Source organism: Schistocerca gregaria, chromosome 8, assembly GCF_023897955.1.
Source record: "Schistocerca gregaria isolate iqSchGreg1 chromosome 8, iqSchGreg1.2, whole genome shotgun sequence".
In the NCBI taxonomy this organism is placed as follows: domain Eukaryota; kingdom Metazoa; phylum Arthropoda; class Insecta; order Orthoptera; family Acrididae; genus Schistocerca; species Schistocerca gregaria.
In genome coordinates, this window is record NC_064927.1 from 166,187,807 (window position 1) to 166,259,895 (window position 72,089).

Genomic DNA, 72,089 nt, shown 5'->3' on the forward strand with positions numbered 1-72,089 from the left:
ACTTCACGTCTTTTTATGCCTAGTGATCGGGTCTCAACAAGAAACAAACAAAGCGTAGCTTAGTTAGCAATGGCTGTAGGTGCTGGGTTTGAATCCAGGTCCAGAACGACGACGCTGGTCATTCATTTAAAGTTCAAATTTGTTTATACGTAGCTGTTGATGTGTTATGTGAACAATTATATTACTGGTGATTCGCTGTCAATGTGAGATTTCCTTAGAGTGCTTGTAGCCGTTAATCGCGTTTTTCTTCTGGTTCGTCCAATATCCAATTTCCAGAGCCATTCGCCGTTGAGCGACCTTCAGCAAGTGGATGGAAAACCTTTTAGAGAGCGAAAAAACTTTTTTCCAATTGCCGTACAGCTTTGTAACTCGATATATTGTCTCAAGTATTTCATTTTGACTGAGGATTACTGTAGGATATATGAAAAATAATCCGTTTTCTCATAACTTTTGGAATGTCACTTGTTGTAATTAAGGTTAGTTTATGAATTTTATGGGATGTCTCATTGTTAAGAACGTATTTTCTAATATGTTTTGTATGACGATATTAGTTGACGCTTAGACTGACTGCTATAAAGACCTTTGGTGTCTACTAGTCTCTTGCGGTACCCATTGTGTGTAGTCAAACGACTGTACCCCACGGGGTTTTGGTGTTTATAGGACCTGCAACACAGCTACGTTATGTTGGTTGTATTCGGCAGTAACACACTTTTTTTGCTGTCAAGTGTACATAGTAGTATTACGTAACCGGAGATAGATTAGCAATACTGATTGTTTTGAGTAGCTGTAGCAGATGAGAGATATAGCATGTGATAATGAAATTGTATAAAATATAATTAAAAACTTGTAAGAGGTGAGAAACACTGGAAAGAGAAGTCAGAAAGCGGAAAAGGAATTGTGTTAAAGCGTATGTGAGTACAGTAAACTGGGTGATCGCACGCAAAAAGAGCTGGGAAATAGAGACTTTTGTTGACAACGAGATAAATGTAAGGGTAAACTACCATGCCAATTTTCGGACCTTTCGGAAAAAGAAAAGACAAGTAACTTCGTTCAAATTATACAGAAAGAAACCACAGTTAAGCCTGTAGTAGTGTGTAAAGTAGACACTGTGCATTTCAGAATCTTTAAGACTGTTACCGACCTCACTACCAAAACAAAATTTCATGTTTATGGTAACAATTTTACGATGCTGAAGCATTCAAATGGTTGCCTGGAACTGTTGTTTAAAGTAATATACTATTATTCATTGGAGTGTTGAAAGGCCACCATTTTCTGCAAGTCACGTCGTGGAAGACCGCAGTTACTCGTTTCTCCACAGCCTGTAGATGTCTTTGCAAATTCCAGTGCCAAAATATGTAGAAGAAAGGCAAGTATCAACCTTGAAACATATAGACTTAACAAAATTACTAGATTCCATGCCCAAGTGGACAGAGAAATTTGTCTGAATTCCAGCCCACAGAATGTGATTACTGTAAATAATGATAAGTAGAATCATGAAGTGTTGAATTAGGTCATAACTGTATGTGTGGTGCATTTAGTACCTTTTCGCATGTTCTGATTCTGTTTTCACGTTTGCGAACATTCAAAAAGACACAGTTGTCACCAGCCAATGTATGAAAATTTTATGAATTGACATTAATAATGAAAATAATACGAAGTAATGTTCTAAATTTCGTAACATAAAGTGGGAATAGTATTCTTTCATAGAAATGTAAGATGTGAAGACTTGGTTAACAAACAAGTCAGGCTAATGTGACTGGTAATTTTCACAAACATCTATTTTTCTCAAAACGCTGTGTGTATGCTTTAGATACTTATGGTTCTCAGAGCCTCAATTATTCCGACATCAGGCCAGTTGCGGTTCGTAGGCGCACTCTTCACATAACATCCCGCATCCATCATTCCCACAATTATCTTTAATGGTCACCGGTATTTCGACGTTCTCTTCAGTCTACAGTACTTGTAATCTTCGTCTCTCTCTCTCTCTCTCTCTCTCTCTCTCTCTCTCTCTCTCTCTCTACAAGCTCTTCCCTCTCTTCTCCCGCCTAGTTTTCTTTTTCCAGACTGCAGCATTGCATGTGTCACGAACGTGTGTATATATGCCGTCCACTGCAGAGAGTATTTGATATCAATATTACTGACTTTCTGTATTTTGCTGTTCGTGTAAGGAACAAGGGCAAATAAATTTTGAGAATCTTCTGTACACGCCGTAGTGTCTCTTACCTATTTCTCATCCCACAGTCCTTTCTCATTACACAATCCTTAAGCTAGATTTGTGACAGATTTTGCTAAATTTTTGCACAGTCTTCATAAAATACCGTTTAAACATGTTTACCTAATTGCGTTTCACGAGTTCAGTCTCATTTAATTTTCTGTGATCAATATCCCATGTTCTATGACCATTTGCCTCACATATCAGTATGAGTACTTCTGGCCTGTTGTGGTCGTAACAGCAAGCCTCTGAATTCATTTATCGCTGCTAGCTGATCGCACCAGCGTCTTACATGCGATTTCCTTCACAAACACCATGCGATTTTTCAGAACCTTGCCAACGAATCTAATTATTCCATTCACATTCGATACAACTGAGTTCACAAGTTCGTTCATTTTCCATCGCTTTGCAGTATTGTTTCTAAATATTTATACCATCTGACACATTCTATACGTTTATCATAAGCATTTGTATTGTCTGCAATCGCGGTCTTTCTCTTTCTTGTGAAGATTACTTTGGTATTATCCACGTTATGAGATAGGTCCTACAGTGCACTCCAAATGGGACTAATGGCCAGTCGTTCTAGCTTTCATTACGAGTACAGCATGAGAATGTTTTCCTTTGTAGGGCAGCATCGTGGGCGGATTATCTAAGAGTGCTGCTGATCGTAGCGTATAAATTATTTGTTCGGAGTGATTCAGTGATGGTGTTACGAACTTTCAGAGGTGATGTGCAAGCGTCAATGTGTCAATTTGAGATAAGAGACCCTAATCCAGAAACGGCACAGACGAAAGGTACAAGCGAAAATAGTTCTGATACCTATGGCAGTGGAATACATGTACCGATACTGATGTTAATGTGAATACAGTGAAAGAGTCTTTCAGCGGTGGTAGTATAGACGAAAACAAGAAGAAATATCAAGTGAACATGGGCCCTAAAATGCATACCTCCAGATTGATGAACACGCATTCATCTTCGACACTGTGAAACACATACCGTCTATTGCAAACTCTTTGGTTTCCGTTATTTTGGAGGAGCTATAAGCACTTTGTCAGTAGGGTGATGTGTTTCCTAGTAGAAAGGATGATCCAGTATTTACAAGGCGATTTCTTATTTCAAAATTATGGATAACAACAATCAGTCGTCAGAGACGGAAGTTATAAGATAATATCGTTCTGATGCCTATGACTGTGAAATACATATACCAATAACGTTGTTGGTATGATTGAAAGGTAGGAGACTTTTTCGAAGATTTCATATCACAGTCGTTGAGTGCATTCCACATTCCTGACGGAAGGTAGCTTGACGATTTTTTATTGCTTTGGTCCATTCTACCTCTTCCAAAATATGGGAAGCAAAGAGTCTGCTGCGGAAGAGGTCTTCTGTCAGAGGTACCAGAATGATTTTCACTTATAACTCCTAGCTCGGTCGGTTCCGAACGAGGGTCATTTACCTCAGATTGAGACACTTACACTTCTCCATGATCCTCGAAAGTTTGTATCAGCGCGTAATCACCGTGTATATGGCGAGAATATTGAGGGTGCCTATAGCCCATGGAATGTTACATTGACGCCTGGTTAACGGTCGCCATATAATTTCTATTAGCTGGAAATTCTTCTAGAAAACGTCCTATTTGTGAACGTACCCTGTATTATCACATTTTGGTAAGCAATGCTCAGAGTTTTGCAGTTTCTAACTGATGTCAGAAATTTAGAATGTTGTAATGCATCTGTTTACATGTTTAAAGCTATTTTTAGAGATATTGTGTTTCAATTCAGTGGTTGTCCACATGCCAGAGTCTAGTGGCTAGCGTCACTGCCTTTTGTTCTCGGGGTCCCTGGTTCGATTCCAGGATGAGTCAAAGACTTTGGTCACTCGGGAACTTAATTTTTGTGTTGTCCTAATCATTTATCTCACCGGCATCACAAAGACGCCCAAGTCGTTCAAGTGGCGTCAAATAGAATCAGGCGGCCGAAACACACCAGTTGGCGTATCCCGGCCAGCAAGCAATACCATATCGTCATTTCACTTTTTTGTCCCCTTGAAACCCTCTTAGCAAGAAACAACTTTTCGTTCAGGAAGGATCGATCTTAGAATATGCACGACGACCTTACAACGGGCTCATGTCAACGACGTTCGCATGTATAATTCTGTTCATTCTTTGTTTAACCGTTTTATAAGCGCGGCGTCCTGCGTGAGGCGACACTGTTTTCGGCGCAAAGGACTGTCAGTGAATATCGGTTAGGAAGGGAGCTAATACCGCGGAGTATTCAATTTAATTCTAACAAGAACGTCGTCACGCTCTGGTGCTACTTTCACTTTCTGTATCTATTACTTCTGATAACCCGTGTGGCGTAAAGCAATGATATAGCAACATCAATTCATTCAAAAACTTTTCGAATAATTTTTAAATCAACGCTCTTACGATTAGTTTTATATCGTCCCCACAACTTCATCAGGCATGCCAGTATTTTACTCTCTTGCGTCTCAACAACATATCCTACACTACATGTTGTAATTTTCATCTTAACCTACAATTCTGTTCGTTCATTTCCCTTTCCAGCTATAATGTAACTATTTGTAGGCGCAGTAGTAGAGGTCCCTCCAACTTGTCGTCCCTCTAACTTGTCCCTTGTTCCGGTAAGATTTTTCAAAAAAGTGTTCAAATGGCTCTAAGCACTATGGGACTGAACATCTGAGGTCATCAGTCCCCTAGACTTATAACTACTTAAACCACCTAAGGACATCATACACATCCATGCTTAAGGCAGGATTCGAACCTTCGACCGTAGCAACAGCGCGGTTCCAGACTGAAGTGCCTAGAACCGCTCGGCCACAGCGGCTTATATACCCACATAGGAGTCGTGCTAAGTTCTGTATAGGCTTCATCAATGTCCTCAAACGGAAAATTTTCGATCGCCCCTTATACTTATGATCCTTACTGCAATACATTGTGGTCATTATGTTCCACATAGAGATTACCCTTCCTTCAAAAGTGAGTGAAACCCAACCTAACAAAATGCAGTCCGACTATTGTCAGTTATGATTCTACAGGCAGCAATATGATATAGCGGAATGTAAAATTTTGTTTAATATATCAAATGATTGCTTGTTGCCTATGGGTTAATCTTGCCGTTGCTGAATCCAACTAGCAGCCTCTTATAAAAAGTATTCATAATCAACACAGAAGCCCAAATTTATCCTTTCATATCTGAAGTTGTTATACTTTGTTGAAATAACCCTGCAACACGAGAGTATCACAAATCGAGAAGCCGCTGTCTCGAAGCTCTGAAGGTAACTTACCGTCTGCGATCTGAAAACAATTTACCAATCGTAAGGATGATTCTTTGCGAACGTTTACTGCGCGAAGAAATTGTTTTGATCGAAACACCTAATTTAGATTAAGTACCAGAAGATTTAGTTTCATACCTTCCACAGAAGCATGGTACTACGGCTCATTGGAGCTCGGTTCTACTATATGGAAAAATTAGTACTTCAGTTAATAAAATTAATTGAAGTTTCGAATATGATATAAAGATATTACATTTGTATCATATTTATAAATATTAATATCTGATATAAATATATGACATTTGCATCAAGTTTATAAATATTAATCCGTTTCAAAATTACAAAAGTGTTGCATAGTTCAAACAGTTGAAGGTTACTGAATCCACATGTTTTCCTCACCACTGTTATACAAGAAACTTATGTTTGAAAAAGCATAGAAAATGTTCATCCTATTTGATGCTAAACCCGATCAAGAATCAGAAACAAAACGTAAAAGAAAAAAAAGGGTTATGCTCACATGGAGTGTAACTGTGAGTGCCACTCTGCTACCCATTTGGTAATATGTCCCAAGCAACCGTACTCTTGTAATATAACTCGCTAGGCTGTAAAGTAAGGAAACATATTAACTCATGTTGTAGAATACACTCCTGGAAATGGAAAAAAGAACACATTGACACCGGTGTGTCAGACCCACCATACTTGCTCCGGACACTGCGAGAGGTCTGTACAAGCAATGATCACATTCACGGCACAGCGGACACACCAGGAACCGCGGTGTTGGCCGTCAAATGGCGCTAGCTGCGCAGCATTTGTGCACCGCCGCCGTCAGTGTCAGCCAGTTTGCCATGGCATACGGAGCTCCATCGCAGTCTTTAACACTGGTAGCATGCCGCGACAGCGTGGACGTGAACCGTATGTGCAGTTGACGGACTTTGAGCGAGGGCGTATAGTGGGCATGCGGGAGGCCGGGTGGACATACCGCCGAATTGCTCAACACGTGGGGCGTGAGGTCTCCACAGTACATCGATGTTGTCGCCAGTGGTCGGTGGAAGGTGCACGTGCCCGTCGACCTGGGACCGGACCGCAGCGACGCACGGATGCACGCCAAGACCGTAGGATCCTACGCAGTGCCGTAGGGGACCGCACCGACAATTCCCAGAAAATTAGGGACACTGTTGCTCCTGAGGTATCGGCGAGGACCATTCGCAACCGTCTCCATGAAGCTGGGTCCCGCACACCGTTAGGCCGTCTTCCGCTCACGCCCCAACATCGTGCAGCCCGCCTCCAGTGGTGTCGCGACAGGCGTGAATGGAGGGACGAATGGAGACGTGTCGTCTTCAGCGATGAGAGTCGCTTCTGCCTTGGTGCCAATGATGGTCGTATGCGTGTTTGGCGCCGTGCAGGTGAGCGCCACAATCAGGACTGCATACGACCGAGGCACACAGGGCCAACACCCGGCATCATGGTGTGGGGAGCGATCTCCTACACTGGCCGTACACCTCTGGTGATCGTCGAAGGGACACTGAATAGTGAACGGTACATCCAAACCGTCATCGAACCCATCGTTCTACCATTCCTAGACCGGCAAGGTAACTTGCTGTTCCAACAGGACAATGCACGTCCGCATGTATCCCGTGCCACCCAACGTGCTCTAGAAGGTGTAAGTCAACTAACCTGGCCAGCAAGATCTCCGGATCTGTCCCCCATTGAGCATGTTTGGGACTGGATGAAGCGTCGTCTCACGCGGTCTGCACTTCCAGCACGAACGCTGGTCCAACTGAGGCGCCAGGTGGTAATGGCATGGCAAGCAGTTCCACAGGACTACATCCAGCATCTCTACGATCGTCTCCATGGGAGAATAGCAGCCTGCATTGCTGCGAAAGGTGAATATACACTGTACTAGTGCCGACATTGTGCATGCTCTGTTGCCTGTGTCTATGTGCCTGTGGTTCTGTCAGTGTGATCATGTGATGTATCTGACCCCAGGAATGTGTCAATAAAGTTTCCCCTTCCTGGGACAATGAATTCACGGTGTTCTTATTTCAATTTCCAGGAGTGTAGATGCATAGAGGAGAGCTGTATATGCTCATTATAATCACTTCGGTAATACAAGCCAGTTGCTGCTTTCATTCACGGCTACTTCTCTTTCTGTTTGTTTATGACACCGCAGCCACATTCCGTACCAAATCATATCACCCACCAGCAAACTAGACGTTCTCTCCAAATCATTCAGACTGGAATACTGTCAGCAAAACGGCTTCTTTTCCTTTAAAGCAAGCAAGCCACACGTGGCAACCACGGCTTAACCATACACTGCCCGAGGCCACATACGCCTCAAAGACCTCAGATAGATACAGTGTGTAGCCCCAGTAGCCGTGAATATGCGAAAATTGGTGAATGTGCAACTGATCACTCGCAAGATAAACTAAAAGAACAGAAGAAAAGAAGTAAGAAAGATACCCATTTATAACGGACATATTTAAAACTCGGCAAGGGGGTGTTTGTACTCCTCCACAACGCCCTTGTTCAGTGTGAACAGCTCAGAATCGCACAAGCTCACATGTCGCTTCAGCCCTCCCATCCCCAAGCATTTTTCTGAAGTGCCACCCAGTGGCTTCCTCGTTCTTTCCTTACATACAGACAGGCATCTCTGGAATGCCAAAGAGCTGGGTTTCGACTTACAACGCTTCTCAAAACCTCCAAAATGCAGATTCATACAGCCAAAGTCTTCCCCCAAGACATCTGCATTTGGAAACATGCGTCGCATTGAGGGTGAACATCTAGAGAAGCAGTAACAACATAACCAACTTTCAACACCACGGGTCGATGTTTTCGAGGTTGTGATCAAAACTACATAACTAAATGGTGATAGAGTGAGTATTGATGGTCTCTGTGTCGTAAATGACATAGGCGAAACCCTGAAAACAGTTGTAGGAATCTCTGGAGTGGCGTGAAATCTTAATTCCTCATCATGGCCGTCAAGGCCGTAAGTCGTAGTTGCCACACTGTGTGTCACAGAGCTATGAGATAAAGCTATCTACGCCGGCAGTCCGCGTCTCCCGCGGCCGGGACCCCGATGTAGCAACGCGCTAGGCCCGTGGGAACCAGGCCGGCGCAATGCGACGGCGCTCAGCTGTCGAATTTCTCTGGCATTGAGAACGCACGGCCCCCTGTCCCCGTCAGCTACCAAGGCAACCGCTACCTATATGTGCCCGTACTCGTGATGAGAGTAGCGGTGGATACACCACTCACAAGTCCTGTGTGCCTTCCACATGCTGCTGCCAAACACCTGAAAAAATTGCTTTGCACCAGCCTCATGGCTCCGATAGCACCCGTTTATTCGGAAAGAAGCCTCTTCCTGAGTGCACGACTGAGCACAAAAAATCGCTGCATCCAGCTTGTGTGTAATGGAAGTGAAAATGAACCAGCATTCAGTGTGTAGTTCATTGTAGAGTCCCGTGTCTCCAAAAGTCGACGGGGCACTGCGGTTCGTTTACGCTGCTCGTGTAGTCGACATGCAACGAAGCATCTATACAAGCTTACAGGGGGGCTATACCAACTCGTCATCACTGATTTCGTCCAAAGTTATGGTGTACGTAGGGCACGAGCAGAAATGAAAGTGATGCAGCTCCAAATTGCTAAGGGTTTGGAAAAATAGCATTTTGGTACAAGACTGGCAAGAAATGATCCAATTATGTTGGGACTGTATTGTATTGTATTGTATGTTAACCGGGGACCTAGAAACGACGGAGGGGCTAAGTCCCCGCTGCAGCCGCAGTGGTCCACAACCCCACGACGACTACGGCAGTCCACTTCACCCCTCCGCCGCTCCACACCGAACCCAGGTTTATTGTGTCGTTCATCCCGCGGTGGGCCCCCCAGGAAACCTCTCACACCAGACCAGTGCAACCCCTACGTTTGCGTGGTAGAGTAATGGTGGTGTACGCCTACGTGGAGAACTTGTTTGTGCAGCTGAGGCGGAATAAGGGGAACCAGCCCACATTCGCTGAGGCAGATTGAAATCCGCCCTAAAAACCATCCACAGACTGGCAGATTCAGCGGACCTCGACACAAGTCCGCCAGGGACCAGGCGCTCCTTCCCACTCCGGAAAGCCGTGTGCTAGACCACTCGGCTAACTGGGTGGGCAATCTTAGGATACTTTACTAGCTCCTGTTGGCGCGTCAGAAAGAGTAGAGAACGGTAACCCGAGCGTTGTTAGGGTCAATTCCTATGTGAAAACATGTTTTTTATTATTATTTCTTTTAGTTTCCATTTTCACGTTACTTCCACTACAAATTAACAAATATGAGGGTTGCCCAGAAAGTAATGCACGGCATATTTTTCATCAACAATTTTTATTGAACATAATGAGAACTACACACACGAAACAATGGTGTTTTATCTATACACCCTATCTCTCCACGTAATCTATCCCGTTTTATTGCCTTCCGCCAGCGCGAAACAACGCATGTATACCCTCTCGGTACCAACCCTTGTCCTCGTGGCGGAGCCCATGCTTCACTCTGCGAGTCACCTTTTCATTGTTCACAAAATGTCTGCCAACTGCCGAGTCGTAATGCCTCAGTCCTTGCGAAAGACAACATTAGCTCGCTGAAAGATGTCAGGTGTCACAGAAGTGGATGGTCTCCCAAACCGTTGCGAATCGCGGCGCTCCGCCGAATTGCATTCTGATGACCGCACCCTCCGTCCCCAGCGACTAATTGTAGATTTGTTGACAGTAGATGCTCCATACACTTCGCACAAGCGTTTGTGAATGTTCCCCACAGTTTTCTTTCAGCAGTGAGAAATTCAATGACGGCACATTGCTTGTAACGTATATCACCTACAGACGCCTTTTGAAACTGTGCTGCAGCTACGCTGTCTGGCGGAAGCGACGGAAACTTGGCACGCTCACTTAGGAGACTTCAAATAATACATGCGTCACGTGGCATTGTTTCCCGCTGAGAAAAAAAAAAATTGGTGCAATATTTTCTGGGCAATTCTCTATAAACAAAGTAACCCATTCATATACACTATGTGATCAGAAGTATCCGGACACGTGACTGAAAATGACTTACAAGTCCGTGGCGCCATCCATCGGTAATGCTGGAATTCAATATGGTGTTGGCCCACCGTTAATTACAGCTTCCATTCTCGCAGGCATACGTTCAATCGGGTGCGGGAAGGTTTCTTGGGGAATTGCAGCACATTCTTCATGGAGTGCTGCTCTGAGGAGAGGTATCGATGTCGGTCGGTGAGGCCTGGTGCGAAGTCGGCGTTCCAAAACATCTCAAAGGCGTTCTATTGGATTCTGGACAGAACTCTGTGCAGGGAAGTCCATTACAGGGATGTTATTGTCGTGTAACCATTCCGCCACAGGCAGTGCGATATGAACACGTGCTCGATAGTGTTTAAAGATGCAATCGCCATCCCCGAATTCCTCTTCAACAGTGGGAAGCAAGAAGGCTTAAAACAACAATGTATTCCTGTGCTGTGATAGTGCCACGCGAAGCAACAAGGGGTTCAAGCCCCTTCATGGAAAATACAAGCACACCGTAACACCACTGCCTCCGAATTTTACTGTTGGCACTACACACACTGGCAGATGACGTTCACCGGGCATTCCTCATAGCAACACCCTGCCATCAGATCGGCACATTGTGTACCGTGATTCGTCACACCACACAACGTTTTCCCACTGTCCAATCCTCCAATGTTTACGCTTCTTACACCAATCGAGACGTCGTTTGGCATTTACAGGCTTGATGTGTGGCTTTGGAGCAGCAGCTCGACCATGAATTCCGAGTTTTCTCATCTACCGCCTGTCATAGTACTTGCAGCTCATTCTGACGCAGTTTGGAATTTCTATGTCTGGCTAGACGTCTGTCCAGTACACATTACGACCCTCTTCAACTGTCGGCAGTCTCTGTGAGTCAACAGACGAGATCGGCCTGTAAGCTTTTGTGCTGTACGTTTCCCTTCACGTTTACACTTCACTATCACATCGGAAACAGTGAACCCAGGGATGTCTAAGAGTGAGGTAATCTCGCGTACAAACGTATGACACAAGTGTCGCCCAGTCACCTGGCCACGTTCGAAGTCCGTGAGTTCCGCGGAGCGCCCTATTTACTCTCTCACGATGTCTAATGACAACTGAGGTCGCTGATATGGAGTACCTGCTGCTAGGTGGTAGCACAATGCACTTAATATGGAAAATGTATGGTTTTTGTGGTGTCCGGGTACTTTTCATCAGATAGTATAGATCAAAGTATGCTGCAGCCCTTCAGGGGAAATTATTATCAATGGTATCCCAGTGCCTACAAAAGAGTATTGGCTCGTTTCAAAAACTTATGTTTGAATGTGCAGCAGAAAATAGGAATATCCTCATTACCTCTTCAACTTCTGGAGAATATACCACAAACTCCTATAAAAATGTTGTGACTGAAGTGATGGAGCCTTATATACAGGAGAACCATTTTCTTCTGTTCAGTGAATCGTGAGAAGGACAAACAAATCCACAATTATACGATGATATTTTTCAAGATGAAGTAGGGTTCCCATCGTGCATCATGAAAGTGGTTTTCCGCAAATACACCGCGCTTGTGCGACCCTGCAATGTATGTCTTTATCATCAGATAAACAGTTTCATCACAAGGCTTCCACATTGCTCTTATCTGATTGAGAGAAAAAAATACATCCTAAAGATTTGCACCAATATACGTTCTACTCTACATATTATCCTGACCAGTATTTGGCGAAACGATTCGCCACGCTTGCTTTTCTGCCAAACTGTGCTATGAGAGTGAACATTTTATAAATGTTAATCAAATTTAAAACAACCTTGTAAATGTAAATATGCGGCGTTAATGACGTGTGCAAGATGCCGAAAAAATTACTGCTCCCCCTGTTTTTGCGTTGAATATCAGCCAAGCACGTATAAATCGTCAAATGTAAAACAACAAAAGTATCTAATTTCCACAACGAAGTTTCGTGCACGCCTTACTATCTTTCCCTGGTAATTTATTCCCAGTCCCAAATTTTCCTTTGCCTTTTCTTGTCATGCCTGCTATGACCGTGTTAATAAATGCCTACAATACAATGAACATTATTTCCGTTACTTGCAATGTAATTAACGTGAGAATTGAAAATAAAATTAATTTTTCCGTACATAGAATCGTCCCCAGAACACTTAGATGTCCGTTCAGTCTTCTTCACGCCACTCCAACCACTGTCGGGAACGTATGCTGACATAGATGGTTGATGTCTCTCCCGTCCCACTCTACAAATGTCCAACGGTTGTCCATCTGGATTTAAATTTTAAATTTGTGGTAAGGACTATGGGTCCAAACTGTTGAGGTCATCGGTCCCTAGACTTACGCACTACCTAATATAACATATAATAACTTATGCTAATGACAACACATACTCCCACGCCTGAGGGAGGACTCGAAACTCAGACGGGGAGAGCCGTGCGAACCGTGACACGACGCCCTAGATCGCACGGCTACACCGCGCGGCTGTCCATCTGGAGCGCCCACTTCTGTCACTTACAGTTTTGACACTCCGCGTGTTAGACCGTACGCGCCGTACAACGAGGGTTGTCAGAGAGGAATTCTGCAACCGAATTTGTAACGTCATTGGAACATTTGACCACTATTGCTCGTAGACTAAACATTGAGAAACTGCCTCTTGGGTAAATGTCGCCTGTAGTCGAGAAAGACGACCGATAAAAAAAAAAACCTTTAAGGTATATGACACTAATGGTTTAGAAACCCAGAAGGGCACGCTCCACCGCCTAATTGGAAAGGTTTTCCCTATCCTTCGCCACCGTAGGCACCTTCTCTTCGTGAAGTATGAGAGCTTTGTAGTGAATTGTAGGTTGCTGTGACGGTTGTTACTGCAGTGTAGTATCATGTTAGTGTTTGAAGTGATGAGAGAAGGGAGAGGGGGGAACATGGTGCCGGGACACAGACTACTCCTCGCGAATACTTCAAGGGGGAAGCCGAGCTTAACATTCCCACCCAACCGACGGATCACCATTAACGGCGTCGCATGCCCTCACGTCGTGAGTCTCTGGAGAGGTTTGGAACTGAATCCAGGACATTGGCGCCAAGACTGGTGATCAGGGACTCCAGACCATCAACCCTTCCACCGCAAAGGCAAAGGGAAAAATGTTACAACACGCGGCATACCTTTCTCTGATCCAAGTACTGTCCACACCCCATAGATCTTAACTTCGGTGATCTGATAGGAACAGATTCACCACCCTCTTCTTTATTTTGTTCGTTCCTCTTCATTGCGTTTGGTTGGGTCGAGTGTCACATAATACCCAGTCAAGTTCATCGTTGATTCCTTCACTCACTTTTATTATTACAGAGGGCTGACTGCCCTCGGACCGAACACACTTAGCTGTCGTGCCAACTGGCTTGGCAGAGCCGTTAACTGACTGGGCTCCTATCAACCACTTATAGAAAAAAAATGGCTCTGAGCACTATGGGACTTAACTTCTGAAATCATCAGTCCCCTTGAACATAGAACTACTTAAACCTAACTAACCTAAAGACATCACACACATCGATGCCCCAGCCAGGATTCGAATCTACTACCGTAGCGGTCGCGCGGTTCCAAACTGTAGCAACCTAGAACCACTCGGCCCCACCGGCCGGCATCACTTACAGATCACGGTTTGTTAGTAGCTGAGGGGAATGCTATAGAACTGCACTTTGCGTTCTCAAGGCAACTGGGCTACTTATGTCGACGCAGACAGTAGGCTACTGGGATGAAAGTTTCACTCTGCAGAGGAGTGTGCGATGATATGAAACTTCCAGGAAGATTGAAACTGTGTGCCGGACCGAGACTCGAACTCGGGACCTTCGCTTCCAGCGGGCAAGTGTTCTGCCGCCTGAGCTACTCAAGCACGACTCAGGGTCCCTTCTCACGGCCTTGATTCCGCGAGTACCTCGTCTCCTACCTTCTGCAGAGTGTAAATTTCATACTGGAAACATCCCCCAGACTGTGGAAAGGCCATGTCTCCGCAGTATCCTTTCTTACAGGAGTGATTGTTCTGGAAGTGTCGCAGGGGAGCTTATGTGAAGTTTGGAAAGCAGGAGACGGAGTTAAAGCCTTGAGGATGGGGCGTAGGTCGTACTTGGGTAGCTCAGTTGGTAGAGCACTTGCCCGCGGGCAGCGTAGGTTCCGAGTTCGAGTCTCGGTCCAGAACACAGTTTTAATCTACCAGGAAGGTTAACTACGAAACTGTTCCACACATTACGAATTTGGTATCTAGGCATCCATCACGAACGACGTTACTAACTGTCGGCACCATTGCCTAACGAAGAATGTGAGCAAGGAAATTGTTGAATTGGATCGTGAATCAGTGGTACAGGATACAGCGTCCAGTCCGCAGGGCATTTACTGCAGTAGTAACGTTTCCATAATAAACAGGTCATTCAAAACATCTTCATTCTCAGAGGAGGTCCTCAGAAGTACCCCTCCTAACTTCGTATGTGAAAACTCTTCAAGCTTTCTAAACGAAGCTTTCTAAACAGGTCATTCAAAACATCTTCATTCTCAGAGGAGGTCCTCAGAAGTACCCCTCCTAACTTCGTATGTGAAAACTCTTCAAGCTTTCTAAACGAAGCAAACATCATTACCAATCTACATATTTATTCTTCATGTCCACATACTTGCACCCCTGTTCCGATAGAGGGCCCTAAATTATAGGATGTTACATGACGGTGTGAAACGTAACTAAGTCGTTGTATCAGAAACAGCGCGCTGTAATCGAGTTTTGAGTTCAAAAACCTTGTCGGCACATGCGTGATGGTACCAGACCACACACGAACTCTGCGACATCTGTAGTAATTAGACGCCTTGGGTTCACTATATCCACCAATTTCCATATGGTCCCGACGTGGCCCTATCCAATTTTCATCTGTTTCCAGAACTTAAAGAACACCTTCGAAGTCTTCACTTTGATACTGATAAAGCGGTTGTAACAGAGGTGAGGTTGTGGCTCAGACAACTAAGTCAATGTATCCACCAATTTCCATATGGTCCCGACGTGGCCCTATCCAATTTTCATCTGTTTCCAGAACTTAAAGAACACCTTCGAAGTCTTCACTTTGATACTGATACAGCGGTGGAAACAGAGGTGAGGTTGTGGCTCAGACAACTAAGTCAGTGATTCTACAGTGACAGTATCAACAAACTGGTCTCTCGATGGGATCGCCGGCAGCTGTGGCCGAGCGGTTCCAGGGGCTTCAGTCCGGAATCGCGTGACCGCTAAGATTGCAGGTTCGAATCCTGCCTCGGGCATGGATGTGTGTGATGTCCTTAGGTTAGTTAGGTTTACGTAGTCCTAAGTTCTAGGGGACTCATGACCTCAGATTTTAAGTCCAATAGTGGTCAGAGCCATTTGAACCATTTTCTCGATGGGAGAAATCTATTCGTTGGCACGATGACTATCTTAATAAATATGTGTAAACACGCAGATATGAAAAATGAAGATGTAGAAAGTTAATAAGGTTCGTTTTATTTAAAAATCTTTAAGAGTTTTCACATAAAAAAACTATGAGCATTACTTTTCAGGACGCCCTCGTATTTGTTGAATCTATTTGTATTACATTGGGAAGCAAAGCATCTGAGGTAATGCAGAGAATAACATCGTCCACATTTTTAGATAGATATTGAAAAACTTGTGCAGTAAGCCACAAAATTGGAAATGAAAAAAATATATATCGCCATCGTCATTTGACGATGAGATGAATTGTAATTATTTAGGTCAGACCGTCCTGTTTAGTAACAGATTCACACCTTTAAGATGAATTGCAACAAACTTCGTTTGAATTATGGGACGTACAAGTTATTTCTCTAAGAAAAATAAAAGTTCATGGCTTTTGTAGTATGATACATTCATCTTCCTCCGATTCACATTTTCGTCGTTTGAGACACCTGATAGTTAATAAATGAAAAGAAAGGAATTTAAACACGAATTGTTGCCAAGTAGCTAGAGTTCTAGAAAACAAATAGAAAAGTAAAAGATGTAGAAATTCTACGAGGCAATGGTGCTAGATTTCAACACTGCTTTTTCTCGAGCAGTTTCCAAATGAATACTCCATGCGTTGTTAATTTTTATAGGAAACTTCGAATGTAGGTCTTTTCTCAGTACTGCACATAAGGTTGTCGAGATTACAATTATTTGAAAGTTATGAACAGTGGGCAGTAGTACATGGGAAACGTGTTATGTTGTCGGGCGATTGGCATTTGCTCTTACACTGAGCGAGGTGGCGCAGTGGTTAGACACTGGACTCGCATTCGGGAGGACGACAGTTCAATCCCGCGTCCGGCCATCCTGATTTAGGTTTTCCGTGATTTCCCTAAATCGCTCCAGGCAAATGCCGGGATGGTTCCTTTGAAATGGCACGACCGCTTTCCTTCCCCAATCCGATGAGATCGATGACCTCACTGTCTGGTCTCCTTCCCCAAACAACCCAACCCAACATTTACTCTTACGACATTATTTCACGGGTTTGTGTTTTTCATTACACTCACAAAGCTTTCAGGAGGAACTGCAGAGTTCAAATGGCTCTGAGCACAATGGGACGTAACTGCTGTGGTCATTAGTCCCGTAGAACGTAGAACTACTTAAACCTAACCAACCTAAGGACGTCACACACATCCATGCACGAGGCAGGATTCGAACCTGCCGTAGCTGTCGCGCGGTTCCAGACTGTAGCGGCTAGAACCACTCGGAACTGTAGAGTACTATAGGCTGTGTGATCAGGGGGCATTTCAATTACACTGACAAGCAGCATTTGATATTTGGGGTGAGATGCGCTGTAGACTAGATCGGTCGCATGGAGGTACAAAATGGTTCAAATGGCTCAGAGCACTATGGGACTTAACATCTTTGGTCATCAGTCCCCTAGAACTTAGAGCTACTTAAACCTAACTAACCTAAGGACATCACACAAGACCCAGTCATCACGAGGCAGAGAAAATCCCTGACTCCGCCGGGAATCGAACCCGGGAACCCAGGCGCGGGAAGCGAGAACGCTACCGCATGACCACGAGCTGTGCACCATGGAGGCACAGAACAACCGGATTTGTCGTTTGCTTGTCGGCTTCAATAAAACCGTAATATTTTCAGCTCTCATTCTTCAAGATGATCATTTACACAACTATCGGGATAAAACTGTGACTATATGAGGACGTAAGGTTTTAGATAAAAATGTAAATGTCGTGTAACTAGGACCTCCCGTCGGGTAGACGGTTTGCCGGGTGCAAGTCTTTCAATTTGACGCCATTTCGACGAATTGCTTGTCGATGGGGATGAAATGATGATGATTAGGACAACACAACACCCAGTCCCCGCGCGGAGCAAATCTCCGACCTAGCCGGGAATCGAATCCGAGCCCTTACTATTGACAATCTGTCGCTCTGATCGCTCAGCTACCGGGGACGGACGGATTTAAGATGAAAGCTCTCTTCTTGGGCTTAGTGTTCCTGAAATTTTCTCCCGAGGAAAATCTCTGATTTGGCCTAAAGTAATACGCAGACTGCCGCTGATATTATCCAATAAACTATTTCTTCCGGGCAAATATTTGTGACCGGGCACTAATGAGTCTTACGTCCAAAACCATGTAGCGGAAGAAGCTGAGTAGCAGCGTGTTGTAGTGGTTATGATACTAAACTGTTGCAAAGAGTGTCGTGAGTTCAAAAATCCCGTGGACTGTAGAATATTGATTTCTATATTCGGTTCTAGTACATTCTAGAAGTATCCACAAATGTCAAGAATCATTGTACAGTAATGTTCTGTAGCTGTATATACACTGTATGTGTTCTGGCCGGAGACAGTTCGTTCCGCGCTCTTGTATGTGCAAGTGCTGAATAAAACTTCGTTAAGTGAAGTTAGGGTTCGTCATTCATCTGATTACACCTTCTTCTACGTGAAAATATTGTATATCTGCTGTAGGACTGCAAGGTTCATATTCATGGAGTGAGTAATCTTTTGAAGCAACTTAATGTGCATCAGGAATATCATGGTTATTAAACTTCTGCTAAGTGTATGACGCTGTTGACCAAACTCTGTCGTATGGGAAGCGAGGCGCCGTTGAGCATAGCGGTGCGTCTCGCAACGGTGATCGTGGCTCCTCGTTAGAGTGCGGCATTGAGACTTGGGACACGCGCCTCTTACAGGCCAGTGACGTTCCAGGAACGGCAATGACCACGGACAGCCAAGTGTGAATGTCGAAGACACGCGCCTCCTGTCACACTGTGGGCATTGTTTCACAGTGGACCAAGGACACTTATCGCCATGACGTTGCTAATTGTCAACGAAAATCCTATCTGACAGAGAGAAATATTAGGTGGAAACGGTATATATTTATTATTATTTTACTCGCCTGTCCCTGAAAGACGACTTGTTGGTATCGTTTGGCATTGTTTACGTGTTTGGGAATTGAGTACACTATACAGAACACGGCTGAACCTTCATTAATTCTTTGACCGTCTTAATGCCTTTCATAGGAAAATCCAAGTTTTTCGTGGAACCTGAAAAGGACGATCCCGTCCTTTGTTGAATGTCTTGGTTCATAGTGAAAGCGAAGCACCGTCAGACAATGCCTTTCACAAGCTGACTCATACATATCTGAACCTGAACAGATAAATGGTGTCCTCAAAGCACTTCTACACAGGGTACATATGACTGCTGACTGCTGATATGGGATATCTATGGCAATGACTTGATCATTCAACAAAATTTTTGAAGATTATGCGTAACCATTACGGTTCGCAATTTAAACTAAGGAGAGTAGTGCCACTCACAAAACGGAAAAGGAGTCGTTCAAACCCATGACCTTTCTACAGTTCGCAGGGAAATTATATCTTAACATAGGTCGTATCCTCTCTAAAAGTAAAGTCAAGATCATTTTTCTGCCAGCACTACAGTTAGTAACGCTCGTAGGCTACCTAATGGCACCACTGAAATACTCTTGTAGCATCAAGAAGTGAACCCATGTTCTCTGCATGGCAGTTAAACATGTTGACCACTCACCTCTCTTTAAAAAGCCTCCTTGTACATCTTTTGGCTAGACTCCACTCCATAAGCGTCTCTTCATTGGCAGGCTTCTAGACGATACCGGTGATCTTTGATTTGATGCCACACTTCTTCGAAAAACTACGCCTGTTGTCCCCTACATTTGAGATACCGAATGTTTTTATGTATACTTTACCGATCCAGCTGGTTGCTACCGGAGACACGTAGGAATAAGCACGTTGTCGAGAATGGAGTTTACCTGATATATCCATTACGTCCATACTTTTTACTAACACAATAGTTACGTTCGGCTTAGAACGTAGTTACAGTCTCACAGAGCATAAGACAGTCATCTAAATTAAGGAAAGTGAAATCAGGTCTCGACTACAGAAGTCATGGCCATTCGTTTTCGCTCTAGATTTAACGCCAAGAAAAAATTCGGATGATAGGCAACCTAAATAACAGGTTTCCCTTTTAAGTCAGCCGTACGACTAGTATAGTAGTCTGTCCCTTTTTGTCGAAGATTCCCAACAAGAACATAGAATATTTGTGTAATTCCCAAATAAAAGGTCACAGTTATGGTGCTACTATTAAAGCGTTTGTTGGAGTGGCCCCAAATACCCCGGCCCTTCATGGAATCATAGTTCTTCGGTCTCTTGTTACAATCGTAAGAGCTTTAAAGAAGCTAACTCTGTAGCACAGTGAGCTTCATCTTCAACTCTGTATTGAAAGAAATAAGTTGTAGAAGTAATCTTAAAAAACAACACACAGTCGTCTTTGATGCAGCTAAGGAAGATATTTTGTTAAGGAGTTACAGCAAGTCGTTAGTGTTTGAAATCCTGAAGGGAAGAGGAATTCACTGATAGGTTCCTAACACATTGTGTCGTTATGCAGAATGTGACAAAATGTTATGCGTTGTTTAATGCAAGTACTTGGACTGATGATCGTCAATTTTAGAAGTTAATATCACCTCAAGTTGTGGATATAAAGTGACAGTGACTTGTGTGAGTTAATAAATTGAATACTAATTTCCAGCCAATGGTATCTCATGCCCGGCCCCTTTAAGGACCCCACATTTTTTATCTTAAGTGCAGATTCAGAATTAAATTTCTAGGAAAATTAATTCGTACTGGGCTAGTTTATACTAATGGTTTCAATTTATCCGTTGATGTAATCACGTGGCTAGTTAACTCAAGAAAATTAAAACATGCTGTAGAGTGTATGCAGGCCTGAATGACAGACAGAGTTTGGTATGCGATACGGAAATTTTGACTTCTGACCATAAACTATTAATGTTGATACAATGTGGCATTTAGTGAACCATCGCGGATAAGCCTATAAAACACGACAAAATCTTTTCACTCGAATAACTGAAAAAAAAATTCTTTGTTACTGGCTTCTCAAAGAGCTGGGCGTTCTGTCTGGAGAATATCAGAGACAAATGTTGTTTGGTATTACGCGTTTTTGTCTATATACGGACGAGGTTGAGAAAAAGGTCAGCGACTAACACCCTCCATGAATGGTCGATACCACGTAGCAGTTAATGGCGAAAGCTGGGCTCATGTTTCTCGTACCATTGCTAGGTGCAGCGATTCTCGGATTGTGAGGACGGGAAGACATGCCAAGCCGTCCACAGCAAAGTGTGGACCAAACTGAAGTGGCAAACATCGGCAATGGTGCCACTTCGAAGCAGTAGGAGTAGTGAGGCATCTCGATTCTGACAATACGTAGCGCTATTGTCTGGCCAAGTATTCTGTTTAACTCCTTGCTCTTTCTACGTGGCTTATTCTCATTAGTTCGTCTCTTGAACTCTCTCCACGTAGTCTGGAGTGGAGTTAAAAACTCGAGGCTTGCTGTAAGTCTTCTGGGTGCCACTTTATTCAACAAATTACCCCAGAAACACGTTGCGAGCGAAAATTCCATATTTATGGAATTCGGCTTCGTTGATGTACTTGTTTCTCCCTGCAACAGTAGCTCTCCAGGAACAGACAAGTCTTGTGCTTAAATGAATGAACCAGGACTTAGAAAGGTACACCAAGCTATCTGCCGACTAAGAGCTAACTTGAAGTTTCCAGACTGACTTATTGATGGAATGACAGTGTGCCTTCCTGTCCCATGAACTACAGTTGTGGGCTGAGTCGTGGACAGTGCTTGCACCACTAATCTACGTCTATATCTACATGATTACTCTGCCATGCACGATTAAAGGTTTAGCAGAGCGTTCACAGAACCACTTTTAGACTGTGTCTGCACAGTTCAGCTCGCAAACAGCACGTACTTCCAAAACTATTTCGTCACGATGGAGATTTCTACCTACATACGAGGGAATCAACAAAATATCCTTTATCATATACACAATAAAAAATCCGTGTTTTGCAAATAAATATTTGTTTGTGTGTATAAAACGTTTTGCAAGGTCATGCTATGAATCAACACCGGTATATAAGATAAACAAAATTACAGAATTACACATGTTGTGTTAGGTGATCTGTAGGGATTCTTCTCTGGTCATATACACTGAAGAGCCAAAGAAACTGGTACAACTGCCTAATATCGTGTGGGCCCCCACAAGCAATGCAGAAGTGCCGCAACATGACGTGACATGCTGGAGGGAATTGACATTATGAATCCTGCCCTGCTGTCCATAAATCCATAAGAATACGAGGGGTGAAGACCTCTTCTGAACGGCACGTTGCAAGCCATTGCTCAATAATGTTTATGTCTGAGGAGTTTGATGGCCAGCGGAGGTGTTTAAACTCAGAAGAGTGTTCCTGGAGCTACTCTGTAGCAATTCTCGACGTGTGGGGTGTCACACGATCCTGCTGGAAAGTCCGACAGAATGCACAATGGACAACAAAGGATGCAAGTGATCAGATAGGATGCCTTCGTACGTGTAACCTACCAGAGTCGTATGTAGTCTTGTCAGGAGTCCCATACCAATAGGGACGCTGCCCACAGGCGTTTCAAGGCAGATACGAAACCCGAGCGTTTCGAAGAATATAGAGAGCTACGGAACAGAGTGAAACAATGCATTCGCAATGCCAAAATCAGGCACGCTCGCTCCCTTGTATGCAGCGATCTGACACCCACGACCCTATGGAAGAATCTCCGTAGCTTGGGGGTCAGAAAGGCAAAATCAGAAACTACTTTTCATGTGTCAGGTAACGAATTAAACGAATTCTTTTCTGCACCTCTGAATACCAGTACGGCTGATATTTACCGTCCACAAGAATCCCCAAACAGGATAACTAACAACGATACCTTCCATCTAAAACGTGTAACAACAAATACCGCAAGAAAAGCAATAATGAGAATCTCTTCTTATGCAATAGGCAACGACAGTATCGGTATAACCATGATTAAGAATGTTGCCGATATCTTAGTGCCTGTCTTAACTGACATATTTAATTTTTCCCTCGTGAACGGAATATACCCCACTGCATGGAAAACAAGCATAATTCGACCCATCCCTAAGATCGAAAACCCGCAACTGCCTAGTGATTACCGACCAATTAGCATACTGCCTGCTGTTTCCAAAGCACTTGAATATATTGTTCATGAGCAAATCACTGAACACTTGCATGAATTCAGTCTATATGACAAATTTCAATCCGGTTTCCGTAAACATCACAGCACAAACACTGCTCTAATTAAAGTAACTGATGACCTGAAATATACCATCGACAATCGAAAGGCAACAATATTGACGCTACTGGACTTCAGCAAAACTTTTGACACTTAACTTTGACATATTGCTCAGAAAAATGCAACAGCTTAATTTCTCTTATAGTGTAATGAGATGGTTTGAAAGCTACTTAAAAGAGAGACAGCAATGTGTTGTCTGCGTAAATGAAAAATCTTCCTGGAAACATGTTTCTTCGGGAGTGCCACAAGGATCAGTCTTAGGATCACTTTTGTTTTCTTTATATGTCAACGATATTTCGTCGGTTCTGTCCTCCTGTAAATATCATTTCTATGCCGACGACCTCCAGCTCTACCTAAGCGTCAGACCTGAAGATGTAAACACTGCAATCGCTCTGATGAATGATGATCTGTCTTCAGTAGTGACATGGGCGAAAAACCTGGGGCTTAAACTAAATGCAAAAAAGACACAAGTAATCTTAATAGCCCATCAGAAATTAATAAGTTCAGATTTCCGTGAACGGCTACCTCCTATTCTGCTCGATGTACTCCAATACCATATCAGAAAACAGTGAAGAACTTGGGTGTAACTTTGGATGAGGATCTCAACTGGGCGGAGAATACAGTCGCAGTGTGCCGAAAGACGTCTGCTTGTCTCTATGCTCTCAAAAAGTTTCGGAACATATTTCCACAGGACTTGAAACGCCAGCTCGTGCAAGCACTCGTTCTACCGAACCTCCACTATTTTGATGTGATTCAACAAGGCATGAGTAGTGAAAACAAAAGACGGCTAGAGCTAACCATAAATGCCTGTGTGCGTTAAACCTGCAACATTCGCCGATATGATCATGTTAGTGCTTCATTCTCCGAGCTAGGGTGGCTGCGGACGGACAAATTGCGTGACAACCACACTCTAAGTCTATGTTATGACATCATAATCGAAACATGAGGTCACTCTTATTTGGTATCCTAACTGTGCCCACTCACAAAACAAAAACTTTTGCAAAGTCCTTCTCAGTTGCCGCTGTCCGCCTCTGGAACAAACTGCGCCTTACCTTGAGGAAAATTCAATCTCCTGCTGCTTTTAAGAAGAAGTTGAAGCATTTCCTACTATCATCCTCATAAAGTTCTCCACAAAATTAATGTACAAGGCCAATCCTCTCATCTGTTAAATAGCAAAGCTAGCGTCTCCTATCTTGCTCCTGAGATGCCTTCCTCTTCATCTATATTAGCCACGCAATCTTCTTTTCCTTTATATTTTTCCTTAATTATATTTCATCATGTGTCTCTATTCTTCTCATCCCTTCACTATGAGTCTCCCTCATACTCCCTGCTGCCAGCACTCCTATCTCAAATCTTTCTCTTCAATAATGTATTTTTCCAGGTACACCTTTCTAATTGTTTATTTCACTTTTTGTACTAGATGTACACTCCTGGAAATTGAAATAAGAACACCGTGAATTCATTGTCCCAGGAAGGGGAAACTTTATTTACACATTCCTGGGGTCAGATACATCACATGATCACACTGACAGAACCACAGGCATATAGACACAGGCAACAGAGCATGCACAATGTCGGCACTAGTACAGTGTATATCCACCTTTCGCAGCAATGCAGGCTGCTATTCTCCCATGGAGACGATCGTAGAGATGCTGGATGTAGTCCTGTGAAACGGCTTGCCATGCCATTTCCACCTGGCGCCTCAGTTGGACCAACGTTCGGGCTGGACGTGCAGACCGCGTGAGACGATACTTCATCCAGTCCGAAACATGCTCAATAGGGGACAGATCCGGAGATTTTGCTGGCCAGGGTAATTGACTTACACCTTCTAGAGCACGTTGGGTGGCACGGGATATATGCGGACGTGCATTGTCCTGTTGGAACAGCAAGTTCCCAAGTACCCCAGGAGCAACAGTGTCCCTAATTTGCTGGGAAGTGTCGGTGGGGTCCCCTACGGCACTGCGTAGGATCCTACGGTCTTGGCGTGCATCCGTGCGTCGCTGCGGGCCGGTCCCAGGTCGACGGGCACGTGCACCTTCCGCCGACCACTGGCGACAACATCGATGTACTGTGGAGACCTCACGCCCCACTTGTTGAGCAATTCGGCGGTACGTCCACCCGGCCTCCCGCATGCCCACTATACGCCCTTGCTCAAAGTCCGTCAACTGCACATACGGTTCACGTCCACGCTGTCGCGGCATGCTACCAGTGTTAAAGACTGCGATGGAGCTCCGTATGCCACGGCAAACTGGCTGACACTGACGGCGGCGGTGCACAAATACTGCGCAGCTAGCGCCATTCGACGGCCAACACCGCGATTCCTGGTGTGTCCGCTGTGCCGTGCGTGTGATCATGGCTTGTATAGCCCTCTCGCAGTGTCCGGAGCAAGTATAGTGGGTCTGACACACCAGTGTCAATGTGTTCTTTTTTCCATTTCCAGGAGTGTAGTTTAAGATGCCTACTAAAACATATGAATGTAAAATAAGTAGAATGCCTGGTTAGATGTAAGAGAGGGCCTGATAGCCCTAATCTTGCCAGGTTACATAAATAAATAAATACCACTCCAACAGCACACGTCCCACACCATTACATAGCCTGCTAACAAATAGGGCCCATGTTCATGAGGTTGTCTCCATACCCATACATGTCCATCCGCTAGATACAATATGAAACAATATTGGTCCGATCACGCAACATGTTTCCAATCATCAACTGTCCAATGTCGGTGTTGACGGGCCCAGGTGAGGAGTAAAGCTTTGTGTCGTGCAGTCATCAAGGATACACCAGTGGGCCTTCGGCTCCGAGAGCCCACATCGATAATGTTGCGTTGAATGATTCATAGTCCGACACTTGTTGATGGTCCGGCATTGAAATCTGCAGCAATTTGCTGAAGGGCTGTATTTATGTTACGTCGAATGATTTCCTTCAGTCTACGTTTGTCCCGTTCTTGCGGAATGTTTGTCCGGCTGCAACGATGTCAAAGATTTGGTGTTTTACCGAGGAAGAATTCCAGGACCTGCTGAATAGAATGAACAGTCGAATCAGTACAGAATATGGATTGAGAGTAAACCGAAGGAAGTAATGGGATATAGCAGAAAAGAGAATAGAGAGAAACGTAGTATCAGGACTGAAGATCACGAATCAAAAGAGATAAGTACTCGTACTTCGACTGCCTAGAGAGCAAAATAATCCACTAAGGGCGGAGCAAGAGCAAGGTGAACATCAAGTGAGGACTATCACAGGCAATAAAGGCATTCCTGGTCAAGAGAATTCTTTTGGCATCATAAATAGATCTTAATTTGAGCCAAAAATTTCTGAGAATATCCGTTTGAAGCACAGCATTGTATGGTAGCGAAACATCGATTGTGGGTAGACCGGAAAAGAAGTGTATCGAAGTATTAGAGATATAGCGGTACAGGTAAGGTCATACCAGCAATGATGTAGCAGATGAGCAAGAGGCAGTAAACAGCATAGAATGCTCCAGATTGTGGAATGTACTTACTGATGAAACGTTGAACCGGAAGAGTCATATTACTGAGTTGCTCAAACAAACAAATTGTTACTTTACGCTTTGTACAGTTACTAGTTTTGAAAACAAATGAAGAAACCTACATATGATTGCTAGTTGTGTGAACAAATGAATCAACCTACTAACACATATAGGATATTTCCACACAATGATGTCTTCTGGAGTACTTTTCTTGTGTAACTCATCACTTAGAAGGAAAATTTTGGATGCAAAAATGGAAGCAATAACTATGGTATGTGATGTTGATCTGTGGCCATTATTTAGGCGTCACATCAATGAGTTAGGCATTTTAACTGCACCTTTACGATACAGTTTTCTCAGTAATTAGCCTTCTGACTGGTTTGAGGCGGCCCACCACCAATTATTCTCCATTTCCAACCTTTTCATTTCAGAGTAACACTTGCAATCTATGTCCTCAGTTATTTGATGCATGTATACCAATCTCTGTTTTCCGCTATAGTTTTTACCCTCTACAGCTCTCTCTCTAGCACCATGGAAGTTATTCCTCGATGTATTAACAGATGAACTAACTTCTTGTCTCTCCTTCTTGTCACTGATTCAACATATCTCTTTTCTCTCGGGTTCTACGCGGAACCTCCTTATTCTTTACCTTACCAGACCACCTAATTTTCAGAAGTGGTCTATAGAACCACATCTCAAATACTTCGATTCTCTTATGTTCCGGTTTTCCCACAGCCTATGTTTCATTACAGTGCAATTCTATGATCCAAACGGACATTCTTAGAAATGTCTTCATTAGTTTAGGCCTATATTTGATACTAGTAGAATTTTTTTTGGCAAATAATGCCCTCTTTGCCAATAATGGTCTGCTTTTTATGTCATCCGTGCTCCATCCGTCATTGTTTGTTTTGCTGCCTACATAGCAGAATGCTTTAACTTCATCTACTTCGTGACCATCAATCCTAATGTTAAGTTTCTCGCTGTTCTCTTTTATGCTACTTCTCATTAGTTTTGTCCTTCTTCGATTTACTCTCCATCCATATTCTGTACTCATTTGAATGTTCATTCCATTCAGCAGATACTGTAATTAACCTTCACTTTTTCTGAGGATAGCATTGTCATCAGCGAATCTTATCACTGATTACCTCTCCACTCTCGAACCTTTATTTTCGTAATTACTTCCTCGATGTATGGATTGAACTGTGTCAGTGATATCCTTACACACTGAATTCTAATTCGACCCCTGAACCTTTCTTTTATTTCCATCATTGCTTCTTTGATGCATTGATTGAAGACTAGGGGCGGAAGACCACATCCCTGTCTTACGCTCGTTTTAATCGAGGTGTTTTGTTCTTGGTCTTTCAATCATATTATTCCCTCTTAGTTCTTGTACGTATTGTACACACATCAAAAACGTTTTCCATCACCTCGGTTCAGAAGTTCTGGAACCTGTACAGCAAATTGGAATGGAGATCAACATAAAATTTATTTCCGCTCTTTTTATTGCTCATGAAAACCACACATTGCATGTACCACCACACAGCGAGACCGTCAAAGGTGGTGGTCCAGATTGCTGTACACACCTGTAAATCTAATACCAAGTAGCACGTCCTCTTGCATTGATGCATGTCTGTATTCGTAGTGGCATACTACCCACAAGTTCATCAAGGCACTGTTGGTCCAGATTGCCCCACTCCTCAACGGTGATTCGGCGTGGATCCCTCAGATAGGTTGGTGGGTCACGTCGTCCATAAACAGCCCTTTTCAATCCATCCCAGGCATGTTTGATAGGATTCATGTCTGGAGAAAATGCTGGTCACTCTAGTCTAGCGATGTCGTTATCCTGAAGGAAGTCATTCGCAAGATATGCACGATGGCGTCGTCGCCATGGATTACAATTCCCGCCCCCATCGTGCATATCTTGTGAATGACTTCCTTCAGGATAACGACAATACGCTGCCGGTACAGTTGCACTAACGGTCGGAGGACGGCATCCACGTATCGTACAGCCGTTACGGCGCCTTCCATGACCACCAGTGGCGTACGTCGGCCCCACGTAATGCCATCACATTACAGCAGGGAACCTCCACCTTGATGCAGTCATTGAACAGTGTGTCTAAGGCGTTCAGTCTGACCGGATTGCCTCCAAACACATCTCCAACAATTGTCTGGTTGAAGTCATATGCGACACTCATCAGTGAAGAGAACGTGATGCCAATCCTGAATGGTCGATTGTGCATTTTGTTGGGCCCATCTGTACCGCGCTGCATGGTGTCGTGGTTGCAAAGACGGAGCACGCAGCCTATTGCGCACAGTTTGAGTTGTAACACGACGTCCTGTGGCTGCACGAAAACATTATTCAACATGGTGCCATTGCTGTCACGGTTCCTCCGAGTCATAATCCGTAAGTAGTGGTCATCCACTGCAGTAATAGCCCTTGGGTGGCCTGAGCGAGGCATGTCATCGACAGTTCCTGTCCCTCTGTATCTCTTACATGTCCGAACATCACTTTGGTTCACTCCGAGACGCCTGGACATTTCCCTTGTTGAGAGCCCTTCCTGGTAAGTAACAATGCGGACGCGATCGAACTGTGGTATTGACCGTCTAGCCATGACTGAACTACATTCAACATAGGCCGTGTACCTCCTTTCTGGTGGCATGACTGGAACTGATCGGCTGTCGCACCACCTCAGAGTAATAGGTGCTGTTCATGAATGGTTGTTTACACCTTTTTGGCACGTTTAGTGACGTCTCTCAACAGTCAAAGAGACTGTGTCTGTGATACAATATCCACAGTCAACGTCTATCCTGAGGTGTCCTGGGAACCGGGATGGTGGAAAACTTGTTTTGTTGTGTGTATATTACCTGTCTCTCCCTATAGCTTATCTCTCTTTTTCTCAGACCTTCGACAGTCTTACAACATTTGACTTTGCCGAAGACGTTTTGCAGGTCGACAGAAACTATGATCATATCTTGATCTGTTTTTAGTCTTGCTTCCATTATCAACCATAACGTCTGAATTGCCTCTCTGGTGCCTCGACCTTTCCTAAAGCCAAACTCATCGTCATCTATCACATTCTCAGTTTACTTTCCGATTCTGCTGTGTGTAATGCTTGTCAGTAACTCTGAGGCATGAGCTATTATGCAGATTGTGCGAGCACTTTCAGTTCTTGCAGTCTTCGGAATTGTTTCGATAGTACTTCGAAAGTCAGATGCTATATCGCCAAACTCCTACATTCAACACACCAGTGTGAGTAGTCGTTTTGTTGCCACTTCCTCTGTGACTTTAGAAATCTGATGGAATCTTATCTATACCTTCTGTCCTACTTGATCTTAAGTCACAATTCACTCCTAATGTTAACATCCTTGCTTTCAGTTTCATCGAAAGTTGTTTTATTTTTGCTACATACTGAGTCAATTCTCCCAAGAATGTTTTCTTTTTCAATTCCTTCACATTTTGCATTTAGCCATTTCGTCTTAGCTTCCCTGCACTTCCTGTTTATTGCATTCCTCAGTAACTTGTGTTTCTGTAGTCCTGAATCTCCCTGGACATTTTTGTACTTCCTTTTTCGTCGATCAACTGAAGTATTGCTTCTGTTACCCTTGGTTTCTTCGCAGTTCCCTGCTGTGTACCTAAATTTTTCTTTCCAACTTCTGTGACTGCTCTTTTTAGAGATGTCCATTCCTCTTGGACTGCACCACCTGCTGAGCTATTCCTCGTTGCTATATCTATAGCCTTAGAGAACTTGTATCGCACTTCTCTGTGTCTTGATCCTTCTTGTCTAGTCTCATGAACTTCAGCCTACTGTTCATCACTACTACGTTGTGATTTTAGTCTATATCTAATTACCCCATTACTATCCAGTATCTGATTTCGGAATCTCGGTCTGACCATCATGTAATATAACTGAGATCTTTCCTTATCTGTAGGACTATTCCAAATACACTCCCTCTCTCGTGATTCTCGAACAAGAGTAATCGCTATTAGTAGCTGAAATGTATTATAGAACTAAAATAGTGTTTCTCCTCTCTCATTCCTATCACCAAGCCTATAATCGCTCATAACCCTACCTTCTAGTCCTTCCTCTAAAAGCGCATTCCAGTCCCCTAAGACTATTCGATTTTCAGCACCCTTTACGTGTTACCTGTTCAGTATTCTCATATACTTTCTCTGTATTTTCATCTTCAGCTTGCGACTACATGTGCACCTGAACTGTCCTTGTCGATATTGATTCATTGTCTCTCCTGATGAAAACAACCCTACCACAGAACTGCTCACAGTAACATACTTTCCGCTCTACTTTCCTATTCATAATAATGAATAATGCATACCATTTACAGCTGTTGTTGATATTACCGTATACTCATCCGATGAGCAATTCTCCTCTTCTTCCCATTTCACTTGACTGACAGCCCTTATATCTAGTCTAAGGCTTTTTGTTTCCCTTTTCAGATTTTCTAGCTTCAGTACCACTTTCAAAATAAATATAAATATAATTTTAAATTGAAAGTATTTTTGCCCGGTGGTTATTTTTATGATTTGTATCACTTCTTCTGTGGTGGTTTATGGAATTTCTGGATCCTTCTTCAGTACTTCTTCCATGATGTTAAATGTGTCACCAAGTGGGATGGAAGTGTGAATGTCGTTACCATCAAAGGATATCAGTTTTGCAGTTGGTTGTGTTGGTTTATCATTTATTTGTTAGATTATGCAAACATCTAATAAAAGAAAATCATCATTATCCTGGGATAAAGATATATTCACTAAATGATCTAAAGTACCTGTACACCCCCAAAAACATACGTTTTTCATATTAGGTACATCGTTCTGCCACTTACCGCCAGGTACTCCATATTAGCGGCCTCAGTAGCCATTAGATAACGTGAGACATCAGAATCGGGCGCTCCGCGGAACTCATGGTCACGTGATTGTGTGTCACCTGTGTCATACGTCTGATGAGACAGTGAAGTGGAAACGTGAAGGGACACGTACAGCACAAAAGCGTACACGCCGACCTCGTCTCTTGACTCACTGAGGCCTCAGACAGTTGAAGAGGGTCGTAATGTAGAATAGGCAGACATCAATCCAGACCTTCACACAGGAATTCCATACTACATCAGAATCCACTGCAAGTACTATGACAGTTAGTCGGAAAGTGAGAAAACTTGCATTTGATGGTCGAGCGGCTGCTCGTAAGCCACCTATCACGCCGGTAAATGCCAAACGGCGCCTCGCTTGGTGTAAGGAGTGTAACCATCGGACGATGAACAGTGGAAAAATGTTGTGTGAAGTGACGAATAGCAGTACACAATGTCGCGATCCGATGACAAGGTGTTTGTATGGCGAATACCCGGTGAACGTCATTTGCTAGCGTGTGTAGTGGCAACAGTAAAATTCGGAGACAGTGGTGTCATGGTGTGATCGTGTTTTTCATGCAGGGGCTTGCACCCCTTGTTGTTTTGCGTGTGACTATCATAGCACAAGCCTACATTGATGTTTTAAGCGCCTTCTTGCTTTCCACTGTTGAAGAGCAATTCGGGGATGGCGATTGCATCTTTCAACACGATCGAGCACCTGTTCACAATGAACGGCCTGTGGCGGAGTGGTTACATAACAATAACATACCTGTAATGGGCTGGCCTGAACAGAGCCCTGACCTGAATCCTATAGAACACCTTGGGGAGAGTCTCGAACGCCGACTTTGTGACAGGCCTCACCGACCGGCATCGATAGCTCTCCTCAGTGCAGCACTCCGTGAAGAAGAGCTGCCATTCCAGAACCTGTTTGAACATATGCCTGGAAGAGTGGAACCTGTTATCAAGGCTAATGTGGGCCAACGCCATACTGAAGTCCAGCATTGCCGATAGAGGGCGCCATCAACTTGTAAGTCACTTTCAGCCAGGTGTCCGGATCCTTTTGATCACATAGTGTATGACAGTCTAATTCCAGAACAGCAAGGTAATGGGAATGTTCTGTCTGTAGGAAGAATGTTTCATGCACAAAGCCACAAGTAAAAATAAAAATATGCTAAATGACACGAAAATCAACAGCAGAAAGACAATGTTCTCACTGATTCATACGTTACCGTAAACACCCACCCACACAGTAACTAATCACTCAACCTCCCTCCAGCCGCAGTCCAATACCCAACCCTATTCTCACTCTCTGGTGGTGGCAAAATTCACAGTAACTCATACAGAATTTGAGCAAGATTATGTACAGTGTCAAATGGAAAGCAGTGAAAACTTTAAATATGACTTATCAATTGTAAACCTGTAGTATGTGCACTTAGTGCCTACAGATCAACGCATGGTTTCGTGAAAATGACATAAAAATGAATGTAATCATATAGAGTCACAAAAACATGTTTGTAAATAGGTAGATGATTTAAATGATACATCAAGCATCACTAAAAATAACGAAAAGAAGTATAATTGTGTAATGTTCTTTATTTTATAAATCACTGAAGATATCCAGCAGGTATAGGCGAAGTGTATTTGGCAGAAGCGAAGAAAATATTTAGTTGCAAAAGGCGGATTTGTTATGTATGCGATTATGCATAACTGAAGTAACCATTGCGGAAAACGGCTGCAAATACTGTATTAACAATAGTCAGTGAAATAGATTGGGATTCGGAGGAGAAGGTTAGTAATAGCAATTTAGTGAACAAGTATCGCCGTTACGAATAGCGTCTTAAGTATACAATTCTCCCTTACATGCAGCTCATCACGTCCGTGTCACCCTCTCCCCTATTTTGTGATAATACAAGACGAGCTCCCTTTTTTGTACCTTTTCGATGTCCGCTATCAATCCTATATGCCAAGAATATGCTACTGTGTAGAAATACTGCAGAAGACAACGGAGAAGCTTAGAGTGGGTAGAAATATTTGAATATTTTTTGCACCTTCTGTTCTGCCAATTCAACGCAGTCCTCGGTTCAGTTCCCTCGCAAAATTTTTCATAATACTAATTTAAATTTTTCATGTTTTTAAACTCCATGTGTTTGGTTGAACGCTCATGTGTAAAAATTCAAGAGTCTTATTGTTCAAAGTCAAAGGACACTTTTCTCACCCTGCAGGTATCTTGTCTGAATCATTCTGCAATTTGTTTTGATTTTATTAGGACTACTAGCCAGTAAATCTTCATTCAAAACTTACAGACAGAAAACCACGAATCCCGTTGTACAGCTGACATACTCCATAAGCACGCTGTTCAGTTAGAATCGCTTGTGAGGAAGTGTGTCAACAGCCCTCTGGAAATACAGCAATACAGAATTACTTTCATATCACTTGTTAGCACTCATTACTTCGTGTGGATTAAGAGCCTGTTCAAATTCACCAGACCGATATTTTCTGAATCCATCCTGGGAATATGTCATTAAACCCTTACCTTCGAAAAGTTTCATAATCTTCGAGGAGAGTATATGTTCCAAAATCCTACTACAAATTGACGCTGATGGTATGGATTGATAACTCAGCAGACGACTTTTACTTCCTTTCTCGTGTTTGGTGTGACACTCGCAGCCTTAGACACTGATGTTTCGTCGAGCGAACAGTTGTGTATGATTGCTGTAAATTGAAATATTTCATCAGCGTACTGTCACTGGAACCTAAACCTAAGAAGTATACATTCAGGACCAGAACACTTGTCTTTGACTCAAGTTGCTTTGCTGCACAGAGGGTATCTACTTCCAAATGAGTCAAGACGACAACTGTTCTTGAATCGAACTCTGGTATACTGTACATGCTTTCAAATTACTCATGCTGGCAGCTGTTCTTGGTTCTAAATCCGGAATATGGTAATCAAATAACTCTGAAATTAAATCATTCGAATCATAAGTTTACATATACTCATTAACACATTTCTGTCGCTGGAGTCCAGTACTGCTGAAAGTTCCTTACGTCATAATACTCAATTATGGACATTCCGCCACCTGTGTAGTATGGGTATGCCAAACCATGTATGTAGATTACAGAATCATGATTCCCTCTACAACGTGACCGCTGAATGTCTGTGGAGGAATAGCTTCCCATCCTTCGTCAAGAGCAGAAACCAGAGAAGATAGTGCGTGATGTTGGGATTTGGGGATCCAGAGGGAAGTCGACGTTCTAACTCATTGCAAATGCTTTTTGTTGGGTTCAGGTCGATACTATGGGCCATCCAGTGTGTTTCAGAAATGTTGTTGTCCACAAACAAAAGCGGCACAGAGGGGTGCATTGTCATGCTGACACCAACAGTCACCGTCTGCTGACTGTTCCACTACTTTACGCGGTAAATGCTGTACAATATGTTCATACCCTTCTGTATTTAGCGTTTTCTTAAGCACGAACCACGAAGATCACTACTATAATGGAACACCATCTTCTCCATACATCAATGTTCGCACAACACATGACGGTGGGTAACGATCGCCATAAATTCGTCAAACTCTAACGCATTCACCAAACTGCTACAGGGTACAGTGTGATTCATCACTCCAACGCTTACAGTTGTCCACTGACCTGTGGCGTTCCCTTTTACACGGTCTGATTGGTAGCTTAGCATTGACTACTGAAATGGGTGCTTTATGAGGATGTTCTCGACCGTTGTGTACCGAGCGAAATGCACACTGGGTAGCACACAGACTCTGATTCTGGAAGGCTGTAGTTCAAATCCGCTTAGGACCGTCTAGATGTAGGTTTACCATGATTTCTCTAAATCGCATAAGACGAATGTTGGTATTATCCATTTGAAAGAGCGCGTCCAATTTGCTTCTCCTTACCAATGTAATCTCGTGTTCTGCCTCGAATGACCTCGTTGTCGACGGTAGCTTGAACACTGATCTTCCTTCCCTCCTTTTCCAACTACTGTACTGCTGGTAGCGCTTTCGAATTCACACGAGATTCTCGCCGGTGATTTCATGCGAATAGTCGACGATTCCTGTCCGTCAGTGCATGTCTGCTTGGTCTTGTTAAAGCCGGCAGGAGTGGCCGAGAGGTTCTAGGAACTACAATCTGGAACCGCGCGACTGCTATGGTCGCAGGTTCGAATCCTGCCTCGGGCATGGATGTGCGTGAAGTCCTTATTTTAGTTAGGTTTAAGTAGTTCTAAGTTCTAGGAGAGTGATGACCTTAGAAGTTAAGTCCCATAGTGCTCAGAGCCATTTGAACCATTTTTCTTGATTAAACTATGGTCCTTCCTTCACGTTATTGCTTCACAATCATATCACCAGTAAGCAACTTCGCTAGGTTTAGAAGGGTTGGAAAGTCCCCGTTGTGTTTATTAGTCAGTTGACCTGCAACGACTAGTCCACGTTGGAAGTCACTGAGCTCCCATTCTGCTGTTACCGCTCGTCTACTGACGACACAATACACCGGCGGGACCGTTTACATATGGCTGTCCGAATACTTCTGATCCGATATCGCTGGCGTTCCTCTGAATGCCGACGTCCCGCCGCACACGCAAGATGCATGTGCAGCTGCTCCCCGATTTCTCCGGATCGCAGCGAGCGCCGCCTGTCATCTGCAGAGCCGGGCCATATCACTGTCAGCGGACTACGCAACCGAGGCAGCACGCATGCAAAGCGGCTTCCTCCTCGTTGGCCGGGCGGTAGAACAATGCGTGACGGCACACCACACCCACAGACAGGGCCACAGGCGCGTGACGGGGACACGGACGCCGTCGCCGTAATTAGGAGAGGAGGGACGCGGCTGGCGCCGGCAGCGGCGTCCACCGCGTCGCGGCGTCCTTGTCCGGTCGGCCGGCGCGGCTATATAGCGGGCCGCCCTCCGTGGGGAGCCACACGCCAGCCGGCACGCTGCGGATCTGCCTGCTACCTGCTACTCGCTACCTGTTGCCCGCAGCCATGGTTACTGTCGTCGCCGCACTCCGCCGTGCCGTGAGTACACACACACGATACTGTCTTGTTGTCCAATGATCACTTCTTATTTTGGAGAAACTTACAGTTTACGGTTTTCAAGTTACATTGCGTCACGAAAAAATCTCACTGCGTAAGTGACACATGTAGTGGAACTCCATGCAGTGTTGAAGAATTAGTGTTGTCCTCCAAACGGAAGCACAGTGCTGACTCTTGACATCTAAACTGATAATGGCCACAACAGAGCAAAACCACAGCAGTCAGTAGAAGTGTTGAGAAATATGGGTAAGTAGCTCACCACAGAGCAGACCCACAGTATGCCTTGTAGAAATTATGGTAGCAATGGGCCACCCAAGGTGCAGACCCACTGTAGTTCTTGAAGAGATGGCCAGCAGCCAAGTGGGAAGTGGAAATTTTTCTTCCAGAAACTTCTACAAGGCCGGAAAGAAAAAAAAAGGAACACCCTCAAGGACAAGTTCATCTTATTGACAAGTGAGGTGACAGCTAGTTCATCATGTAGGAGAACACTGAAGCGACAGAAGCCATAGGATAGCGATATGCACATATACAGACGGCGGTAGTGTCACGTACGTATTGTGCATATCGGCAGTGCATCGACGGAGCTGTCATTTGTACTCAGGTTACTAAGAGACTTTGAACACGGAATGGTAGAGTTAGAAGGACGGGACATTGCATTTAGGAACGAATTAGGGAGTTTAATACTCCGAGATCCACAGTATAGAGAGTGTGCCAATGATACCAAATTTCAGCATTACCTCTCACCACGGACAATGTAATATAATACAGCCTTCATTTAACGACTGATAGCAGCGGCGTTTGCGTGTAGTTGTCAGTGCTAACACACACGCAGTACTGCGTGAAATGACCGCAGAAATCGCACGCATCCGTTAGGATAGTGCGGCAAAATCTGGTGTTAATGGACTATGGCAGCAGACGACTGTCACGAGTGTCTTTGCTAACAGCATGACATCGCCTGCAGCGCCTCTCCTGTGGTCACCACCCTAGACGACTGTAAAATGCCGACGTGGTCAGATCAGTCTCTATTTCAGTCGGAACAGCTGATGTTAGGGTTCGAGAGTGGCGCAGACCCCACGAATAAATGGACCCAGGCTGCCAACAAGGCACTGTGCAAGCTGGTGTTGGCTCCACAATGCTATGGACTGTGTTACATGAAACATACTGTGCCTCTGTTCTAAATGAACTGATCATTCGCTGAAAATGATTATATTCAATTGCTTGGAGACCATTTTCAGTCATTCATGGACGTCATAATCCCAAACGATGCATTTTTTATGAATGACAATGTTATATCTCACAGGGCGAAAACTGTTCGCGATTTGCTTGAAACTATTCTGGACAGTGCGTGGGAATTATTTGGGCACCAAGATCGTTTGACGCGAATCCCAATCATTTATGGGACATAATCGAGAGGTGAGTTCTACACGAAGTCCTGCACCGGCAATACTTTTGCAGTTACGGACGGCTATAGACACAGCATGGCACAGTATTTCTGCAAGAGACTTCCAACGACTTTTTGAGTCCATAACAAGTCCAGTTGCTGCGCTACGCCGGTCCCAAGGAGGCCAATATGATATTTTGAGGTATACTTTGACTTTGGTCAACTCAGTGTAAAGAGGAACATTCTTTTAGAGAAACCTCTTGGCTATTGATTTTGAATTCAGTAGTTCATTTCATATGTGACTGATATGATGCAACAGATCCTGTTATACATTCGCGTCCAACCATCCTGATTTAGCTTTTCCATGATTTCCCTAAATCGCTTCAGGCAAATGCCGGGATGATCCCTTTGAAATAGCACATCTGATTTTCTTCCTCATCCTTCCCTAATCCGATGGAATTGATGACCTCGCTGTTTGGTCCCCTCCCCCTAATCAACCAAGCAACTAACTATGTTACACAGCTCGTGAAGCTCTCGTGATGAATGTTCTTCTAAGTTGGGACAATTTACCTTTGGCGTTCCACAGGGCTCGATTCAGGGACCACACCTATTTTTATAATCAGTATGTGTTTCGCAACGCATTTGATGTACAAACGTTTTTAGGGCACTTGTCGCGTTAACATTCAAAGAAAATCCATTAGTTCGCTAAAGAACCTACATTGTCGTTGTCAGGTAAGCAATTGACTGCCGAAGAAGTAACAAAATCGCACAGATTCAACACATGAGGTAGTGCCCAATCCGAGCAGAGATTAGACAGTCACCTCTAAATCCAACTGCATTTGATTCATTACATTACTTGATAAACGTTCCAAATGTGTGGGTTTTTTAGTTGTAATCCAGGAAAACTATATAGATGTGTGCTTTCTTGGGAAATATTAATGAAATAGAGATGAAAGAGATGTTGGGTTTGCTCAAATCCTCGTGTGTCTGCGGTGAACTGGTTGCAACTCAATAATCACTCTTCATTGTTTCGCATCGCAATTTTTCACTCATTTCAGTAACGTTCTATCGCTGAATAAAGAAACTGTGAAGAACCGCGCAGATTCTTTACGAGGCTTCTCTGTTACGTCCGTTAATTAAAGTTAATAATGGTTGCAAAACTTCGAATAGTAATAAATAAATTGCAGAAAGAAAGTTCTATCAGTCACTTCCTTCGGGGATCCTCTTAGCAGTCTCTTCTTTACATCCAACCTTCGCAAGGGAAGAATCATACGTTCGTTTAGTTGAAAATTGGTTCAGACAGATGTTCCAAGATATGTTTGATTGTTGTGACTGACTTTAGTGCACGTGTAGTGTTCGGCTTTTCATCTGTTTTCGTGCACGAAATTTCCATTACGGGTATTTTGATTGTATTCAGTGTTAGTTACTATTGTTTGCATCAAGATCTGGTCATGTTAAAGTCTTCCTGCAATTTGTAGCAGCACGTGATCTCCCTGCACACAAGTTTGTCTGCGAGTAGACTCTGAGATCGGAAAAAAAAGTGGCTCTGAGCACTATGCGACTTAACTTCCGAGGTCATCAGTCGCCTAGAACTTAGAACTAATTAAACGTAACTAACCTAAGGAATCACACACATCCAAGCCGGAGGCAGGATTCGAACCTGCGACCGTAGCGGTCGCTCGGTTCCAGAGTGTAGCGCGTAGAACCGCACGGCCACTCCAGCCCGCTCTGAGACCTAAAACCGTACTTTCACTTCTGCCGAAGTGGCTCTTTGACAAGACGTACAGAAATCTTTTTTTTTCGTTTAATGTCATACCTTTTCTGATATTCCTAAAGTACGTATAGTGTTTATTATATGGCGATGCGAAGCAGTGTAAAAGGCTTTTAGGAACTCAAGGAACATGGATTTAACCTGTACTCTGAATATTCCGGAAGAGATAGATTACAGCAAGAGTCAAACATCTGGTGGTTACTGACTCTTGTTCATTCCAACAGAGTAGCCTACAGAAACATATATGCACGGGCGTAATACGTTCCATGATTTTTGAATAGAACTAACATCTTTTTTATTAGATGTTCATTTTTCCAAACACCTAAGTCCGATCGTCACAAGGAGAAGGGGCAATTCCCCTGCGTATTCGACGTTGACGTTACCGGGTAGACATGAAGTCCAACGATCCCCGTCGGGTGCTTTCAAATGGTTATCAGTTTACCACAAAGCTTTTGGCATGTCTGTTACTTTGGCAGACGTACTAGGTTAAGACACTAAGACTGCACTGTGATCATCGATGCAGTCGTTGTATCAACTATCGGTTTAACACCTTTTGTATCGGTACCGTCATTAAGCAAATGCATAGACGACTTTCATCAAACGATTACACTAAACGTGTTAAGGTGAATTTAGGGGTGGCGAATTTGAAAAGGACGGGGCCCACTTCCTTTCTCATCGCTCTCCAGTGGAAGTTTGCGTTCTGTATCTAATAATTTCGTCGTTGTACGTTAAGCCCTAATCTGCCTTCCTTCTTTTCCGATTCAGATCCGATTACTGATTTTACGTGGGTTTTAGAGAACAATTATGAACTTTTTTCATTCAGCCCTTGTCCTTATGCTTTTGCCAGCATTGTACGTCACTGTTTGCAAGCAAGGTGACAGATTCATTTGAATGGACTAGATAGTTCTGTACGTGTAACGACAGCTCGATGAAGACTAATGTCTCGGAATTTTTGTGTTAAAAGCCTTATACCTTCATAAATAACACGCATTTCATGCGTCTTGCAGTGGTATCATCTCAAGTTCAAAGTCGGCTAATTCGCGACCTGGTTGCTAGTTTGTTAAATACCTTTATGTGACACAGGCTGTTCGGAGATCTTACCTACATTCGAGCCTTACACAACATTCTGGCGTTCGAACACTTTGAAATGAATGAACCCTCATCGCTACTTTTGGTTACTTAGTTTATCTTTATTCTTACTGAAGCACAGATCTCCGTAAACTTTACTTTTAGTAGCAAGCCATTCAGTTTTTGGAGAGTTTATATATTTTATCTACCAAAACGAATGGATTTTGTTTTCTCCTCTGCAGCACTTTTCGTCCTCCTGAACTGTCGCCAATGTTCTACACCGTTCAATAAAAATTCTTTATCAGCCTGATATGTCGTGCATGTGTGCTTCTTTTTTGGCAGTTTCTGTACCTATCGGATAGTCACCCCTGACGTTGTTTGTAAACATACACACAGAGATACTGTGACGCTACATGATTGTACAAAGCCGCTCTCGAATGGATTGAAGCACTTCAGTTGAAACTAAGGCATCAGTAGGGACGCATTAGTGACGTCTGTGGAACGGCAAAGTGAACATCCATCATGCGATGACGGACATCGCAACCAATAACTGGGTCTGCATCATCACGTTACGCGTAGAGGGCCTGTCAACTAGGGGTATTGCTAGACGTATGCCCCAGAGTCAAAGTGATATGGTGCAAACATGGAATCGGTTCCAATTGACAGGTAACGTTGAGGACTTACACCGCACACACCATCCACACTCGACACGGATTAACGATTTCTACGACTTTTGACTCTACAGGACACTGGGTTTAGTGCTGAAGAACTGAATCCGGCATCCAAAGAAGCTACAGAACGTCATGTATCGTATTAAACTGTTAGCAGACGATTTCATTTGCGATTCTAAATTCGCTGCTATCATGGCGACCATCAAGCAGTACATGGTTACAAATCGACAAGAAACCACGCAGAATGGACGCCCCAGTCTTGGCGTCAGATTTTGTTTACGGGCGAAACTTGGATCTGTTTACAGCCGCCGGCCAGAGTGGCCGAGCGGTTCTAGGCGCTCAAGTCTGGAACAGCGCGGTCGCTACCGTCGCTGGTTCGAATCCGGCCTCGGGTATGGATGTGTGTGATGTCCTTAGGTTAGTTAGGTTTATGTAGTTCTAAGTTCTAGCGGACTGATGACCTCAGAAGTTAAGTCCCATAGTGCCCAGAGCCATTTGTTTACAGCCTGCTAATTGCAGACAATGTTTGGAGGCAACTAGGTAAAATCGAAAGCCTTGAACACCAAGTCCACCATGTTGAACAAACGGATAGTGGAGTAATGTTCTGGGGTGAAACTTCAGGGGATTACCGTATTACTCTCGTGGCTGTTGAGGGTTATCCCATTGCTCTGTGGCACACAGACCAGACTTCATGACCAATAATGTGGCTGCATCATCAAAATTTCATTCTGATGGGTAATAACTCGCGTCCTCGACGTGCGGTTCTCATGTACACGTTCCTTCGGCGTGCTAGGACCATCAGAACACAATACTTTGCCTGTACTTTGGACATGAATCAAATGGAAAATTTGTGAGATCCATTGAAATACATTGGTTTTGGCCACAGACAATGATCACGTACTCTGTGCGACTTAGCACAAGTGCCATTGAAGAGTGCGATAGTCAGGATAAGGACCGATGATCTCATCGATGGTATGCCAGGACGGAGTCACGCCTGCATTCGAGTAAGGGGACGTTCCACTACGTATTGGCCTTGCTCAGGAGTGCTATATACCCCCCCCCCCCCCCACCTTGGCACATTCATTGCAGATGAATATATAAGCAGCCTGACAGCCCGCTTTTGTTTTCTACGCCATGAATTTCGGAATAAAGGTGTGATGCAAAACTTTTGTTGATGTATGTACAGACATCTTGTATTTTGAATCTGCAGTTCCTTGTGCTATCCATTTGTGTACTCCCTAAAGCAAGTGTGAAGATCCTTCCTGCCTGTTGCAGGTGCTGGCCGTGGCGCTGCTGTGGCTGGTGTCGGTAGCGTATGCCGCCCCCGCTCCCGGCCCTGCAGCCAAGGGCGACCTGCAGACGGACAGCTCATACGGCTTCGGCTACTACGGGTATCCCGGTTTCTATGGTTACGGATACGGCTTTCCCTACCGATACGGATACGGATACGGTTACGGATACGGTAAGTTAAACGCTTGCGTTACTGAGCGGGAGTTAACAGCAAGCAAAATATGAGCCACATTATTTTACGACCTCATGTAGCAATCATCGAGAGAAGTAACATGGTCTCAAATAGTTTTCATAGACAATATCATACGTCAGATGATTTGGCCGTGCGTTAATAAACTAAGAAAGTGACCAGCAGGAAATTACATATACCGACTGGGTGACTGTAATATGTGTCTCTGCGCTTTTGTGCTACCTTTAAATGTTGACACGGATTAGCGTTCAGTATAAGAACCGGTCAGAGGGATACCCGATGCGAAAACACTGAAAATTCCTTTCAAACACCATGAAAGGAGCTGCCGGTCATAATTTCAACATCCAGTGGATCCATGATAGTCAACAATATCACATACCTCAATGTTATGAAATTGTGCAGTGAACGTAGAACATTGCAGCAACATCTTGTGATATTCTCCCTTCTGTTTCTTGTAAATGCCACTACTATCGCTTAACTACACATTGCAAGGGATCACACAGACACACACACGCAAGCACACCCACAGAATCAAGTTTTTAAACTATATGAATCAGTAATTGCTAAAGAGAACTCTTACTTTTCCTACTACTAAAACGATAAAAGTGAATATCTCACGTAACACTTTCGTAACAAGCGATAAGAAACAGCTAATTGGAATTGTTTTACCGTAATGAAAACGCGATCCATAAATCTGAGTGAGACGTAGAACAGCAACAGAACCTATCGGACTGAACACTGCGCAGCCTCTCAAGAACACTAGGAAGTGGTGCTGGACGTTGAGCTAGTCACGGAATCCCCTGCAGAATGTCCAAATGCTACTTATGTGCCAATGCAGACTTAGGTATGTAATCCCGACCCTGTAGCAGAGATTCCAACCGTAAAGCAAGGGAGTATGATAGCCTAAGCGTGGCACTTCTAATAACTGATGCACAAAAGAAGACGTAGCTTTAACTAATGGTATGCTTCTGTTGAGTTGTTGTTTTCATTTTATGCCCAGTTTTTCGACGACCCATCCAGTTGCCAACTTAAGATGTTGCAAGGTTTGCTGTTAATGTGTGCTCGTAGCATGGACTCCGAACAGATGGCTGGTTTGGTAGACGAAATTTTGTTCGTAAAATAGAAACTGAGTCTGCAGCACCTGGGAGCACAGAGCTAACCAATCGCGCTAAGGAGACCTGACAGACTGTGTAGCTATGGTTTCAAGGAGATAGAAGTGGGAACGGAAAGGCTTGGCGAATATTTATTGCAGATCTGTGTAGCGAAATCATAAATCGTGATAACAAATCTTTTCATGGAATTATCTGAGCGTGATCTCAAGCTATGGATACGAGGGTAATTAGTCAGCTACACAGACAATTCTCCTGTCAGCATTAGAAAGCTGAGGGAACTGAGTGAACTCGAATCAAGCATGACTTTACTGGTCTACAGGATACTTTATTCCGTCAGAGGAGTGTAGTAGGACTCACACCCGCTCACGTCAACTTTGAGCAATTTTGTGTTAAGTACAGACCTCAGGGAAACATTTCAACCAAGTATCCCTCAGAATGGGGCAAGAATCTTACTTACAGGGGGAACTGCGGTGGGCTCTTGTTGCAGCACTGTCCTAGGAATGATCTATTTAGTGGCAATAGGCCACGCTCATTATGGTCGCGCTGCTGTCCTGAAGACAAACAAAAAAACTATTTTTGCAATGTCTTTGAGACAAGGAAAATAACGCCTGAGTTCGCCTATGGATATGTTGGACGCGGTATTGTCGAGTACTGGATGTGACAGGCGTAAGGGCTTCAGATAACGTGTGGTGGTAGCGGTGGTGTTTATCTGTTCGTGTTGCGAAGACGATGAAATTCGGTGGAGATGGTGTAACGGTCTAGAACTAATATTTCTGCTCCAAATTTGTCTGTATATAGACGATGGAAATAGATAGTGGTAAATATTTATGTTTCTTACAAGAATAACTATAAGATGTGTACACTCTACTCATAACTCTCGTTACTATCTTTTGTGTAATAGATGATTCATTTATAAGTGAAAAGTTATCTTAAAATGTGTCCTTAATTAAGACATTAATGCGACACTCGTGCAAAATATATTACGTTACTGGTTTCTGTGTCCCAAAAGTAGGCTGTAATTCTCAAGGCAAACTTTAGTAGGATTTCCATGGTTTTTCCAGTGCACATTTTTATCAATACAAAGAAGGAACTGTAACACAAACGATAAAGTTTCGAAAGTTCTTCATGAATATTTTCTGAGTATTCTGATAAGAGGTAACGATGACTTCCGAACGGGCTTGCAGCATTGGTAGCACCGGTTTCGGTTACATCACCGACGTTAAGCGCCATCGGGCTTAGCTGGCCTTTGGATGGACGACCGTCCTAGTCTGCCGAACGCTTTTGGCAAAGTGGAGAGCACTCAGCCCTTGTGAGGCCCGTCGAGGAGGAACTTCTTTGAGAAGTAGCAAATCCGGTCACGAAAAGTGAGAACGCCCATGAGAGCTGTCTTTTGACCACATGCTCCTCCCTATCCGCATCCAGTGACACCTAACGGGTAAGGATGACACGGCGGTCGGCCGGTACCATTGGACCTTCCGAGGCCTTTTCGGATGGAGTAACCATAATTTCCGGTGTGTCGATACAGAGTAACTGTACTTCGCTTTGTTTCTTTATATTCGTATAACAATTGCATTGAAAACGTCGATAGAATAGTAGAAAGTATGACGATATATACTGTGTGCCTTGTTTGGGAAATAAACTTGTTCTATTCAGTCAGTGTACTTACTTTTCACGACTGTAACGCCTACAATTTTCACCCTCAATCCGGCACTCATTAATCCTAGCTTCTGTCTGGAATTTCGTTTTTGCAGTAGTGTTACCTGTGCCTTAGCAGTGATACACAGCCGCCAGGATGGATTTATTGATCAAGAGTCGACCCATACTTGTCTCGTGCATAGTTTCATTGAAAACAATGAAAGAGCGGTAGAAAGATGCTGCGCTTGCGTGTCTCCGCAGCGACGGTAGCCACAGCACAACACTTTTACATCTGAGGGTTGTTGCACTACTCTGTGTAAGTGTGTTGCACTTTTCGGTAATTATTCGATAGTACAGAGTTTTCACTGTTGAAACGGTAGTTTCACCGAAACAAAGATTACTCGGCTAACGCCGCTAGCCTATTATCAATCGGAAGACTGGTTTCAACGCTATTGAGTTCTACTAGGCACGATTCTGTTGGAGATGGTACAAGCAGAATAAATCATTACATAATCGCTCCGTAACGAGTCTCCGGGGACCATCGATCTCTCATATTTGCTTGTGGCGCTTGGGTTCTCCCTGTTCGTTACTCGCATACTAGATGAGTTTATTTTCTTCATAGCTTTAAAGCAAGCCGATCTGAGTAACAATCACGATGCCATTCGTTTTTTGTGGTTTCACATGTTTACGACTCTTGTGTAACAAATAGTGCTTGAGCTGCATAATTATAGCAAGTAAGTGTGTAGAAGATACCTGTGACACGTTCGGGGACTCTTGTGTAACAAATAGTGCTTGAGCTGCATAATTATAGCAAGTAAGTGTGTAGAAGATACTTGTGACACGTTCGGGGACTCTTGTGTAACAAATAGTGCTTGAGCTGCATAATTATAGCAAGTAAGTGTGTAGAAGATACTTGTGACACGTTCGGCGTCTCGTAGGCCGGTGCAAGGATCGGCGAACAGAGTTACTCTGTGCAGTGTTTAATAAGACAGCTAATTGCATTGTTTACTTTGCAGGCTTCCCCTACTACGGTGGTTACTACGGATTTTATGGACATCCCTTCTTCTAATGGTCCTGACTTCAAGTTGGTGTCATTCCAAGCAGCGAGTGTCTCGTATGCACGGCACGTGTCAAATAAATTAATGTAAATCTACAACAATGTACAAACGTATTTATAATTAAAAATCTCTTAAGTAATGTCAGCTGTGTCCTTCTTTATGGATCAGAAACATACCTTTATCGATTTTCAACTGTTTTCATTGATCGTGGATATATAGAAAACTACAAAGTGCAGCCACGTTAATTTGAGCATCGCCATTGCTACATGTCAATGCGGATCAGCCACTCACAGACAGAAGGTGTTAGCACTAACAATGGATGGTATATTAAGCATGTAAGGGATTGCGGAAAACAGTGCGGAAACGGAGAATTTTATCTGACATCCGAAAGGGAATGATCATTGACTTTTGTGTCAAGCAGGGAAGTGTTTTACAAATGGCTATGTTTGTGAACTGTTCTCCTGCCACCGTGGTTAAAGTCTACAGTGCATGGAAAAATGACGCTACCCGAAATCGTCGCCGAGGCAATTGCGGTGCAGCAGGGGTGATGGATGAATGGGGTAAACGACGACTGTGGAGATGTGCACGGGCGAATAGACGTGTTCGGAACTGTTCAGCAACTGACCACTCATATGAACCAGGGGGCTAACAACACTGTCTCCTCAACAATCGTTCAGGGAAAGTTGCTGCGTAAGGGTCGCCGCATAGGTGTCTGGTTCGCTCACCCATGCTGAATGCTGTTCGTGAGCATCGAAGGCTGTAATTTGTAAGCCAGTATCGCAACTGGACATTTACTGAATGGTGACAAATGGACTTTTGAAATGAATCACGTTCTATGCTCGATTGCATAGATCGTCGTTGACGTGTATGGTCCTGCAACAATCGTCCTATGGATCTAGGCCGGAGCAGGGAACATTATGGTCTAGGGCTATGTTTTCGTAGCATATCCTGGGTGATCTCGTCGTCCTGAAGTCATAGTGGATCAAGTATGCAGAAAGCAACTTGTCACACAGCTTTTAGTGTACGGGCATGGTTTAAAGAGCAGCAGGAGGAGTTTACAGTACTCCCCTGGCCCCAAACGCCTCTTATTTAAGCCCAATCGAGAATTTGTGTGATCCCCTCGATCGGGGTGTTTGCATGATGTATCCTTGACCGATAATCCTAGCACAGATAGACACGGGACGTGAGTCGTCATGTCTCCACAACTCTGTCGGTAACTTTCAGACCCTCACTGACTCTCTTTCATTACGTTCGCGCTGGAAGAGGTTGTTACTGAGACTTTTGACAGACGGTCACATTAATATGACAGGATGGTGTGTTAGAGAATTTTTTTTCTGTGACGGAGCGGCTAACTCGGAAACAACACCAAGGCAGGCGGCGCAATTGTAAGACGCTGGACACTTTCAACCATCCCGATTTAGGTTTTTCGTGAAATCGTAAAATGTCTTAAGGTGTATTCCGGGGTGTTTCGTTTGAAAGGACACGACCGATTTCCTTCTCCATCTTTCTCCAATTACAGCTTACGCTCCGTTTCTAATGACCTCGTCATCGGCGAAACGGCGAATCCTAATCATACTTCTTGTGGTGTCACCGCCAGACACCACACTTGCTAGGTGCGGTAGTATACGTCGGACCCGCGTGTCGCCACTATTGCAGACCGAGCGCCGCCACACGGCAGGTCTAAAGAGACTTCCTAGCACTCGCCCCAGTTGTACAGCCGACTTTGCTAGCGATGGTTCACTGACAAAATACGCTCTCATTTGCCGAGAAGATAGTTAGCGTAGCCTTCAGCTACGTTATTTGCTTCGACCTAGCAAGGCGCCATTATCAGTTATAATTGATATTCTGAATCATGTAATGTCAAGAGCGACGTCCACCATTAATGGATTAAAGTTAGGTATTCCACCAGCTACGTCCGTCTTTTCTAAATTCTAATTCCCTTGCCATGTTCCAGACCTCACGCCAGCCAGCGTGAGCTAAAACGCGTGCCTTTGGGCCTCCTCTAGTTACACGGTGTTGGCTCTCCTGCCAACCACAACACTTCTTCTCCGCGATAAAAGAAAAAATAAGTACGTTTCCTCAGTTCTGATCGGTTCGATGTAAACACAATAACTAGTGGTAGCATTAAGCTATTGATGTGAACGTAAGGGAGAGAGAGAAACGGACCGAGAAGAGACAGAGAGAGAGAGAGAGAGGAACAGGCAACATGAGAATGGAGGGGAACAGGGAGTTAAGGAAAGAGATTCGTCTCTTCGGCGCTAGGACAGTCGCACTTTTCAGAACATATTCCAGGCCAAATTTACCAGACGGTCCGCCATAGATGTCTATTTGCGGTGTCGAGGCATGTCAAACTCCGATGCAAGTGGATGGGAGGCGAAACCTTCTACGACATTTGTTCTTTATAAACTGCGACAACAGACACAGCGACCCGTTCAATATAAAAATTAAGAATCTTTTCTGATAGCCTACCAAACAAGGGAATTACTTGGTACGTGAAAAAGAACTGTATAGAAATACACGTCGCAACGTCCCCTTGAAAAAATTATGAATAACAGGGCTGGAAAACCTCTACATTATGTGATACAGAGACAGCAGAGTTTTCAATAATCCCTACAAAAGAATCGCCCTCATTAACAATAACCTGTACCTTTCATGAATCACTTACCTCACAAAAATCTTCGTTACTGGAACTACTGCAATACAGCGAGCGCAAATACTGTCGGCCAGCTAAATAAAAGATTCTAACTACGGAAGGCACTAACTACTGATAGGCATAGTTAGCAAATGAAAGATTTTGATAGAGAACATGTTGTAGTTGGCAGGAGAGCCAACACCGTGTTCCTAGAGGAGGCCGAAAGGCACGCGTTTTAGCTCACGCAGGCTGGCGTGAGGTCTGGAACATGACAAGGGAATTAGAATTGAGAAAAACGGACGTAGCTGGTGGAATACTTAACTTTAATCCATTAATGACGAACGTCGCTCTTGACATTACATGATTCACAATATCAATAGTAACTGATAATGGCGCCTTGCTAGGTTGTAGCAAATAACGTAGCTGAAGGCTATGCTAACTATCGTCTCGGCAAATGAGAGCGTATTTACTCAGTGAACCATCGCTAGCAAAGTCGGCTGTACAACTGGGGCGAGTGCAAGGAAGTCTCTCTCTAGACCTGCCGTGTGGCGGCGCTCGGTCTGCAATCACTGATAGTGGGGACACGCTGGTACGACGTATACTACCCGACCGCAGCCGATTTAAAGGCTACCACCTAGCAAGTGTGGTGTCTGACGGTGACACCACAGAACAAACAATGTATTTGCCTTAATAATGTTCAAAAGTCATCATCATCCCAGTATTTCAAATTTCCTCTTTCTGACGGACAACGTCCATACAGTGGCGCCGACTTAGGGGAGCAAGGTACTTTGTGACTCCCCCCCCCCCCCCAATAGTCTAAAGTAGGGGCCTCCCTCCCTCCCAATATTCAAACATGGATTTCTCACCGCTCTCTCCTCCTTCCTCATTCTTTACTGGGAAATTTGTTAAAACTTGCACATACGTTTTTCCATTATAGTATGTAATTATTATGTAGAAAAAAATATCGATCTTACGAACTATTGCGTATTCCTTTCTGCTACTCCTCCAACCTCTGCATATGACTAACTGCAATGACAGAGTTTGTACCCAGCATCTGCACTAATCGCACACTTTTACTGTACGGAGGTATGCGGGTAACGAAAGCTGTCCATGAGCTCGCAGCGCTGTGGCTGCTAGGACGAGCTCCACTTGCTCCCACAGCACCCTGCTGCCAGCTTGTAGAAGAAACTAATGACCAATATCAACACCGGCTCCAGGGATTTTGCCGCCCCGCGCGATCATGTCAAGCGCCCCCCCCCCCCCCCCCCCCACCAACTCCTTCCCTTTTTCGACATAGTCAACTTCCACAATATATGTCATACATGACGCCGTATTTTCACATATCACACTCATTCGTCTCTTTGTTGTGAATAAGTCTTTAAGACCAAAGCAGCAGTCAGTGATACGTTTACAGTGTAATACATTTTAAGCCATTTTTGTTGGAGGAAACGTTTCTTTCGTAAATCGGAGCACACTGTTTCTGTACCATAGATAATTTTCAATAAGACCCTTGATTTTATGATTAATTTGTATTTCCAATTTATTCTCACATTCCTTCATTTAAGCAAGATGGATTAGCAGCCCCCAAAAGTCTGCAGCCCTGGACGATGGCACGGCTCGCCCCTCCCCCTCCCTAGAGCCGGCCCTGACAACAATCAACACTATTGTTACACGGCTCCTTCTTGTTAGGCGCACAGTACTGTTACGTAGGCCGCAGCTAATGTTGGCAGAGACCGTAAATATTCCGGAGCTGGGCATCGCCAGTGGTAAGTTAGTCTTACTGTGACTCGGTTCAGTTGTTATTCTTTCGTCCCTTACTGTCCAGTTTAAAATGGACAAGTTTATAATTAGGAAGAAATGTGACAATGTGCCAAGTTCCAGCCATAGTGAAGCTAGACCCAGTGTTAGTGTGTGACAACAAAGACACAGATAGTGACGGAACTGTGGTGGTGACAAAAAACACTGTTTCCAAAAAAAACAACGCTGTTATCAGCCCTCTTGGAAACAGCAATGTGCATGAATCGATTACAATAAGGTAAAAGATGTTATTTTTCGTAAAATTTGCAGACAAAGTTTTGAAGAAAATCCTTTTCAGTTTTCTCACAAAATGGAGATAACTTTCATGGAAACTGGTTTTTCGAACTGGAAGAAAGGGGTAGAAAAGTTGAAAGCCCGTGAAGCATTGGGCTGCCACAGAGAAGCTCTACTGAAATTCAAGTCCTTAAAATGGAATGTCAATGTATTTAGCCAGATTTCCAAAAAAAACTGACACAAATGAAAGAAAACCGAGCTTTTTTACTAAAAATCATATCTTCCCACAGTTATTTAGCAGTGCAGGGACTTGCAATACGTGGGCATACTGATGAAACAAGTAACTTTGACAGTTTATTACGCCTTCGATGTGAAGATAACCAGCTACTTTTAATATGGCTACAGCGCGAAACTTACAAATGCACATCCCATGAAGTGCAAAATGAAATTTTGGCATTTTAAGTCATACACTTCTTAGAAAATTATTTTGCAATAATATCAGACGAAACAACAGACTTAGCCACCAAACAGCAATTTAGTATCTGTATAAGATTTGTTGATGCTTCGCCAGAGATAGAGAATATTTTTTAGGGCTATACTCAATACAAAGTACCAGAGCTAAGGCTCTGTTTGATATTATTATCGACATTTTAAGACGATTTCATTTGCCTACATCTAATTGTAGGGGCCAATGCTTCGACGGTTCAGCTAACATGCCCGGATTATATAATGGTGTCCAGGCAAAGTTTATGGAAATGGAGAAGAGAGCTTTGTTTGTGCACTGTCTTACACACTGTTTAAATCTAACACTACAAGATACTGTGAAAGCAGTTCCAGAATGTCGAAATGCATCGAATGTTATGAAGGACTTAATACATTTTGTGAGAGATTCAAATAAAAGATTAGATCTTTTTGCTCAACTGAAGGCAGATGCCTCTACAAATTTGAAACCACTCTATCCTACAATGTGGGCCGTAAGATATCTGGCAATGTCTTCAGTTTTGTCCAACTATACATTTTTCTAAATGTTTCAAGAAATGACAATTCAGACACTGGTTCCAAAGCAAACGGTTTTTTGATTAATATGCAGACATATGATTTCTTTTTCATGTTAACATATTTGGTAAAACTGCTTGGTCACATTGATACCGTAAACATAGCACTACAGAGGAAATCCCTACACTTAGAGGATGCCAATAAGATGATTTCCACTCTTGTAACTTCTATTAAATTTATGAGAAACAATTTTGAATCATTCTGGGGTGAAGTAACTTCAAAATGTCAAGATATGGATGTTGATTCCCCAATATTACCCCGTAGAAGAAAAGTCCCTGAGAAATACGATGACTCCATCAATTCATCTATAGCAGATTGTATTATGAAACATTGGATAAATCCATCAGCTTCTTGGTATCACGGTTCAAAACGCAATCATTCATGTTTGTAAATCAAACTGAACAATTTCTTCTTGGTGATAACAAACATTCATTCGATATTTTATCTTTCTACGAATCAGATATAGACAAAGAACGCTTGCTTCTCCACCGAAGCATGTTTCATGAGATTATCCAAACTGGTGATTCTGCCAATATTAGTTCGTTGGATGACATAGTGAAGTACCTAAAACGGAAAAACCACCTATTTGACCTACTGCCTGAACTAGTGAAATTCGTACGTGTAGTGCTGAGGATTCCAGTAACCTCCTGCACCGCTGAGCGATCGTTTTCTTGTATGCGGAGGGTGAAAACGTATCTTCGTTCTATAAGGAGGAAGGGTCGTCTTAATGCCATCGCCCTGCTCGACGCCCATAGAGATGAATCGATGAAACTGGACCTTGATGCCATATGTGACGAGTTCATATACAGGAATGATCTGAGGAGGAGTACATATACCATCAAAAATTAACGTATGTTTCTTCAACTTTATTTCTGTATTTGTTTTGTACCACTACTGACGTGACATTATGATTGACGTTTCAGCGAGTCGAGGGGTAGGGGCTAGTAGCCAGCCAATCGTAGTTTGCATGATTTTCAGCTGTTTGCATTTTTCATTATCCTCGCAAACTTTTTTTTTGTTTCTTGAAAATTGTTACGCTGTGAGGGGAATTTCCCAAGAATATGTCATAACTCAAAACGGAAAGTATGCGTGCATACCTCTCTCCTTCAGAACTTATGTTGTTCCATATAATTCTCATTCCATGGGTCATTTTAGATAGTTTAGAATTACGAAAGAGATGTCGGAATTCCATTTCAGATTCTATTGTAAGTAAAAAAAGCAATTTTGTTCAATGACACTTAATTTTTTTGATTTTCCAAAGAAATATTTGACTTTAATGGATTTTTAATCTTGCTGTGTTTGTAATTGTATAGTGGCGTTTTTTTTTTTACTTTTTTAAAGGTTAATCAGTAGCTTGTTCCTCACAAACCACTCTGAAATCTTTTCATTTGTGACTTCAGCATACAGCCTAACGGCCTTTCTATTTCCACCTTCAATCAATAGACTGGTGTCATCTGCAAATAGGACTGGTTTGGAGTGTCGAACATGTACATGGAAACACAAAGTTATCTGTCAAATGTAGTACCTAATAAATAATTTTTGCCACACCCCCTCAAAAAAAAAAAAAAATATTTTCAAGTCGGCGCCTCTGCGTCCATATCGTCCGCTCTCAAAATTCTGGCATCTCTGTCCCAACATCCACCACTGCTGGCAGGTAAGCAAAAGCGCAACGCTAAGCGCTGTTGACATCCAACTGCCAAACACTACAATAGCGAATATTCCAATAATTCCAACCAGCCACAGACTGTACACAGCACAGTCAGTGATTTCCATACAGAGCGCTACGTGGCTTTACCAACATAAAAATCTAAACAGCCTACTTACACCGTAATATGAAATATATACAAGAACCAAGAGGGAATAATAAGAATCGATGATCAAGAGAGAAGTACTGTGGTTAACAAAGTTTCAGTACATGGGCCTGTTTTTTCAGCCTTACTGTTGAATCTGTACATCGACGAAGGACTGATGGAAATACAAGTAAGGTCGTGGTTGGGAGAGATTAACATTTAGGTTGAAGGGACATTGCTAAAAATATTCGCTGATGGCATTGCTTTCCTCATGGAACGTGAGGAAGAATTAAGGGATCTGTTGAGGCGGATGGAACAATCTAATTAGCACATTCTATGCACGGCGTGACTAAATTCTGTGTACCGACATTGAGGTCTTGCAGTTGGGGCCAAGACAGTTAAATTTAGAGTAGAACCGTTTGTCTGGAAACGTGTCGTATTCTCGTGCCGTCCGAGACAATTTGGACCAATGATTTGGGCGATTGCTTGACCAGTACATTCTCCGGACTTGTACCTGCTAGACTACTACCTATGGGGTACATGAAATCCTTGATTTATGAGAGCCTTGCGGTATTGAAGGAAGACCTGCTGTGGCGGGTTCTCGCTGCAGCGGATGATGCGGGCCCAACGACTGGTGAGGGTGTGTGCCGGACCATGGTACTGAGGCGCCGTACAGGTGCTGATATAGTGGTCGTCACGTCGAACCGTGCTTGTCAGTGGACCAAGACGACAAATAGCAGGAATCAGAGGGCAACTTGTCTTGTAGTATTCTTGCATGTAGCAGACAAACCGCACACACAAGTTACAGTACTAAAGTCAACCGTCTTGGTCCCCACTCCAAATCCCCAACGTCTGTGAGGGGAGTTTAGTTATCCCCTGTAGATTTAGAGTAAACCGAAGAACGGAAATAATGAGGTGTAGCAGAAATGAGATTAGCTATAAATTTAACTTCAGAATTAGGAACTTAGAATCACAGGCAGTGAAGGAATTCTGCTACCTCAGAAGCAGAATAACAAATTGCAGGTAAAGCAAAGAGGATATAGGAACAGGGTAACACAAAGGGGGGGGGGGGGGGTATTTCCCGAGAAAATGAGTCTACCGACATCAAACATAGGCCTTAAATTGTGGATGAATTTGTGAGAAAATACTCCTGGAGCGAGTCAATGTACGAAAATGAAACATCTGCTGTGGGAGAACCGGCCAAGGAGAGAATCGGAGCGTTTGATATGATGTGATACAGACAGATGATTAAAATTAAGTGAACTGGTCAGATAATAAATTAGATGGGCCTATGCACAATCAGCGAGGGAGGGCAGAATATGTGCAATAACTGACAAAAAGAAGGTACAGGTGAAGGCACATTTGTTACACGAAGGACTAATTTCGTTGAAACTACAAAAGCTGTAGAGAACAAAAACTGTAGAGAAACACAGAGACTCCAACAACTACTCGCTGTCCGTCAGTCCACTAAGGAGCACGGCGCGGACTACGAATCGTTCAAATGGCTCTGACCACTATGGGACTTAACATCTGAGGTCATCAGTTCCCTAGAACTTAGAACTACTTAACCCTAACTAACTTAAGGACATCGCATATATCCATGTCCGTGGCAGGATTCGAGTCTGCGACCGTAGCGACCTCGCGGTTCCAGACTGAAAGCTCCTAGAGCCGCTCGGCCACAGCGGCCGGCGGCGCGGACTTCTGCCTCTTGTCTGCTGCCCAACTCGGTGCTAGTCTAGCGCGAGCTATATTTCCTGTGAGGCCTTTTCCCACAACATCTTAATATCTAATGTGTCCTGCATCGCAGGCTGTTTAGCAAGAAGGTGATAGCTTGCAACGGTTTCCCAAAAACGGCAGCTTCTTCCGGCCTGTCGCTGCTGTAGAGTGATCTTACACCTATAAAATGTATGGATGATTCCTACGAATGCTGCCGTTCACCGCTAGATCGCAGTGGCATCGCTTTTAAAGTTGCCAACTACTTTGTTGGCAACTTCAGTTCATTGTAGTTCAGCCTATTTGTACAAAATACACTCCTGGAAATGGAAAAAAGAACACATTGACACTGGTGTGTCAGACCCACCATATTTGCTCCGGACGCTGCGAGAGGGCTGTACAAGCAATGATCACACGCACGGCACAGCGGACACACCAGGAATCGCGGTGTTGGCCGTCGAATGGCGCTAGCTGCGCAGCATTTGTGCACCGCCGCCGTCAGTGTCAGCCAGTTTGCCGTGGCATACGGAGCTCCATCGCAGTCTTTAACACTGGTAGCATGCCGCGACAGCGTGGACGTGAACCGTATGTGCAGTTGACGGACTTTGAGCAAGGGCGTATAGTGGGCATGCGGGAGGCCGGGTGGACGTACCGCCGAATTGCTCAACAAGTGGGGCGTGAGGTCTCCACAGTACATCGATGTTGTCGCCAGTGGTTGGCGGAAGGTGCACGTGCCCGTCGACCTGGGACCGGACCGCAGCGACGCACGGATGCACGCCAAGACCGTAGGATCCTACGCAGTGCCGTAGGGGATTGCACCGCCACTTTCCAGCAAATTAGGGACACTGTTGCTCCTGGGGTATCGGCGAGGACCATTCTCAACCCTCTCCATGAAGCTGGGCTACGGTCCCGCATACCGTTAGGCCGTCTTCCGCTCACGCCCCAACACCGTGCAGCCCGCCTCCAGTGTTGTCGCGACAGGCGTGAATGGAGGGACGAATGGAGACGTGTCGTCTTCAGCAATGAGAGTCGCTTTTGCCTTGGTGCCAATGATGGTCGTATGCGTGTTTGGCGCCGTGCAGGTGAGCGCCACAATCAGGACTGCATACGACTGAGGCACACAGAGCCAACACCCGGCATCATGGTGTGGGGAGCGATATCCTACACTGGCCGTACACCTCTGGTGATCGTCGAGGGGACACTGAATAGTGCACGGTACATCCAAACCGTCATCGAACCCATCGTTCTACCATTCCTAGACCGGCAAGGGAACTCGCTGTTCCAACAGGACAATGTGCGTCCGCATGTATCCCGTGCCACCCAACGTGCTCTAGAAGGTGTAAGTCAACTACCCTGGCCAGCAAGATCTCCGGATCTGTCCCCCATTGAGCATGTTTGGGACTGGATGAAGCGTCGTCTCACTCTGTCTGCATGTCCAGCACGAACGCTGGTCCAACTGAGGCGCCAGGTGTAAATGGCATGGCAAGCCGTTCCACAGGACTACATCCAGCATCTCTACGATCGTCTCCATGGGAGAATAGCAGCCTGTATTGCTGCGAAAGGTGGATATACACTGTACTAGTGCGGACATTGTGCATGCTCTGTTGCCTGTGTCTATGTGCCTGTGGTTCTGTCAGTGTGATCATGTGATGTATCTGACCCCAGGAATGTGTCAATAAAGTTTCCCCTTCCTGGGACAATGAATTCACGGTGTTCTTATTTCAATTTCCAGGAGTGTATTTATTAACATACTGTCTGACATGTGAGCCAATATTGTCTCACAGTTACACAGGTTGTGACCCCTCGTGAGCCGTATTTGGTTGACGTATACATCGTACTGTGGGCCGCAGAGGTCATAACTGGCTCACTTGAAGAGCTGTTTTTAGAGGCCTCGTGAGCCTCATAGGGCTCCACCCTCCTTACCCTCTCCCAAGGTGGCTTCCGGCAGCTCCCCCTCCCTGATGAAGTCCTCCTCCCCTACATTTACCCCTCCTATCAACTTTGATCCTACCCACCCCCACTTCCTGTGGCCTCTCCTCTTGGCACCCTCCCTCCCTTCTCTTTCCTTTTCGCCTGTCCCCTTCCTCCACCCCTCTTCCCCCGTGCCCCCCCCCATTCTCGCCTCCCCCTGTCTCCCCACCCATGGCGTCGTTTCTTCCCTCTCCTTCTCCCTCTCCCTCTCCCTCTCCCACCCCCTCCTCCTCTCTTGGCAGGTCCCCAGACTCGTACACGGTTAGTGAACATTCGCGCGCCGGAGATCACCGCCTAGTGTTTCTGTGTGTGCCGTCGTTTGTGCTTAAGTGGTTCAGTGTTATTCGTTTTGTGCACCTACATTCATGTGTGACAAGTTTCGTCTATGTATGTGTCCCGGTGCCTGAACAATTTTTATCTAGGACTCTATGCCCGTGAACGGCTCCATGTATTTTAACAAGTGTTTGTCTCCGTTTATATGTCCACCATCTATTCATCTCACATTGTCATTATTTCTGTCTTGTATGTTTCTCTGCAGGTGAAAAGCGGCGTAGTATGCTGCTGCAGGCCTGCCTGTAAAAAGGTTTAAAATAACAATAAAGGAAAAAAAAACTCATAGGGCTCACAGACAATGCGTTTCAATTACGGTTTAAAACTGGTGGCTCCACTCTTGTTCGTAGCACTCAATGTTTTTGAGTTAGTAGCCATGGTGATTCCTAACTGTAACCGGCAGAGATATGCTTAACAATGACTCAGTGTAGCATTGGCTGCAGAACGAATGAATACCCCTACCCACTTTGGTGGCACTCATAGAAGTAACAGAAAAGGTAACCCACAAACTGCAACATAATCAAAACTAAGAAAGGGCAACACAAAAATCTCTGTGATCAAATAGAAAGATAAACGGGATGTTTTGATGATTTCTACCAAACATAGCGATGATATGGCGCCTGTAAAACGTAAAAATGGCGTGGAATTTTTGAAATCCAAAGCAGTCGTGATGCCGCCAAGTCACTTATTGATGTATCCGATCAAATGAGCTCATACTCAACGACACTTCGGCGAACGGTTCAGTGGTACAGAAAGATCGGTTTTGAAGTCCTTCGTTGTAAATCTTCAAGTGCTGTACAACTTGGCAAACAAAGGAACCAAATCTCGCATACAAATAATTCCTTTCAGGGAGCACTTGACTCTACTGATATTGAATGCCAAAGATCCACAGCCACGAGCAACACTACAACCGTTCCACGAAGATAACATCAACCGCCATGTGACAGTAGAGGGACCAAAGCAGAGCATTCGAAGATGATGTTCGGGCTGTTGTAAGTGAAGAAGAGAAGAAAGAGAGGATGCTGCTAACAAAGAAAAGAGGGTGTGCACTAAACGCAATAAATGTGACAGTTTTATATGCAACAAGTGCTTTAGTGACATTTACAATGCTGTGTTGAAGAACTAGAATATTCTAAGATATTTATTCATTAACATTAGTGTCAGACCAAATAAAAAAATTGTAAATAGTATTATATGTAGCTAACATAATCAAATACACTAAGTGTTAGAATCCTGTCTTGAAAAACGATTTTAGTTCATGTGAGCCACATGTGCCTCATGTGGCCACAGATTATAAATGGCTGTGAGCACTATGGGACTTAACATCTGAGATCACCAGCCCCCTAGAACTTAGAACTACTTAAACCTAACTAACCTAAGGACATCACACACATCCATGCCCGAGGCAGGATTCGAACCTGCGACCGTAGCGGTCGCGCGCTTACAGACTGAAGCGCCTAGAACCACTCGGTCACAGAGGCCGGCCCACAAATTAAAACTGAATTAAAGTGTTGTTAGACCACGTGAGTCATATATGGATCCCGCCTCTTATCAGTCCAGATCAGTCATAAATTCACCGAATCCAAGTGGCTTAATCCTGCATGTTGAAAAGAAGACATCTGATGCAGAAAATAAGTTTGGCCTCACAAGTAATATTCGTGACTTCAACGTGGCATAGCAACGCATGGTCCAAATTTCATTGTTTTAATTATATATACACACTATCCTCATTAATCAGTCTGTCTACTGGTAAAAAAAAAAAGTATCAAAGTCCCTACATTAGTTCTTGAGACGAGTCCAAATGTACAGACTGAAACTGTAGCGGGGGAACTTTACTTTCTTTATGATCAGAAAAAAAAGTAATTTTATAAACAGGGTGTCCTTAATAAAAGTGCCAGTTTGAAAACGCTATAGAAAGAGAAGGACTGCTCAGAATGACGCCACATTTAAACAGCATATTACTGACAAAGGGCGAAACGTCATACAACAAAAAAATTTAACGAAAATTTGACCAGTAGACGTCTCTGTAACCGTTAGAATAAGCACACCAGAAGGCGCGCGGCACGCGGCTTTTCCTCAGCTTGCGTTCGAGACGCCCTGTCTCGCTGCTGCTCTTTTACAGTACCAGTCATTACGTGCCACCAGCCTTGCAGAAATTCCGGACACTCAACGTTATGAAAAAGGGCATAGGTCCCATTTCTGCTAAGGGACTGGAGGATAAGCCAGGTGCTTTTGAACTGCGATGTGGCAGAGGGAGAAGAGCAATTGGTCCGACATCTGTCAAAGATGTGGACTCAGCATTTTAGGAGAGGTCCAGCTGTAGTGTGCAAACATACAGAGTGCGGGAAATTGCCTGAACATTGGACATGCCTGTGAGTAGGGTGTATAAAATCCTACACCTACATCTACATTTATACACCGCAAGCCACCCAAGTATGTCTGGCGGAGGGCACTTTAAGTGTCACTGTCATTACCTCTCTTTCCTGTTCCACTCACGTATGGTTCGCGGGAAGAACGACTGCCGGAAACCCTCCGTGCGCGCTCGAATTTCTCTAATTTTACATTCGTGATCTGCTCTGGAGCTATAAGTAGGGGGAAGCAATATATTCGATACCTCGCCCAGAAACGCACCCTCTCGAAACCTGGACAGCAAGCTACACCGCGATGCAGAGAGCCTCTCTTGCAGAGTCTGCCACTTGAGTTTGCTAAACATCTCCGGAACGCTATCACTCTTACCAAATAACCCTGAGACGAAACGCGGCGCTCTTCTTTGGATCTTCTCTATCTCCTCTGTCACCCCGACCTGGTACGGATCCCACACTGATGAGCAATACTCAAGTATAGGCCGAACGAGTGTTTTGTAAGCCACCTCCTTTGTTGATGGACTACATTTTCTGAGGACTCTCCCAATGAATCTCAACCTGGTACCCGCCTTACCAACAATTAATTTTATATGATCATTCCACTTCAAATTTTTCCGCACGCATACTCCCAGATATTTTACAGAAGTAACTGCTACCAGTGATTGTTCCACTATCATACAATCAAACAATAAACGATCCTTCTTTCTATGTATTTGCAATACATTAAATTTGTCTATGTTAAGGGTCAGTTGCCACTCGCTGCACCAAGGGCCTATCCGCTACAGATCTTCCTACATTTCGCTGCAATTTTCTATTGCTACAGCTTCTCTGTATACTACAGCATCATCCGCGAAAAGCCGCATGGAACTTCCGACACTATCTACTAGGTCATATATATATATATATATATATATATATATATATATATATATATATATATATATATTGTGAAAAGCAGTGGTCTCATAACACTCCTCTGTGGCACGCCAGAGGTTACTTTAACATCCGTAGACGCCTCTCCATTGAGAACAACATGCTGTGTTCTGTTTGCTAAAAACTCTTCAATCCAGCCACACATCTGGTCTGATATTCCGTAGGCTCTTACTTTGTTTATCAGGCGACAGTGCGGAACTCTATCGAACGCCTTCCGGAAAACAAGGAAAATAGCATCTGCCTGGGAGCTTGTATGTAATATTTTCTGGGTCTCATGAACAAATAAAGCGATTTGGGTCTCACACGATCGCTGCTTCTGGAATCCATGTTGATTCCTACAGAGTAGATTCAGGGTTTCCAGAAATGACATGATACACGAGCAAAAGCATTTTCTAAGGTTCTACAACAGATCGATGTCAGAGATATAGGTCTATAGTTTTGCGCATCTGTTCGATGACCCTTCTTGAAGACTGGGACTACCTGTGCTCTTTTCCAATCATTTGCAACCTTCCGTTCCTCTAGAGACTTGCGGTACATGGCTGTTACAGGGGGAGGGGGGGGGGGCGGCAAATTCTTTTGCGTAATCTGTGTAAAATCGAATTGGTATCCCGTCAGGTCCCGTGGACTCTCCTCTGTTGATTGATTTCAGTTGCTTTTCTATTCCTTGGACACTGATTTCGATGTCAGCCATTTTTTCGTTTGTGGGAGGATTTAGAGAAGAAACTGCAGTGTGGTCTTCCTCTGTGAAACAGCTTAGGAGAAAGGTGTTTAGTATTTCAGCTTTACTAGAGTCATCCTCTGTTTCAATGCCATCATCATCCCAGAGTGTCTGGATATGCTGTTTAGACCCACTTACTGATTTAACGTAAGACCAGAACTTGCTAGGATTTTCTGTCATGTCGGTACATAGAATTTTACTTTCGAATTCACTGAACGCTGCAAGCATAGCCCTCATTACGCTAACTTTGGCATCGTTTAGCTTCTGTTTGTCTGAGAGGTTTTGGCTGCTCCCTTTTTTTTTTATACTCCTATTTACTTCCATATTCAGGGATGCCGCAACGGCATTATGACCACTGATTCCCTGTTCTGCGCTGACAGAGTCGAAAAGTTCGGGTCTGTTTGTTATCAGTAGGTCCAAGATGTTATCTCCACGAGTCGGTTCTCTGTTTAATTGTCCGAGGTAATTTTCGCATAGTGCACTCATTATAATGTCACTCGATGCTCTGTCCCTACCACCCGTCCTAAACATCTGAGTATCCCAGTCTATACCTGGTAAATTGAAATCTCCACCTAAGTCTGTAACATGCTGAGGAAATTTATGTGAAATGTATTCCAGATTTTCTCTCAGTTGTTCTGCCACTAATGCTGCTGAGTCGGGAGGTCAGTCAAAGGAGCCAACTATTAACTTTGCTCGGTTGTTGAGTGTAAGAGTGTAACCTCCACCCATAATAATTCACAGGAGCTATCCACTTCTACTTCACTATAGGATTAACTTCTACTTACAGCGACAAACACGCCACCACCGGTTCCATGCAATTTATCCTTTCTAATCACCGTCTGTGCTGTTGTAAAAATTTCGGCAGAATTTATCTCTGGCTTCAGCCAGCTTTCCGTACCTATAACGATTTCAGCTTAGGTGATTATCAGCGCTTGATTCCTACGAAACATCCTGCATTGCTATCCATAGGAAATCATCCATGTTCAGGAGTTGCACGCTGCTGACCTAGGAGCAAGGTCAGTAAAAGGAGCCAATTGTTAACCTAGCTCGGTTGTTGAGTGTAACCTCCACCCATAATAATTCACAGGAACTATCCACTTCTACTTCACTACAGGATAAACTACTACTAACAGTGACAAACACGCCACCACCTGTTGCATGCAATCTATCCTTTCTAAACACCTTCTGTGCTTTTGTAAAAATTTCGGCAGAATTTATCTCTGGCTTCAGGCAGCTTTCCGTACGATTGCAGCTTAGGTGATTTCTATAAGTGCTTGATTCCTACGAAAGATCCTGCATTGCTATCCATAGGAAATCATCCATGTTCAGGAGTTACACGCTGCTGACCTGCGAGGAAGACAATCGCTCTGGAATTTCTTCCTTGCGTGGAACAATCAATGGACAGACGAAGTCCATTTCCATTTTCAAGGACATGTCAATAGGCAGAATTGCAGAATACGGACAACGGCAAAATTGCATGCAGATCAACCGGTATCATTTCATTGTGAAAAGGTGATTGTGTGATGCGGTGGATCGCGTCGTTTATCACAGGGGCGTGGATTTTTAAGGAGATAACTCCTACGGGTCCTGTTACCTGTATCGCCACTGTTAAACGCTATCAGAGCCTTTCGCGCACCAACCCTTCAATAACATGGATGTGTGGGTAGGATCACTTTCATGCAAGACGGCTTTCCTCCGCACATTGCACAGCCAGTAAAGCGGCAGCAGCAGAATCATCTCTGAAATGCTAGAATTATCAGTCGTTTTCCCTTCAGCCTGTCCATTCAGATCTCCTGATCTTAATCCGTGTGCTACGTTAAAACAATTACGGTGCTATATATTAACAACATTTTCGTTAATTTTTTTCATGACGTCCCCGCTACGTCCTTAATATGTTGTTCGAATCTGACGTCATTCTGAGCAGTGGTTCTCTTTCTACAGAGTTTTGAAACTGGACGCCCTGCATGTATTCTGTACATGACTAACCCTTTCTGAGGTTCAGTAAGTCTCGTGCCAGCACAATCCTGTACGGATTTCTCACATTTAATACTATAGTTATAATTATAAAATTATTTCGAGCAGTTAGTTCATGAGCCCACGCAAATAGTAAACGGTTGTGAAAACACACTTGACCTCTTGGCGACAAATAACCCTGAACTAATAACGAGCATGATTTAGAACCGTATATTGTGTTCGAATACTATGAATTACCTCGGTGAAAACCATCTATTCGTACACAGTGAATACGGATTTACAAAACGTCGTTCGTGTTAAACACAACTAGCTCTTTATCCACACGAAATGTTGAGTGCTATTAACTAGAGATTTCAAACTGATTCCGTATTTCTGGATTTCCCGAAAGCTTTTGACAGTGTACCACACCAACAGCTTGTAGTGAAATTGCGTGCTTATTGAACATCGTCTCAGTTATGCGACGGGATTCGTGAATTCCAGTCAGAGATGTCACGGATCATAACAACTGTCGGAAAGTCATCGAGTAAAACAGAAATGATTTCCGACGTTCCCCAAAGTAGTGTTATAGGCCCTTTGCTGTTCCACATCTATATATAAACGATTTAGGAGACAATCTGAGCAGCCATCTTAGGTTGTTTGCAGATGGTGGCGTCGGTTATCGACTAGTAAAGTCTTCCGAAGATTAAAATGAATTGCCCAACGATTGGGAAAAGATCTCTATGGTATGCAAATTCGCAATTGACCTTCAATAACGCAAAGCGCAGTCCTAAAAGAAATCCATTAACTTTCGGTTACACGATATGTCAAATCTAAGGGCCGTAAATTCAACTAAATATCTACGAATTACAGTTACAAACAACTGAAATTGGAAGGGACACGTAGAAAATGTTGTAGGAAAGGCTACCCAAAGACTGCGTTTTATTGGCAGGACACTTAGAAAATGTAACAGATCTACTAAAGAGACTGCCTGCACTACACTTGTCGGTCCAGTTTTAGGATACTACTGCGTGGTGTGGGATTCTTACCAGATAGGACTGACGGAGAACATCGAAAAAGTTGAAAGAAACGCAGCACATTTTGTAGTATCGCGAAATATAGGAGAGAGTGTCACAGAAATTATGCAAGATTTGGGCTGGACTTCATTAAAAGAAAGGCGTTTTTCGTTGCGACGGAATCTTCTACCGAAATTCCAATCACCAACTTTCTCCTCCGAATGCGAAAATATTTTGTTAACACCAACCTACATAGGGGGGAACATATGCTACTATAAAGCAAAAACAGCGCTTCACTCAATTCATAGGGCCTTTAAGCTACTTCTTCAGTTCTATTTTCAAGTACTTTTTTCGTGGTTACCTGTTACCTGCGTATCGCATTGCGACACTCATTCCCTCTCGGTCGGCAATACTGCCATCTATGCACACTTCCTTTGATAAAGTCAGACCTGTATTTCTGTCTGTAGTATTTGCTCTGAACTTGTTTAGTTCTTTCCTGGATATATTGTTTGTTACAAGGCTCAGCAACTTAAATGTGTTTCAGATTAAGAATTATGACAATAATAACAATAAGCCTAAACAATAAGCGAACCGGATTTCAGTTCTGGATCCATGCCATTCTCAGGTCCATCGCCACTAATTAAGGCTACCGAAAGTAACTCCGCTTCAAAGTATACGTCCGTTTCTTCTTTCTTCACAAACATGACACTCTATCCCCCTTAACACTGCGAAATTAGAACGTCTGAGGGAAAGAATATAGTGAGGATTTTGACTTATACACAGCTTTAAAGTCGTTTCTGAGTTTAGTTCTTTACTGAATGCATTTTTCTCTCTGCGGTGGAAAATTTTTTTGTTTCCAAACTTCATGTCAAATTAAAGTGGTGAGCTCTGCAGAAGAATCTGGGAACCTAGGGAAGAGGTACTGAAAAAAATGAGGCTATGAGGGCGTGTTGTGAGTCGTGCTTAGGTAGCTCAGCCTGTGGGAGTCTTTCCCGCGAAAGACAAGATTCCGGGCTCGATGGTGATGATGCTTGTATTAAGATGTTTAACGACATGCTTACCAGTGTCCTTGTAGAAACGAATGTGCACCTTTTGTGAGACGAACAAAGTCATTTCTCGTAATCTGTCTTCTTGGGGCAATGACCGTGGCCACATATTTCATAGTTGCAGGATAATAAATGACAACACACACAGTAGTTTCTTATCAGATTAGATTAACTTAGAGTCAGTTTTCGTTCCATAGATCCAAAAAGGATATTATGCTCGTTGGTGTGGAACATGTCAGAAAGTATAATATAAGAAATTCAGAATATTTGTATATAATACTCACTGCTCGGGTCATTTGTCGGGTGATTATCAAGATATGTGAATATATTACATCAACCTGGAATTTCTAATATTTACGGAATTTATACACTGTGAGAATGAAACATGGGTACGCACTTTAAATAAATTAATCATACACAAAATACCTAATCTTGACTGTTGTGACCAACTGCTGTCAAAACTGAAACCTAACAGATATATTTACCTACACTGTCTAGTAGACACAGTTAAGATATTCATTCATCTATAGAGCAGAAGGAGTTGCTACCAAAATGTTTTCCAAACTCTGTTTAAACAGTGCTTTATTTGAAACCAAGTTGTTAATGGTTGCTGGCAATTTATTGAAAATGTGTCTTACCGAATATTGGATCGCTTTTTGTACCAAGGTAGACGATTTTAGACCTTTATGTAGATTGTTCTTGTTCCTAGTACTGGTACTATGTATTCAGCTATTGGTTGGATATTAAGCCATAGCATTTGGAACAAATATTATGAGGTTCAAATTCAAATGGCTCTGAGCACTATGGGACTTAACTTCTGAAGTCATCAGTCCCCTAGAACACAGAACTACTTAAACCTAACTAACCTAAGGACATCACACACATCCATGCCCATGGCAGGATTCGAACCTGCGACCGTAGCGGTCGCGCGGTTCCAGACTGTAGCGCCTAGAACCGCTCGGTCACTCCAGCAGGCAATAACATGAGGAAGTAAATGCAATGACAAGGAAAACTCTCCCGTCTCATCCCCCTCAGATTTAGTGGTAAGATGGTCCAGTGGATAACCCGTCAAAAGCTGAACGCAGATCACTCACGGAAACAGGAAGAAGGAGCACTCAACTGTGATAAAAGATGCAAAATCGAAAGAATGAACGGGCCAAACTGAAGATGTGCAACACCAAGCGTAATTCGCGAGTTATGGCGTCGTGGTTGCGTGGTCGTCGTTGGTCTACTAAAAAGAATATCCGTGTTAAAACCACCCTTGTACCCTACTTTTTTTCTACAAAATTATGAACTTTCCGTCCGGTCATTGACGTGTCTGTTCTCCTTCTGTAGTCTTGCAATTATCGTACTATGCGCAGTTACAGAATATGAACGATGTGGCAAGAATATGTAACTGCCGTAGGTCATTTATCGCTAGCGGTGCATTTCGGAAGCTTACTCTTATTTACGTGTAACACAGTATAGTAGTTTTTTCTCTCACTGTTCTTTGAAATTATCCAGCGGAGAGCGTGAGATCTCTTACCTCATTATAAACACATAATTGTCTAAAACAATGCAAAGAAATACTGCCTGCCAAACCCAAGACTTGAGCTCTGAGCCTGACGAGCTAAAGTCGTGCAAGTTTGATTCGAAATTTAAACACAACGTTATATTAGATTATGAACGTGTTTTTATTTACAAAATTTTTCAGTATATATAATATATAAAAATACATAGTACTGTATACAGAAGGGAAACGTTATCACCGAAAATCTCGAAAAGTTGTTGACGGATTTCCTTCAAAACTTTCACACAATTTTCAGATGAAAATTCGAGTCGATGTGGGCTATATATTTTAACATATATAATATATAGCTATATAATGTAAATGATTGCGAAACGTTGTTAGCAAACAGGTAATCAGTAGTTACGGTTTGTTGGCTTATACTCTGAATAGTATAACAGAATCTGAATTAGCAATAACAATAAAAAAGACTCAAACCAAAAAGAGAAGGGAAGAGGAGATAGAGGGGTGGGTGGAAATGGGTATAGAAAGCGGAAAACAGGAGATGGATAGAAAGAGAGAGTAGGAGGAAATAGAGAGAGAGGGTGAGAAAAAGTTGGACGTGGGAAGTGGTAGACAGTCAGAGGAAGAGACAGAGGGAGTAGGAGGAGATGGATAGAGGGAGAGGAGGTCATGGAAAAAGAGATTGGGAAAGAGAGGAATAGGAGGAGATGGAGGAGGGGGTGGATGAGGTATGCAGAGAGGGGGGAGGACATGGGCAGCATCTCGTGGTCGTGCGGTTGCGTTCTCGCAACCCACGCCCGGGTTCGCTTCCCGGGGGGGGGGGGGGGGGGGCAGGGATTTTCTCTGCCTCGTGATGGCTGGGTGTTGTGTGATGTCCTTAGGTTAGTTAGGTTTAAGTAGTTCTAAGTTCTAGGGGACTGATGACAATAGATGTTAAGTCACATAGTGCTCAGAGCCATTTGAACACTTTGACATGGGCAAAGAGGGTGGGGGGGGGGGGGGGGGAGGGGAGAATATGGACAGAGACAGGGGAGGAGATTAGAAAGTACATCCAATTCTCACACGTATAAGAAACTTCTGCGTTCTCTTTTTCTTTCTTTTTTATTTAACCAGACTGAGCCACAGCAATGCGAGCCCTGGCACAGCTAGTATATGATGAGAATCAATCTACTTTCCAAATATTCCATTTCACAGTTAACGGTTCTAGGCGCTTCAGTCCGGAACCGCGCGACTGCTACGGTCGCAGGTTCGAATCCTGCCTCGGGCATGGATGTGTGTGATGTCCTTAGGTTAGTTAGGTTTAAGTAGTTCTAAGTCTCATAGTGCTCAGAGCCATTTGAACAATTTTTTTGTAGAACAGAAAAGATTGTGACCATAGACGTAAATTAAAGGAAACTGTTTACAGGCCGTAAAAACAGTTACCTGTTTATTACGCACGCTGTTAGCAGCCGTGCTTTCCAGAGCAGTTTCTGTTCTTCACCTATATTCAATATGACTAAGAGTTTCGTGATTTCGATATGCACTTTAACAAATCCCTTATAAAATCAGTGATTCCGTTAAAGGATGTACTGAGCAACGAAACTAGCACGTTCTGTCAGAAACTGCATCTTTTTTATGTATTTTGGTGCTTTTCCACCTTCCACATTAAATTTCATTTCGCAGGTATTTGTTTTGCTCTCACATAATAAACACTAAATACAGATTTCGGTAATTTCCAAGAATGATTGCTTATCGAAGTCGCGGGGTCCAAACGATACATATGGAACGTGCGATTGTAAATCGATCATGCAACTCTGGCGGGCTTTGAGTATGTTTACGTTGGTCACTACAGCAACGACAAAATAAGAGAGTTACAAAAATACTTGTAATTGCAAAGGAGACGACTTACCTTACTCGTCGTCGGTGTTTTAGTCATGCGAAAGTCCATTACGGTGATGTGGATGGATAATTTGGATGAGACGAAGCATGTATTCTTCCTGATACTCGTTCGTTTTTCGCACTGTCCGCAATGAAATTGTAAAGGTATTTCACCGTCGAAACTGTTCTTACGAAGTTTTACGTATTTCGCACCACCACAGTCTATACAGTCCCTTCTTTCCTCATTCGATAGTACTTCATATTTGCTACAAAAAGTCAAACAAATTTCTACGCTGCATAAACATGGAATTTGATTCTTCCACGTGAGATAATCCGCCGAAGAAACGTCAAGAACGCCAGACATCCCACTCACTAAAGACATAAATCGTCTGGGTTTCCCTAGCAACTCACAATTAATTCGCGGAGGTATGTAATTTAGAGCAAGTAAGGGAACAACGAAAAACAGTAAAAATGACGATCACAACGACCGCCACCGGGATCGCATGACCGAATTCGATCGCACCTTCGATATGTATCGTTTGGACCCCTCGACTTCGATAGGCAATCAGTCTGGGAAATTACCCAGATTTCCGTCACTCATTACAGCAGCAAGGTTGACATTAAACGTACTTAAATCGTTTAGCCACATTAAAGACAACTAAGGTTTCATTTGCTTCACTATAAGAATGGATAGATGATCACGCCATTGACGTAACGCGGCGTACTAAAAAAATTACAGGTGTCGAAACTCCGTCTGTGTTGGAAAGAAAACAACGCGAACTCGTTTTAACTTTTTAAAATTCTAGTCCAGCCTCTAAGATTATGTTCCCTGGAATAGCGGCGAACGGAGTAGAGTCATATGTTTTAGTTTCAATATACATACCACACTATTGTATCATGTTTATCGTCACTGATTTAAATACACCACAATAAAGACATTACTTGTGACAAGTAAAAAAAGTTTGCGACTCTAATTAGATCAAAATCTCTTACGAAATAATATGAAGACGTACTTACGTTTAATCGAGTTTCACTCGCTGGATTGTACAATGTTAATGAAATACAGACAAATGTGAGGTGGTTAAACAGATTCCTAGGCTTGATATTGCCAATGAAATTTTTTATCTGTCTTTGGATTACAGTTTAGAACAAAGTCCTCTTTCATGTGTGACAAATATCGAACTTGCACTGTACTACAAATATTTAAATTAATTTCTTTCTAGGCCTTATGTAAATAATAAAGAAATGAAATTAAAGAAGAAAAGATAAACCATGCATTTCGTTACTTACACCTCTGGTGATTAATCATTACTTGGAATAAGACCGGTAAGATGAGGACCCAGGGATGGGAGGTTTTGAATTTGATACAACAAGAGTGTTTCACCCCCCATATCAGTTTTTCTTTCATACAGTGATGTGTGTATCTGGTGACGCTGTTGGAGTAAACTCCAAGATGCATCTTAAAAACGAAATACTACTGAACCACTTGGACGACACACAGAACAATTTCGGTACTTCGTTATTTATCCATTGTTGTGGTCTTCAGTCCTGAGACTGGTTTGATGCAGCTCTCCATGCTACTCTATCCTGTGCAAGCTTCTTCATCTCCCAGTACCTACTGCAACCTACATCCTTCTGAATCTGCTTAGTGTACTCATCTCTCGGTCTCCCTCTACGATTTTTACCCTCCACACTGCCCTCCAATGCTAAATTTGTGATCCCTTGATGCCTCAAAATATGTCCTACCAACCGATCCCTTCTTCTAGTCAAGTTGTGCCACAAACTTCTCTTCTCCCCAATCCTATTCAATACCTCCTCATTAGTTACGTGATCTATCCACCTTATCTTCAGTATTCTTCTGTAGCACCACATTTCGAAAGCTTCTATTCTCTTCTTGTCCAAACTAGTTATCGTCCATGTTTCACTTCCATACATGGCTACACTCCAAACAAATATTTTCAGAAATGACTTCCTGACACTTAAATCTATGTTCGATGTTAACAAATTTCTCTTCTTCAGAAACGCTTTCCTTGCCATTGCCAGTCTACATTTTATATCCTCTCTACTTCGACCATCATCAGTTATTTTACTTCCTAAATAGCAAAACTCCTTTACTACTTTAAGTGTCTCATTTCCTAATCTAATTCCCTCAGCATCACCCGATTTAATTGGACTACATTCCATTATCCTCGTTTTGCTTTTGTTGATGTTCATCTTATATCCTCCTTTCAAGACACTGTCCATTCCGTTCAACTGCTCTTCCAAGTCCTTTGCCGTCTCTGACAGAATTACAATGTCATCGGCGAACCTCAAAGTTTTTACTTCGTCTCCATGAATTTTAATACCTACTCCAAATTTTTCTTTTGTTTCCTTTACTGCTTGCTCAATATACAGATTGAATAACATCGGGGAGAGGCTACAACC

At 43.5% G+C, this 72,089-nt stretch overlaps 1 protein-coding gene across 1 annotated transcript; it reads left to right on the top strand.

Moving 5' to 3' along the window:
• The first annotated feature begins 36,462 nt into the window (after positions 1-36,462).
• On the top strand, positions 36,463-46,893 carry LOC126284576 (cuticle protein 6.4-like). The gene is made up of 3 exons (XM_049983594.1): positions 36,463-36,555; positions 42,740-42,926; positions 46,708-46,893. Exons 1-3 carry the CDS (start codon positions 36,523-36,525, stop codon positions 46,758-46,760), a joined length of 273 nt encoding a protein of 90 aa, XP_049839551.1. The 5' UTR covers positions 36,463-36,522; the 3' UTR covers positions 46,761-46,893.
• The last annotated feature ends 25,196 nt before the right edge of the window (positions 46,894-72,089 follow it).

Excerpts from the sequence above, each read along its gene's own strand:
- LOC126284576 (XM_049983594.1), top strand. The coding sequence starts at position 36,523 with ATGGTTACTGTCGTCGCCGCACTCCGCCGTGCC. Across the intron at positions 36,556-42,739 it reads TCGCCGCACTCCGCCGTGCC|GTGCTGGCCGTGGCGCTGCT; the intron begins GTGAGTACACAC and ends TGCCTGTTGCAG. Across the intron at positions 42,927-46,707 it reads CGGATACGGTTACGGATACG|GCTTCCCCTACTACGGTGGT; the intron begins GTAAGTTAAACG and ends TTTACTTTGCAG.